This window comes from Lithobates pipiens, unplaced genomic scaffold (assembly GCF_037356315.1).
Source record: "Lithobates pipiens isolate NorthernLeopardFrog02 unplaced genomic scaffold, aLitPip1_a1.2 Scaffold_10, whole genome shotgun sequence".
Lineage (NCBI taxonomy): Eukaryota > Metazoa > Chordata > Amphibia > Anura > Ranidae > Lithobates > Lithobates pipiens.
In genome coordinates this window covers 10,227,782-10,299,870 of record NW_027507686.1, presented here as the reverse complement: position 1 = coordinate 10,299,870, position 72,089 = coordinate 10,227,782, and the positions used below count along the sequence as shown (strand labels likewise).

The 72,089-nt window shown below is 47.9% G+C and overlaps 2 protein-coding genes across 2 annotated transcripts; both read left to right on the top strand.

Moving 5' to 3' along the window:
- Positions 1–2,252: 2,252 nt before the first annotated feature.
- Positions 2,253–5,712, top strand: CUNH19orf12 (chromosome unknown C19orf12 homolog; the record flags this gene model as incomplete). The annotated part of the gene is given in 1 exon segment (XM_077451490.1): positions 2,253–5,712. A coding segment is annotated over 1 exon segment (267 nt), but the record flags the coding sequence as incomplete, so codon positions are not given.
- Positions 5,713–24,197: 18,485 nt separating this feature from the next.
- On the top strand, positions 24,198–33,500 carry LOC143927407 (uncharacterized). The gene is made up of 3 exons (XM_077451477.1): positions 24,198–24,395; positions 28,063–28,263; positions 32,894–33,500. Exons 1-3 carry the CDS (start codon positions 24,380–24,382, stop codon positions 33,190–33,192), a joined length of 516 nt encoding a protein of 171 aa, XP_077307603.1. The 5' UTR covers positions 24,198–24,379; the 3' UTR covers positions 33,193–33,500.
- The last annotated feature ends 38,589 nt before the right edge of the window (positions 33,501–72,089 follow it).

Here is a 72,089-nt window from a genome sequence, read left to right as displayed (position 1 = left end):
CAGCAGCCGATTGATAATTATAAAATCGCTCCCAAAGTTCTGAAGAGCAGCGGTACAGCTGCAAAAATGCTGTATGCAGAATTAAGCTGCGTCAAGGGTTTATATATTTTTATTTTTGACGTGTCAAAATCAATGGTTCCCTATGAGAACCGTCTTAAAGCGGGAGTCTGCCTTTTTTTTATTTTTTTATTTTTTTAAACCAGCAGCTACAAATACTGCAGCTGCTGACTTTTAAAATAAGGACACTTACCTGCCCAGCGCGCCTGCGATGTCGGCACCCGAAGCCGATCTCTCGATCGTCTCTCGGGTGCTGCCGCCGCCATCTTGGGTATGGGAATCAGGAAGTGGAGCCTTGTGGCTTCATTTCCCGGTTCCCTACTGCGCATGTGCGAGTCGCGCTGCGCTATAAGGATGGTCCCCGCTGTCTCTGGGATCCGTGTGTTTCCCAGCAGACAGCGGGGGACCCGCGGGAAGTGGCGTAAATATCCGCAGATTCTGCGGATATCTATGCTGGAAGTGGGTGCAAATACCTGTACTGTACAGGTATCTGCACCCCCCCTCCCCCCTGAAAGGTGCCAATTGTGGCGCCGGAGGGGGGGGGAGGGCTCCAATGAGCGGAAGTTCCACTTTAAGGTGGAGCTCCGCTTTAACTGACCCGGCTTTCAGCTCATTGATTTGAATGGAAGTCGCATCCAAGTTGGTTGATCATGACCTGACTTGTGGCATGTGACTTGTGCTCTGAGGATCTTGAAGGGGAACTCCACACCAAAATGAAAAAAAAAAACAGCATGGGCCCCCCCCCCCCCCCCCCCCCCCCCCCCACAAAAAATCCCTTATCTGAGCATGCAGCACAGTAGGCCAGGAAAATGGAGGGAACAAGCGAGCTTGTTCCCCTCCCGGATCATACCAGGCCACACGCCCTCAACATGGGGTGTGGGTGCTCTGGGGCAGGGGGCTCTGCGCCCCCACCCTAAAGCACCTTGTTTCCATGTTGATGGGGGCAAGGGCCTTTTCCCGTCAACCCTGGCCGGTGGTTGTGGGGGGTCTGCCGGCGGGGGGCTTATTGTAATCTGGAAGCCCACTTTTTAACATTGGGGCGGGACCCCAGATACCGGCCAACCTCCCCATGTGAATGAGTATGGGGTACATTGTACCCCTACCCATTCACCCCTAAAAAAAAAAAAAAAAAGTAAGTGTAGTGTAAATAAAAACAAGATACAGTTTTGTCAAGTCCTTTTTTAAAAAAAATTCCATCCAGTCTTCTTCCTCCCGTCTTCTCTGCCACTGCTGTCTTCTTTGCGCTTGTACAGACGCTTTATTTCTCTGGCGTTGGTAGTGGCTTTGCAGCGCGTTTTTTTTCTATGCATGGGGAAAAGGAAAGGAAAGATAAACAAATATAGCTGGTTGCACAAATGGAAAGGGTCATGTAATAATATCATAATATTTAAGTCTATAATTTAATCTCCTTTTGGTTTTGGATAGAATATAGGAAGGTTAAAACCTCCTGGCAGACTTTTTGTACCATTGGAGAGATTTCCCATTATTTCCAGTTCCTACAAAACGCAACAAGAATAACCCCCGAAATGTAATCAAAATGATGAGAAATCCCCTCTTTGATAGTTCTCACCATTACAGGTGTCCCCATTGGAAGGTTCCCACATCTATCAGATTTCCATCACCCCCATAGGAAGGTATTCCCCAACTATCAAATGTTGGATTTCCGTCACCCCATTGGAAGGTTTCTCCCAACTGTCAAATGTTGGATTTCCGTCACCCCATTGGAAGGTTTCTCCCAACTGTCAAATGTTGGATTTCCGTCACCCCATTGGAAGGTTTCTCCCAACTGTCAAATGTTGGATTTCCGTCACCCCATTGGAAGGTTTCTCCCAACTGTCAAATGTTGGATTTCCGTCACCCCATTGGAAGGTTTCTCCCAACTGTCAAATGTTGGATTTCCGTCACCCCATTGGAAGATTTCTCCCAACTGTCAAATGTTGGATTTCCGTCACCCCATTGGAAGGTTTCTCCCAACTGTCAAATGTTGGATTTCCATCACCCCATTGGAAGATTTCTCCCAACTGTCAAATGTTGGATTTCCGTCACCCCATTGGAAGGTTTCTCCCAACTATCAAATGTTGGATTTCTATCACTAGCTATTATGTATACTGCAACAATTTTTCTTAAACATAAAAAAATAAGGACCTTTTTGTAATGGTGGTGTTTATAACTCACTGCCATCTTTTTGTTTTCTAGGTGGCGCTGTGGGAGGATTATTGGGCGCCTGGATGTCCAGCGGTCAGTTCAAGCCACTCCCTCAGATACTTATGGAGATGCCCCCTGTCCAGCAGCAGAAGCTTTGTGAAAACATCTACACCATCATCGGCAACTTGGACTGGACCGATGCTACTCAACTCATCATGCTGGTCATGGGCAATGCCTCCTTACAACAGAAGGTGTCAGCCGCACTCATCAGCTACGTGTCCCAGGAGCTGAAAGGGGAGATTCAGTTTGGAGACTAGATGGTTGCTCAATCGTTTTATTACTGCCGAAAGCGCACCCATGATTAGCTAGGAAACCCAACAGTGTAGAGAAGGTAAAGGGAGGCAGATGCTGTACTTGGATATTCCAGTAAGGAAGATTTTAGTGTAATTTTGAAGTGTAAGATTTAAAACGATCTGCTGCTTAGTGAATAGAAGCTCCAAGTTGCATAGTAGGTGAGGTTGAAAAAAGACACAAGTCCATCAAGTCCAACCTATGTGTGTGATTATAGGTCACTAGTTGATCTAGATCAGGGATATGCAATTAGCGGACCTCCAGCTGTTGCAGAACTACAAGTCCCATGAGGCATAGCAAGACTCTGACAGCAATAAGCATGACACCCAGAGGCAGAGGCATGATGGGACTTGTAGTTTTGCAACAGCTGGAGGTCCGCTAATTGCATATCCCTGATCTGGAGGACTGAGGATTGACCACTTAGGCCTCCAGTTCTGCCTCATAATAGACATGTGTTTCCTTCCTTAAAGTTCACCCTAAAACTAAAATCTCTAAATCTACAGGCCTCCACGATCTAAGACTAGCCCTGTGAGGAAGTCGCTATACATACCCTTTTTTTTTTTTTTTTTTAAGTCGCTCTGGTCCGGTCTCCAGCGGTGGAAGCTCTGTGCAGGACACGGCCGTGAAATGCCAGGGAAGTGACTTCACCCGTAGACCTACTATGGAGCTTCCGTGGCAGCCACCTCCCCGGCGAAGCCAACGCTTCCAGCTCGGCATGGGACCGGACCGGGGTGGCTTCTGAAAAGGTATGTATAGTGGTTTCTTCTTCACAGAGCTAGATAGATTAGTCCTAGATTGTGGATGCATGTACATTTAGAGATTTTAGAGTTAGGGGGTGGACTTCTACTTTATATAGAAACTGAATTCTGAAAGAAGACATATGGCAAAGAACTAGTCCCCAGTATTGTCTGTGGCCTCTCTGCAGCTGTTCTTTCTCTATTACTGACTTACCATGTCTTGGTCTGCACTGTCTCTGTGTGGGCGGCCATCTTGGTAAAGGCAGGGCTTTGCTTCCTCATGGAAGAGCCTCCAGCATGGAGAACCTTTAGCAGCATCACCAAATCTCACTTTAGCTTTACTAGGACGAGCCCTCAGAGGTAACCGTGCCTTAGATCTTACGCTGCAGATACACAGCTCTGCGGCTATAGACACACCAGTGCCTAGGCACACTCACATACCAGGATATGGACTGCTATTTTTCAGCAGGAATTCCAGACAATCTGTTTTTATTTTCCGAGTACTGCTTGGGCACAATTAACATTTCTTGATGTCGTCTATACCATAGCAAATCTACACTTTTTGAGTTCAGTTCCTCTTCAAACAGACGTAGAAAAAGGGGCAGCCAAAGCAGCAGAAGAGCAAACAGATGAGTACAAGCCGAGGGCAATCAAGTCAACCTGTTGCTAAGCTTTGCATGCAAAAATCAGTTTTAAAGAAATCCTGCTACCTTACCTATGTAGAGCAAAGTGACCATGTTTCCGCAAAGGTGCCCCCCCCCAACTACCATGAGGGTCTGTCAGTGTCAATGGCATTGGTTTGAAAGGCCTCGGAGAGCATTAGGAATTAATTGACAAGTGCGTCTGACCTGTGATTGACTTGCTTCAAGCAGGTTTAGCATTCCTATACACTTGTATTGAGATGCAAAACCCACTTGCAATGAACAAAAGTCTATCGACACCTGCCCTTCTACCCAGCTGACCTTCACCCCCATGCAGCTCTTTCCTCCCTCACAGGCAGCACTGAAATCGGTGGTGTCAGTACCCAGAGGTAGATGACTTTGCTCTTCTGGATGTGTGACAGCGCAGGGGCTTATTAATTGGCTGCTAGGCTTGTACTTTGTCTCAGAGGTGAAGGTCATATGCCCCCCCCCCCAAACCCTAAAGTGGTGGTCTCCAAACTGCGGCCCGTGGGCCAGGGGTGACTCTTTGCTTTGTCTTTATTTAACCTTTAGGTGCTATTCCTCCTACTGACACCATAGATGGAGCGATGTGCCTCCGACTGACGCCATAGACGTGGGCGCTGCGCCTCCCGACTGACGCCATAGACGGGGGCGCTGCGCCTCCCGACTGACGCCATAGACGGGGGCGCTGCGCCTCCCGACTGACGCCATAGTCGGGGGCGCTGCGCCTCCCCACTGACGCCATAGTCGGGGGCGCTGCGCCTCCCCACTGACGCCATAGTCGGGGGCGCTGCGCCTCCCCACTGACGCCATAGTCGGGGGCGCTGCGCCTCCCCACTGACGCCATAGTCGGGGGCGCTGCGCCTCCCCACTGACGCCATAGTCGGGGGCGCTGCGCCTCCCCACTGACGCCATAGTCGGGGGCGCTGCGCCTCCCCACTGACGCCATAGTCGGGGGCGCTGCGCCTCCCCACTGACGCCATAGTCGGGGGCGCTGCGCCTCCCCACTGACGCCATAGTCGGGGGCGCTGCGCCTCCCCACTGACGCCATAGTCGGGAGCGCTGCGCCTCCCCACTGACGCCATAGTCGGGAGCGCTGCGCCTCCCCACTGACACCATAGACGGGGGCGCTGTGCCTCCCAACTGACACCACAGATGGATTAGAGATGGAGATTATTCTTCCCACTAATGCCAATACCTCCTACTGTCCACAGGCATTATGTCATTATTTTCTCCCTGCTGACCACCAAGCCTTTTCTACTCCCACTGCTCACAATCTGGCCCTTTGCTTAGAAAGTTTTGGAGACCCCCCTGCCCTAAAATAACAGCTGGTGTCACTGGCTATAAATAAGGGGGCGCTGGTAAGGTGAGAATGAGGGGGGAGGAGGGGGGCTTTTGCACAGACAAGGCATTGTTAAGGTGACAGGGTCTCTTTAAAGTAAATCTGCTCTTTTATCCATGCAAAACCATCGCAAAAGGTTGACTTGACGTGACAAAACGCACTGAAACCTCCAGGAACAAGTCCAGCATCTCCCTTCTTCATCTACCTCTTTGGAAGCGTATGGAGTCACCTGGAAACAGTCTTTTAATCATGGCTGATGCACTTGAATCATCTTTTTTTTTTTTTCTTAAATCTCATCAGGCCTGTAATATGATGGCAGCTGAAGGTAGACCTGTCTGTGTTGCATATAGCAGCCAATGAAATGCTTTTATTTCCTTTTTATCTGCTTTGGAAAATGACAATGGGGTTTGATTGGCCGCTATTGACTACAGACAATTCTTTGGGATCTTCCGATCCTCATAAGGCCCGGTTCACACCTTTGCAGGTTGCAGGTTGCATGTTTCGGGTGCATTTTGCATTTTTTTTTTCAATACACGTTTTTTCATCCTTTGAAGTCTATGGAACCAAAAACCAGAAAAAGTCCATAAAATGCAAAAAATGTGAACTACATCCATAGGAAACCATGCTGAACAGACTGTAGTGTGTTTCTGCAAAACTGAAAACGCACTAAAAAAAAAATGCCTAGGTGTGAACCGGACCTGAATAAACGTTGGTGCCAAAGGGAAGCCAAGGTGCTCCCTGATTCGGCCAATCAGATGTGAGCTGAAAGAGTCCCATTGGCTGCCAGTGGGCAATAAAAAACAAAAACAAATAGGAACAACCTGAAATTTTAGGCGACCAATCAGATTGCAGCTGTTTGGTTTTTGTAGCAGATGAAGGCAGCAACTGATTGGTTTCTGTGAATAATACTGACATTTTTTTCTTCAGTTCCTATAACCGAATCTGCCCGACACCTAAGCTGGTTATACAAATGGTTCTATTTTATGTTGAAAGAGTAGAATATATCAGTTCTTATTTTTATTATTACCGTACACTTGGACTTCATGCTTTTGCTGTCAACTGCCTTATTTTAGCATTTTTGAATGATAAGGTTGGCAACTAATACGCTATATTACCAAAAGTATTGGGACACCTGCCTTCACATGAACTTTAATGACATCCCAGTCTTAGTCTGTAGGGTTCAATGTTGAGTTGGCTCCGCCCTTTGCAGCTATAACAGCTTCAACTCTTCTGGGAAGGCCGTCCACAAGGTTTAGGAGTGTGTCTATGGGAATGTTTGACCATTCTTCCAGAAGGGCATTTGTTGGTTAAGGCACTGATGTTGGGTGAGAAGGCCTGGCTCACAGTCTCTTCTCTAAGGTGTTCTATTAGGTTGAGGTCAGGACTCTGTGCAGGCCAGTCAAGTTCCTCCACCCCAAACTTGCTCATCCATGTCTTTATGGACCTTGTTTTGAGCACTGGTGGGCAGTCATGTTGGAACAGGAAGGGCCGTCCCCAAACTGTTCCCACAAAGTTGGGAACATGAAATTGTCCAAAAGGCCTTGGTATGCCTGATTTGTGACGCCTTAAGAGTTCCCTTCACTGGAACTAAGGGGCCAAACCCAACCCCTGAAAAACAACCCCCACACCATAATTGGAGCAGTGCACAAAGCAAGGTCCATAAAGACATGGATGAGTGAGTTTGGGGTGGAGGAACTTGACTGGTCCTGTCCTCAACTGGATAGAACACCTTAAAATGGAGACTGTGAGCCACGGCCTCCTCGTCCAACATCAGTGTCTGACCTCACAAATGTCCTTCTGGAAGAATGGTCAAACGTCCCCATAGACACCCTCCTAAACCTTGTGGACGGCCTTCCCAGAAGAGTTGAAGCTGTTATAGCTGCAAAGGGCGGAGCCAACTCAATATTGAACCCCACGGACTAAGACTGGGATGCCATTAAAGTTCATGTGCGTGTAAAGGCAGGTGTCCAAATATATATAATATAGTGTAGTATAAAATCTCATATGTTGCTGACCCTTAAGTTCAGCAGGAACCGGACGAAATTTAGTCCATTTATGGGCAGGCTGGTTGTACTGAATTCGATCTATTGATTGACTTCAGTACACACCAGCCTGTCAGATTTTTTTTTTTTCCTACGATTACTGCTGCCGGCCATAGCCAGCAGCAGCAATCGTATTCTGATGACGGGGAAACCTCCCACTGTCAGAATACATTCACTCTGTGGGAGGGATTTGCCCATCAACACTGACTGTGTTAATGGGGGGGGGGATCAAATTACTTTCTTTCCTGCAACCCGTGGTTGTATGGCCTGTATGTATGGCCTGCCTTACAGTCATGTGACATTAGGCTGCTCATATCAGTGTTTGTTTCAATCAACTGAGCCTTTAACTGGCAATACCAATGCAACTTCAGTATCCTAATGCTAATAATTTATATATGATGACATTTTTTGTTCCTTGGGCAGAAATTTGAATAGTAGATGGTGAAAGTTTTACAGTGAGATTTGTGTAACTGACAGAACCCGCTTTCCTATAACATCTGCCGTAGTTTGGAGGTTGGAGTTGGTGGAGGTCTGTCGTCTTCGTCCTCGTCTTCGTCCTCTTCCTCTTCCTCTTCTTCGTCCTCGTCTTCGTCCTCTTCTTCTTCCTCTTCCTCCTCCTATAAAATAACTATAAGCCCTTGTACACACAGTCGGACATTCCGACGGAAAATGTCCGATTGGACCGTGTTGTCGGATAATCCGACAGTGTGTGGGCTCCATCGGACTGTTTCCGTCGGAATATCCGACCAACAAAGTTTTAGAGCTGGGCTATAAAACTTTCCGACAACATGATCCGATTGGACTTTGTCCGATCGGAATTCTCTACACACAATCGGACAAAGTGCCACGCATGCTCAGATCAAATTCCTACACCAAAGCTATTGGCTACTAGCCTGAACGTAGTCCCGTCGTAACTAAGACCCCTTTCACACTGGGGCGTTTTTCAGGCGTTTTTCATGCGCTTTAGCGTTTAAAGAAGCTGCAACTGCAATCCCAATGTAAAAGCCCGAGTGCTTTCACACTGAGGCGCTGCGCTGGCAGGGCGTCAAAAAAAGTCCTGCAAGCAGCTTCTTTGCAGCGCTTTTGGAGCGGTGAATACAACACTCCAAAAGCGCCCCTTCCCATTGAAATCAATGGGAAGCGCCTGTAAAACGCCTGAAAAACGCTATTAGCAGGAGCGTTTTGTGGGCGCTTTTAACCCTGTATTTGGCCACTAGCAGGGGTTAAAAGCGCCCCAATAGCGCTCAAAAAATGCTGGTAAAGCGCTGCTAGTTTATGCAGCACTTTACGAGCGTTTTTCGGGCGCTGACATTGTGAAAGGGCTCTTAAAGCACTTGGGCTTTCACATTGGGACTGCAGATGAGTCTTCTTTCAAGCGCTTTACAGGCGCTTTTTTTTAACGCTAAAGCGCCTGAAAAACGCCTGAAAAACACCCCATTGTGAAAGGGGTCTAAATAACGTCATCACGTTACGTACGATTGGATTTTCCAACAACTTTGTCCGACCGTGTGTATGCAACATCAGTTTCGGACAAAATCCGTTGGACAAAATCCGATGGATTTTGTTGTCGGAATGTCCGACTGTGTGTACAAGGGTTTGGAGTCCACCAGCATTCTAACCCATACCCCCCACCCCCACTATTCCTGTTTTAGGAAATCTTTTTCTACCTTAACCAAAAAATAGGGAGTTGATTTGCTGTCTGTGCAGAATGAGAACTTTCTACCTCTCCAGATTATGGAGGGTCCTTTTGAGATCGATTAATGCACAGGAGAGGAGACGTGATGAGGGCAGATGGAAACACGAGGGCAACACAGTGAATTATTTTTATTTATTTTTTCTTAACTTGCATTTGAGCTCCTTTTTATTTTCTAGACATTTCAATGCAAAAGCCTTGAGCAACTGAAAGAGAAATGAAAGCAACTAAAATGCATGTTATTTGACTTCCTTCTAACTATGAAGTGGACCATACCAACTAGACATGTGCACCGAAAAAAATTCGTTCATTTTCTTTTTTTTTTTTTCTTTTTTCGGAAATGCGAAAATTTCTAAAATTTGAAGATCTGAAAGAAAATCCAGTAAAATTTGAAATAACTAACTAATAAGAACTAACTATTAAATTATAGGTATTGGAATTTCCTTCTAAATTCGGCTGTTTGTGAGCATAAAGACTATGAATTTAACTGAAGTTACAAATTATCTGAAATAAATGAATGCTGCATCTAAACAAATGGAATGGAACAAATAAATAATAAAAAGGTTTTATTATTGTTGTTTATTATGATTAGATCGTTACGTTCCATTCTTTTTTAGATATGGCATTCATTATTTCATATAATTCGTAACTTTGGATAAACTCGTACTCGTTACGTTCACTAAAACAGCCAAATTTCAAAGGAAATTCCAATACCTATAATTTAATAGTTATTATTTCGTTATTTAGAATTTTACTAACATTCTTTATTTTTTTTATTTTCTTCAAATTTTTGAATTTCCGGAATTCGGAAATTCGAAATTCAGAAATTCGAATACCTATAACTTAATAGTTATTATTAGTTAGTTCAGATTTTCGGGTTTTTTGAATTTTTTCATTCTTTTGAACTTTTCAGATTTTCATTCTTATTTTCCGAACTTCGAAAATTCAGAACTTCTTGGAAATTCTGTAAATTCGAAAAAAAATAATAATTCGGAACTAAATAAATTGCACATGTCTAATACCAACCCTAATGGAATTACACTATAGGCCCCACAATTTTGTTGACTCCTTACCATCATACCTATCTGAACTTGTTGGACGTCCCATTCCAAAACCTTGGGCATTAATACGGAGCTGTACTGGCCTCCACTCTTCTGAGAAGGATATCCACAAGATTTTCAGGGTGTCTCTGTGGAATTGTGTGCCCACTCGAGCACTGGAGTGGTCAGGTACGGAGGTTGGAGAAGAAGACTGGACTCACTATGGGCAAAACAATTCACTCCAAAAAGGTTGAGATCGGTGCTCTGCGCAGATCACTTGAGTTCTTTCACACCAAATTGGTCAAACCGTGTCCTTATGGAGCTGGCCTTGTAGACAGAGGTACGGTCATACTGGAAAAGAAAGACATTCACCAAATTGGTGTAACAATATTGGAAAGCGCACAATTGTCTACAATATCATTGTATGCTGTAGTATTAATACCAGTAACTGGAAATAATCACAATCATTTGGAGGGTGTCCCATATACTTTTGGCCATATGGATGGTGTGTTGGTCAGGTGCTGACAAACTTTTTGGAAATATATAATGTGTGCATTATTTAGTAATTTAGAGATACAACCTGCCGCCTTTCAGACCTCAGAATAAAGCGGCAACGTGTATTGCAAAACCAAGGGAAGTCCTAGGCTCCTCCTCATCACTAATGTGCAATATGACATCCAAGAGGGAACCTGGAAGGACTACCCTCACATCACTGACCCCTGCACTCTTCATTAGTTAATCCTTACCTCCTGCTTTCTGTGTTGCATAAGACCGAAGATTGCATTGCATACTACTGACCTCTGCACTCTGCCTTACTACTGACCCCTAAACTCCGCATTAGGTTCTCCTGTCCCCTGCTTTCTGCATTACTACTGACCTCCACATTTTATACTACTAGCCCCTTCACTCTTCATTACTACTAAACCCTGCATTGTATACTACTGGCCCCTGCACTCTTCCTTACTACTGACCTCTACTTTATATACTACTAGCCCCTGCACTATTCATTTCTACCTTCCTCTACATTATACACCACTAGCCCCTACACTCTTGATTACAACCGACCTCTACAATATATATTACTAGCTCCAGCAGTTTTCATTACTTCCGACCTCTACATTATATACTGCTAGCCCCTGCACTCTTCATCATTATTATTAATGTCAATATTATTATACAGGATTTATATAGCGCCAACAGTTTGCATCACTTTACAAAATGAAGACCGACATTACAGTTACATTACAATTTGGTACAAGAGGATCGGAGGGCCCTGCTCATTAGGGTCAATTTGTACAAAAAGGTAGTAGCTGTGGGGGATGAGCTGATGGAGAAAGTAAAACAGTGTATTAGTTAGAAGCAGCATAGGCTTCTTTTAAAGAGAAGGGTTTTAAGGGATCGTCTAAAGACTGATAGATTAGGGGACAGTCGGACAGATTGGGGTAGGGAGTTCCAAAGGATGGGAGAAGCTCTGGAGAAATCCTGTAGGCAAGTATGGGAGGAGGTGACAAGGGAGCTAGAGAGCAGGAGGTCTTGGGAGGACCAAAGAGAGCTTCTTGGTTTGGTATTATGAGACTAGGTCAGTGATGTAGCTGGGGGCAGAGTTATGGATGGCTTTGTAAATTATTGTTAGTACTTTGAATTTTATTCGTTGGGTAAGTGGAAGCCAGTGCAGGGACTGGCAGAGAGGGGTGGAGGACACTGAATGGTTGGTAAGGTGGATGAGTCTTGCAGCGGCATTCATTATGGACTGAAGGGGGGATAGTGTTATAAAGGTAGTCCAATGAGGAGGGTGTTGCAGTAGTTATTACTACTGCCCTGTGCGTCATATACTACGAGCCCCTGCACTCTTTATTACTACTGCTCTCTGCGTTCTATATTGCCTCCCCCCAAAGTCTTCCTCCCCACCCCCAAAGTCTTCCTCCCCACCCCCAAAGTCTTCCTCCCCACCCCCAAAGTCTTCACCCCCCCCCCCCCAAAATCTCATCCCCTAAACTCTGCCTTGCTCGGTACTGACTCCTGAACTTTTCAAACCTCCCGTATGTTGTAATGTGGCCTTGCTGGGTTAAAAAAAAAAAAGCGATCTTTGATTTCTTTTATGCTGTTTAGACAGATCTCCACCTCTCCAGGGTTGCCAACCTCCATTATTACCGGCAGAACTTAGATCACCTTTCGTTGCCTTGATGTCCATATAGAACGAGCACAAAATTTGTAGAACAAGTTTACAAACCATGTTGCAATGTGATACATCTACAATGTACCTTTTGCTGTGTTTTTAAAGTGTGAAAATGATTTTGTCGGTGTTCTCTTTTATGTAATCGTCATCATAAATCTCCTAATTTTATTAATCTTCATCTGCTGGAGGAATTTAGATATTGAACTAATTGTAAATAAGGAGTGTGTGAGTGACTGGATATGCAACTATCATATAGTTCTAATTTTGTCTTTGGTGAGGACATGATTTATTTGTTCTATAAATAAATGCAAAGAAAATATAAAATTGTTAAAAGTTTTGCGGTTTATCTCAATAAAATATTGAATTTTGAGAGAAGGAATTGCTGTGTGATAGATCCAAAGGATCCCCAAAATCCAATTCATCAGGGATGGGGGGGGGGGGGGGGGTCACCTAATTTTTTTTTTCTCTCCCCTGATACCCATCTGGAGGTGTAGTAATTAAAATATAAATGACGTATCTGAGGCTGAATTCACACAGCTTTAACACAAGGGCACACAAGTGTTTTTATTTTGCCTATGGGGCTCTCATTTTCTAATCCTATTGTACTTAAAGCAAAACTAAAATCACAGTATTTACCTCCTCTGCATGCAACATCAGCCATCCCATCACAGAGGCACCAAGCCGGCAATGTAAACGGGACCAAGCATGACCAGCTCAGTGTATGTGCCACAGAAGACTGCAAACAAGCAGGTAGGTTTATTTTTATTTTATTTTTTTTGCATGTCTCTCCTGGCATAAATAACTTGCCTGCTTCTAAGCATGGTACTATTGACTTTAGTTCTGCCCCAAAGGGCCTGGTATGGGTTGAGGGGTGGATCCCACGCCGTTTTTTTGGGGGGGGGGGGGGTTCCACATTTTTGTATTGCCAGAAATGTGTTTTTTATTTTTATTACATTTAGCTGTTCGTAAGGAACCCCTCCCCCCCTCAAAAAAAAAAAATGGAGCACCAGCTGCCACTGCTTCACATCCAGTTCCTGTGATGCCGCATACACCCGACCGGACTTTCCGGCAGACCAGGTCTGAAGGGAATAGTCCGTCGAACAATACGATCGTGAGTGGGCTAATTTGATAGTTTTTCGGGGGAAAAAAAATCAGACAGACCAAGAAATAAAACACGTTTCAAATCTATCTTACATAGTTACATAGTTAGTCAGGTTGAAAAAAGACACAAGTCCATCCAGTTCAACCACAAAAAAAAAAAAATATAATAAATATCATAACTGACTCAAATTCAACAGACTAAAATCGGGAAAACCGTTCGTCTGTGTGCTGGTCTGACGGACCAAATACGACGCAAGAGAAGCTATTGGCTACTGGCTATTGTTTGTTTAGTCCCGTTTACGTCATCACGTTCAAAACTAACGGACTTGCGAACGGACTTCCGTCCGTTTGTGTGCGGTCTAGTCCGTTTGTTCGGAAAGTCAGTGGGAATTCCGCCGAAAGTCCGTCGGACCTAGTTTGCCAGTAAAGTCCAGTCGTCTATACGCGGCATGACATTAAATTTTACATATCCCCCTCACTATTTGTCCTGATCACTAATGTCGCGTACACACGACCGGAATCATGTCATCGGATATTCCGATCGCGTGTGGGGCTTCATCTTTCATCTTTTTTTTTTTTTATTCTGACGGACCTGGAAATAGAACATGTTTTAAATCTTTCCGACGGAATCGATTCCTATCGGGAAAACCGCCCGTATGTATGCTGTTCCGATGGACCAAAAACGAAGCAAGGGCAGCCATTGGCTACTGGCTATTGAATTTCCTTTTCTAGTCCCGTCGTACGTGTTGTACATCACCGCATTCTAGACGAACAGACTTTGGAGTGATCGTGTGTGGGCAAGTCCGTTTCAGCGGAACTCAGTCGGAATGACCGTCAGAGTATATTCTGAGGGAAAAAACGGTCGCGTGTACGCGGCATAAGAGACACAATCTCCCCAGTGCTGTCGTAAACAGCAAAAGCCTTACAGAAGTTCTACCCATCCTGACTGTATTTAAAGGATATGTAAACCCAGCATTTCATATTCCTGATGTGTCTGCTGTACCGTGTACTTGTATGAGAAAGTCTTCTGTTCATTTTGTATTGCTGCCTTTGTGTGAAATCCCTCGTGTTTATGCCTTTCCTATTAAAAACTGACTACACTAGGCATGAGAAAACAGCATGGTCACCACTGTACTGCCACTGCAGGCAAGCTCACACAAGAAAAAGGGAACCTCATAGTGTAGTAAATAAAAACTTGCCAAGGTTTATTAAAACGATTGTACTTGCATCCGGATAAAGAAAACAGCTTAGGCAAGCAACCATAGCGGGGCTCACTGCACTTCAGGTTTCGGCTACGTCACCCGACCCCACCTAACACGTATCGTCACGGGACTTCCTCAGGGGAGACAGACACTCAGGCTCTGGCTGCCACATGCAGCCTCTCTGACCCCTGCAGACCTCCTGTTTCTCTTGGGTGGAGCCCTAAGGTATTCCTAAATATCAATTATCCACTTCCCAACTTCCCCATGGCAGATTTACTGCTATAGGGTGGCCCCGCTGTGCAGCATGACGTATATATGCGAGCCTGCACTTCTGGGTATCGGGCACAAGTGCGCACCGCACTGCTCACCAAAGCACAGCCCAAATTAAATTCTCCTGCTCCTGACAATCACAGCAATATCATACCACATATGTGTATGTTCATTGTATACATAGTACAGGCCGAAAACAATCGTGCACATTTAGACTTGTTAACAGTTGTGAACTACTCCACACCCCACCTCACAGACAGGTGCTGCTTCTTTTCTGGCCTTTTCAAGACTCCCTTGCATGCGGCTTAACCCTTTCAGGACCAAAGTCCCTATAATCAGGGTTTGGAGGTACTTTTCCACCCACAGTTTCTCTAAACCTGTAAATTCTGGGGCCCAAATGAGGACTTGCCAATCCTGAATTAACTGTAAATGAGTTCTCTCCAACTGGTCTAACCTGGAACCTCTCATCCTACAAGGGTGAGAACCCCTGACTGCTCAAAATACATACAAGTAACCCCCCATAAAGTTACCACTACCCAAATAACAGGGTGATATACCACCCGTTCAGGACCCACCCCTGGTGCCCTGTACAATGTACATAAGAAAGAAATATACAGACTACAGTGTACCCATCTTCTGATGGCTCCTTCTAGCAGGATAATGCACCATGTCACAAAGCTCCAATCATCTCACCATTGGACAATGAGGTCACTGTCCTCCAATGGCCTCAACACTCACCAGATCTCAATCCAATAGAGCTCCACACTCACCAGATCTCAATCCAATAGAGCTCCACACTCACCAGATCTCAATCCAATAGAGCTCCTTTGGGATGTGGTAGAATCTATGCCACAAAGAAGGAAGGCAGTTCTGAAGGCAAAAGGGGTCCAACCCAGTACTAGCAATGTGTAACTAATAAAGTGGCGGGTGAGTGAATACTGTATATGTTTTATATAACATATAGTGTGTGTGTATCTCACAAGAGAGTACACCCCTCACGTTTTTGGAAATATTTTGTTTTCTCTTTTCATGTGACAACACCAAAGAAATTACACTTTGCTACAATGTAAAGTAGTGAGTGTACAGCTTGTATAACAGTGTCAATTTGCTGTCCCCTCAAAAATAACTCAACACACAGCCATTAATGTCTAAACCGCTGGCAACAAAAGTGAGTACACCCCTAAGTGAAAATGTCCAAATTGGGCCCAATTGGCTGTTTTCGCTCCCCAGTGTCATGTTAGTGGTACAAGGTCTCAGGTGTGAATGGGGAGCAGGTGTGTTAAATTTGGTATTATCGCTCTCACTCTTTCATACTGGTCACTGGAAGTTCAACATGGTACCTCATGGCAAAGAACTCTGAGGATCTGAAAAAAAGAATTGTTGCTCTACATAAAGATGGCCTAGATAATAAGAAGATTGCCAAGACTCTGAAACTGAGCTGCAGCACGGTGTCCAAGACCATACAGCGGTATAACAGGACAGGTTCCCCTCAGAACAGGCCTCACCATGGTCCACCAAAGAAGTTGAGGTCACGTGCTCAGCGTCATATCCAGAGGTTGTCTTTGGGAAATAGATGTATGAGTGCTGCCAGCATTGTTGCAGAGGTTGAAGGGGTGGGGTGGGTCAGCCTGTCAGTAATCAGACCATACGCCTCACACTGCATCAAATTGGTCTGCATGGCTGTCATTCCAGAATGAAGTCTAAAGATGATGCACAAGAAAGTCCACAAACAGTTTGTTGAAGACAAGCAGACTAAGGACATGGATTACTGGAGCCATGTCCTGTGGTCTGATGAGACCAAGATGAACTTATTTGGTTCAGATGGTGACTAGCGTGTGTGGGGGCAACCAGGTGAGGAGGACAAAGACAAGTGTGTCTTGTCTACAGTCAAACATGGTGGTGGGAGTGTCATGGTCTGGGGCTGCATGAGTGCTGCCGGCACTGGGGGGCTACAGATCATTGAGGGGACCATGAATGCCAACATGTACTGTGACATACTGAAGCAGAGCATCATCCCCTCCCTTCAGAGACTGGGCCGCAGGGCAGTATTCCAACATGATAACCACCCCAAACACACCTCCAAGATGACCACTGCCTTGCTAAAGAAGCTGAGGGTAAAGGTGATGGACTGGCCAAGCATGTCTCCAGACCTAAACCCTATTGATCATCTGTGGGACATCCTCAAACAGAAGGTGGAGGAGAGCAAGGTCTCCAACATCCACCAGCTCTGTGATGTCATCATGGAGGAGGGGAAGAGGACTCCAATGGTGACCTGTGACGCTCTGGTGACCTCCATGCCCAAGAAGGTTAAGGCAGTGCTGGAAAATAATGGCGGCCACACAAATAATTGACACTTTGGGCCCAATTTGGACATTTTCACTTAGGGGTGTACTCACTTTTGTTGCCAGCGGTTTAGACATTAATGGCTGTGTGTTGAGTTATTTTGAGGGGACAGGAAATTTACACTGTTATACAAGCTGTACACTCACTACTTTACATTGTAGACAAGTGTCATTTCTTCAGTGTTGTCACATGAAAAGAGAGAAGAATTATATAGAAGATATTTACACAAATGTGAGGGGTGTACTTACTTTTGTGAGATACTGTGTGTGTTTATGTGTATGTGTGTGTGTATATGTGTGTGTGTGTGTGTGTATATATATATATATATACACACTAGTAAATGTTTATTATTCATATCCAGGGTATGGGCTGGCCTGGAGTTACACACCCTGTACAGTAACATACCTGAGTGTTGTTTATGCTATGGAGATAAAACAGATTTATATTTGTGCTGTCTTTACATCTGCGTTGGACTCTGTGCCTACGGAACATAAAACTTATCAGGGATTTGCTCCTTGTACCTAAATGTGACATCATAAACGTTTATTGAGGGTGATAGAGGTTTGCCATTCACTATATATAAATGCGTTGGATTGTTTCGGTCCCTCTGCCCTGCTCCAGTGGTGACCCATCCTGTACCTGCACCCACGTGACATGGACACACCTAGAAGCTTTCAGATTGGACTTTACCAATATGAGGAAAGCTCTTGAAAACAAAAAGTGCCAATCTCAGTATAGCCTTTTTTGCTTTCCTTTATCTGCAGTATTCATCCTGAGAAGGGAGGCAAAAGTCTGTGAAAATGGGGGAGCAATGGTCTACCCGGTGGCTTAAAGGAGCCTCCTCCGGTTGGGTCCAACAGATAAAGCATTGAAGTGTATCTAAATTAGATATTTTTTTATAGTTTTGGATAGCTTAGTAAAGGGTTATACATACAAGGGTTTCTCCATCAGGGATCCATGGATCCTTATGCCACATTCACACGATCGGACTTTCTGCCAGACTTGGCCCGGCGGACGGGAATCTGTTGGACAATTCGATCGTGTGTGCTCTCCAGCGGACCTTTTTTCCCAAAAGTCAGACAGACCTAGAAATAAAACATGTTTCCAATCTATTAGATGGACTCAAAATCGGGTAAACCGTTTGTCTGTGTGTTGGTCCGATGGACCAGATATGATGCAAGGGCAGCTATCGGTTACTGGCTATTGAACTTCCTTTAGTCCCGTTTACATCATCACGTTCGTTCAGAAAGTCCCTTGGACCTCCGCCGAATGTCCGTCAAGAAGACCATCGGACCTGGTCTGTCGAAAGGTCCGGTCGTGTGTACGCGGCATTATGGTTCCTCCAGAAGTTGCTGGGGGTTCCTTGAGCAATGAGCAAGTTCTGCCTCTGAGATAAGTTCCTACTGAAACCATGGATCTTTTTAGCTATCTGTAAGCCCCTGTACACACGGTCGGAGATTCCGACAACCAAATCCGTCGGATTTTGTCCGTCGGATTTTGTCCGAAACTGTTGCATACACACGGTCGGACAAAGTTGACGGAAAATCCGACATGATGACGTTATTTCATTACGACGGGACTACTTTCAGGCTAGTAGCCAATAGCTTTGGTGTAGGAATTTGATCTGAGCATGCGTGGCACTTTGTCCGATCGGAATTCTCTACACATGATCGGAGTATGTCCGATCAGAGCATTTTGTCGGAAAATTTTACCAACAAGTTGGAAAACTTGGTCCGTCGGATATTCCGACGGAAACAGTCCGATGGAGACCACACACAGTCGGAATATCCGACAAAACGGTCCGATAGGACACATTCCGTCGGAATCTCCGTGTCACGTACCTGGTGGAAGGAGCCCGGAGTGCAGGGAGCGGCCTCTCGTAAGCCTCTGGCTCGAGATTCCCTGAGAGTGGGAACAGGGACTCTAGAGTTCAGAGGGCACAAGTGCCAAGCAGGTGATAGTAGGATTGGCCCTGGGCCCGGGTACAGGTAGGAGGTTCTGGAACAGCTGGTGAGCAGTCAGCGGCTGGCAGCGGGTACAGGTGATCGTACTGGATCAGCTGGCAGGCAGGCAGCGGACAGCGGCGGTCACGGATGGCAGACCGGATCAACTGGCAGAACAAGCAGGGTCAAACACAGGCCGGGTCATCAACGGGCAGGCAGCAGCAGTACAAAGGAGAAGGCAGAAGCGTAGTCAAAACAGTCCGAGGGTCAAGGCTGGCAGCAAGCAGGAGTAGTCAGGAACAGGCCGGGTAGAACAGAGCAGGAACAATCAGGTTAGCAGAGGTAAGTCACAGGAACGCTGTAGATTGGACAGCACCGGGGCACTAGAATGGATTCCTTAAGAAGCCCTCTGGGCGCCAAGAACGGTCGCACGGCGTGCCCGCGCGCGCCCACGTGAAACCGTGCAGCCGTTCCTGACCCCGCGTGCGCACGTTCGCAACCTCGCGCACCTGCGTGCGCCCGTTCGTACCTGCTCGCACCCGCGTGCGTCCGTTCGCGCCAACGCGCGCCCAGGGAAACCTATTAGCGCTCAACGAAGGGATTCTGTGGATAGGTCTTCCATGGGCCGCTGGATTTCGGGGACGACCATGACACTCCGACCGCGTGTACAAGGGCTAAGGAGGTAATTCTTCCCAATAACGACAAGTGTAAGGAGCGTTCTTTCCACTGACCATCACATTAATTTATCATGAGTTGTAGATATGGTAACTTTAGTAGGGGTTCCCTGAGGCCGCGTACACACGCGCGGACTGTTGGCCCAACCTTGTCCGCTGAACAGTGTTTGGGCGGACAGTCCGCTCGTGTGTGGGCTTTCAGCGGACAGTTGGACGGACAAGGTTTTACGGAAATTCCGAAAAACTGTCCGCTGAAACCTTGTTTCAACGAACAGTCCGCCCGTGTGTAGGCTTGTTCGTCAAACTAAGTTCCGCGCATGCTCAGAAAGGATTTTCAAGCCGAAAGTTATAATGCAGTGTATAGGACGTCGTATTTTGCGTCCCGTCGTACGTGCCGTTCACGTCATCGCGCACGGTTTCAGCAAACTGTTCGTTCGTCGTGTGTGGCCATGTCCGTCCATGCTAAGTTTGAGCGGACTGTTCGCTCAAACTGTTGGACGGACAAAGTTGGGCCAACAGTCCGCGCGTGTGTACGCGGCCTGAAACAGGAAAGTTATTTCAAGGGTTCCTCTGTGTTATAAATTTTGAGAAAAGCTGGGTTAGACCCTTTCTCAGGTTTTCATTGCTGTTTTTGTCTTCACTGGGGCAATTCCCCAGGTAATTCTCATAGCTGCGACATCTGTGTTGCCTTGGCAGCAGAGTCTCTCCAACACAACAGCCCACTCAGATGGTCACCTCTTATGCACACGATCGGAATTTTGGTTGCAAAAAGCTCTGATGGTTTTCCCGACGGAATTTCGCTTAAGCTGTCTTGCATACACACGGACACACCAAATTCCGACCATCAAGAACGCGGTGACGTACAATGCATACAACGGGACTAGAAAAAGGAAGTTCAGTAGCCAATAGTTTCCGTCTCGTAGTTGAATCTGAGCATGTGTGAGTTTTTGCGCATCGAAATTGCATACACACGATCGGAATTTCCAATAGAAAGTTCTTCCGTCTGGAAAAATTGAGAACCTGCTCTCAAATTTTTGCTGGCGGGAATTCGGCCAGCTAAAGTCCCATGGAGCGTACACACGGTCGCATTTTCCGATGCAAAGCTCTCATCAGTCTTTTGCTGGCCAAAATTCAGATTGTGTGTACGCGACATTACTGTTCTCCACTTCCCTAAGCCCAGGAATCCTGCTCCCCTTTTACTCCTCCTGCTGATCCCTAGTACCTTGGGACATGTATTCCCATTCAGCCTATAGCTCAAGGTTTCTTAATCTGAGGTCAATGGACCCCTAAGTGGTCTATGGATGGGTTTCAGGTGGTCCGTGAGGGTCAGATAAAAAATAACATTTACATTCACTATAGAATCCTCCCCTTGTCTCAATCAATGCTTTTCCATTGAAAGAAATCAAAGAAAGCACACCCTGCCGCTGCTTATAGTGTCAACCGATAAGCGTCTCTTGAGTCGTTGTTGGCCCATGTTTACCATTTAAATTTGTATCATTGTTCTCTTCCCAACCACCATCTTGTGTCACTCCATAAGAGCAAATCCTAATTCCCATTTTCTAGTTGTAGATTTGAGCACAATTGTTTTGTTTATTTTGCATAAGATGATTGTATTTCATTTTTGTAATGAGTGGCCATTCGTTTTTGCATACAATTTCAGTTTTCTTTTGTTAAGATTGTTTGCTTTATTCATACTTTTGTGTTTCTCATATATGTATGAGGCAATCACATTTCAATAAAATAAAGTACCGTATTTATTGGCGTATAACACACACTTTTTTCCCTTTAAAATCAGGGGAAAATCGCGGGTGCGTGTTATACGCCGATCCGCCACGATTTCCTTGTGATTTTTGGGCTCTGGGCGGCTTTCAGACGCCTTCGGCCCTTCTAGTGGCTTTCGGCCGCCTTTGGCCCTTCTCGGCGGTTTTCAAGAGTGGCCAGAAGCCTCCAAGTATGGCCGAGGCAGTCGAAAGCCTCTGAGTACAGCCGAGGCATTTTTAAAAACAAAAGCTGAGGGCGCAATGACGGACAGGCTGCAATGATGGACAAGGCTGCAATGATGGACAAGGCTGCAATGATGGACAAGGCTGCAATGACGGACAAGGCTGCAATGACGGACAGGCTGCAATGACGGACAAGGCTGCAATGACGGACAAGGCTGCAATGACGGACAAGGCTGCAATGACGGACAAGGCTGCAATGACGGACAGGCTGCAATGACGGACAAGGCTGCAATGACGGACAAGGCTGCAATGACGGACAAGGCTGCAATGACGGACAGGCTGCAATGACAAGGCTGCGATGATGGACAAGGCTGCAATGACAAGGCTGCAATGACGGACAAGGCTGCAATGACGGACAAGGCTGCAATGACGGACAAGGCTGCAATGACGGACAGGCTGCAATGACGGACAGGCTGCAATGACAAGGCTGCGATGATGGACAAGGCTGCAATGACAAGGCTGCAATGACGGACAGGCTGCAATGACGGACAAGGCTGCAATGACGGACAAGGCTGCAATGACGGACAAGGCTGCAATGACGGACAAGGCTGCAATGACGGACAAGGCTGCAATGACGGACAGGCTGCAATGACGGACAAGGCTGCAATGACGGACAAGGCTGCAATGACGGACAAGGCTGCAATGACGGACAGGCTGCAATGACAAGGCTGCGATGATGGACAAGGCTGCAATGACAAGGCTGCAATGACGGACAAGGCTGCAATGACGGACAAGGCTGCAATGACGGACAAGGCTGCAATGACGGACAGGCTGCAATGACGGACAGGCTGCAATGACGGACAAGGCTGCAATGACGGACAAGGCTGCAATGACGGACAAGGCTGCAATGACGCACAAGGCTGCAATGACGGACAAGGCTGCAATGACGGACAGGCTGCAATGACAAGGCTGCAATGATGGACAAGGCTGCAATGACGGACAAGGCTGCAATGACGGACAAGGCTGCAATGACGGACAAGGCTGCAATGACGGACAAGGCTGCAATGACGGACAGGCTGCAATGACAAGGCTGCAATGATGGACAAGGCTGCAATGACGGACAAGGCTGCAATGACGGACAAGGCTGCAATGACGGACAAGGCTGCAATGACGGACAAGGCTGCAATGACGGACAAGGCTGCAATGACGGACAAGGCTGCAATGATGGACAAGGCTGCAATGACGGACAGGCTGCAATGACGGACAAGGCTGCAATGACTGCAATCGGCGCGTTATACGCCGATAAATATGGTACATATATTCATTGCATACAAATGCCGCGTACACACGATCAGACTTTCCGGCGGACCAGAGTCTGACGGACAATTCGATCGTGTGTGGGTTCCAGCAGACTTTTTCTTCCGGACTCGGCTTTTAGCGGACAATCCGTTCGTCTGTGTGCTACTCTGACAGACTAAAACCAACGCTAGGGCAGCTATTGGCTACCGGCTATGAACTTCCTTATTCTACGTCATCACGTTAGAATCCGCCGGACTTTTAGAGTGATCGTGTGTCACCAAGTCCGTTCGTTTGAAAGTCCGGCGGACCTCAGTTGCAAAGTCCATCGGATTGTCCACCGGACCAAGTCCATCGAAAAGTCTGGTCGTGTGTACGCGGCAAAATTGTGAATATTTCTGGGGAGGAGGTCCTTAGCTTTCATCGATTTCCTAAAAGGGTCCATCATTCAAAAAAGGTTAAAGTGTCACTAAACCCACATCAATAAAAAACGATCAATAAATGGTGTATTCCATGCTGTTCATACTCAGTCACTATGAGATTCGTTTTCTGTATTCCGCAAAATTGTTGCTCCTGCTGCTCTCTATCTCCACCTTCTGTTCATGTCCTTAATTCAGCTGGGGATTTTTTGCAGCTGTGGTGGCAGCTCTGCACATGCTCAGTTTTCAGTGAGTTTCTATGCTGAGCATTTCCTCCCTATCACATCTGAGCAGCCCGTGTGACTTTAGACTTTGCGCAAACCAATCAATATACGCGTACTGGGATTTATTTATTTTTTTAACAAAAACGTGTAGCAGAATAAATATTGGCCTAAATTGATGAAGAAATTCTTTCTTTCTTTTTTTTCAATTTTCTTTATTGGATATGTTTTTATAGCAGAAAGTAAAAAAAATTGTCAGTATTTTCTTGTTTAAAGCGCAAAAAAAAAACGGAGGTGTGATCAAATAGCATCAAAAGAAAGCTCTATGGGGGAAAAAGGACATACATTTTATTTGCGCAATTGTGAGTTAAAGTAACGCAGTGCCGAATCCCAAAAGGTGGCCTGGTCAGTAAGTGGGTTGAAGCTTCCGGGGCTGAAGTGGTTAAATATTGAACTTCTATCAATATATAGCAGAAAACATTGGTTCCTTCCTTTCTTCTCTATACAGGCAATGCCTCCTAACATTCGTCATACACTGAATCGCCCTTTGTTCACCTGCTGAGCCCTGACCAGGTCTTGGCTCCGCCCCTGGACTGTCACATAATCAGCAGCTGGCAGATAAACTAGACGGAACGTAGCGGAGAAGAAGTGAGTTATTTTGTATCTTCCAACATCCTGTGCTGCCAACCCTCAGAAGACAGAGGAGGACTTCTGGGAGTGAAATGTTATCCTGCCCAGGTAATTCATAGCTCTCATCTCTCTGTCTGGTAGTTGTCATATCTAATAAGACTTTGTATATACAATGGGAATGGGAACACTATTGAATGGCATCTGAAAGTGGATGGGATATATTAGGCGACAAGTGAACATGTTATCCCAGAAGTTGATTTGATGAAAGCAGAAAAAATTTGCAAATGTAAGGATGTGGGCAACTTTGACAAGGGCTATATTGTAATGGCTGGACACAGGGGTCAAGTCCTGGGGAGAAAAAGTGTGGGAACTCCCACCCAAGATCCACTCGCCCACCAAAAAAAAAAAAAAAAAATGATACACTCATATGCACGAACGCTGCAAAAGTGGCATTTCTCATCCAATTTTCGTATTGTGTGTATGAAGCTTAACTGTTAGTACATAAAAAAAACAATCCTCAATAAACATAAATACGGTATCCATGCAAATGTGAACATTGTGTTCTGATCTTTATTGGGGAATGTTGTTTTGTATATAGAGTGTTTATGTGGTGAGTTTACACTTTTCATTGAACAGAGTTTGGATAACACAGGGTTAAACGGAAAGGTCATAAATGAACTGCATATTATCTGGACAGAATGTTGGGGAGATAGCGATGTGTTCCTGCTTAGGAGATGTATGTTATCTTGGGGGGGCTGCAAACTCTGCAGGGGCTCCAACACACAGTCGCTGCTATTCCAACCCTTCACATATTTCCACATAAACTTCCCTCCTGGCATTAAACTTTGCCAGGTATTGTGCCCAGCTTACCATCCCAAACTGATGTTCCTCCCTCAGCTCACCTCTCTCCCTGCATGTCCTGTGAGCAGAATAGCTGTGCTCCTCCTCTGGGTTCTCTCATCATATGGCACTGAAGATAGAGGAGGGGGGGATTCAGCGGGACACACAGAGCAAGTATGCAGGAGACTGGGGGGGAGATGAGGAGACAGAAAATCGGGACGGGCTGGCGGGGAGGAGAGCATCACGAGAGGTCTGACTAAATACAATCTCTTAGCAGCAGGGACCTGATCTACCCGGCAGCTAGCTGTGATTGACAGGTAGATCGAAGCAGAAGCTGTCATAGGGCCCCCTACTGGCAATGCCTGAATGGTCAGGTGTGCGGCACTTACTATTACAAGCTGTGTCGGCGGCTGCTGGTGTAGCACCTCCTACACAGCTCACATACTTCAAAGTCTTGCAGGACACGACTGCTAATGGGAACTGAGTTCCTGTTGTGGAAAAAGTACAGGAACTCCGTTCCCATGTGTTCCCGCAGGACTTGAGCCCTGGCTGGACATTTGAGTGAGAGCAATTCCAAAACTGCTGCTCTTGTGGGTTGTGCCCAGTTCTGCAGTGGTCAGGACCAACCAAACGTGGCCCAAGGTGGTGGTGGTGGCAGCAGGTTCATGGGTGGCCAAGCCTCATTGATGTATGTGAGGAGGGAAGCCTGGCCTGTGTAGTCGGATCCAATAGAAGAGCTACTGTAGCTCAAATTGCTGAAAATGTTCATGCTGGTTCTAATGGAACACACAGTGCATTGCAGTTTGTTGTATGGGGCTGTGTGGCCGTAGACCGGTCAGGGTGCCCATGCACCACACCCAAAAGAGCCTACAATAGGCACGTGAGCATCAGATCACAGAGGTATCGAAGAAGGTGGCTTGGTCTGAAGAATTCAAGAATGATTTGAGGACTTTGGCTTGAGGAACTTTTGACTTGGCCTCCGAATTCTCCAGCTCTCAATCCAATTGATCATCTGTGGGATTTGCTGGAAAAATAAGTCCCATCCATGGAGGCCTCACCTCACAACTTGCAGGACTTGAAGGATCTGCTACTGACAGCTTGGTGCCAGATACCACCAGGCATGTACTGGCCATCGGGACTACCGGGAGTTTCCCGGTGGGCCGATGGCTCAGTGGGCCACTCTGATGTAAGGGGGCTGGTGATGGGACACTCTGATGTAAGGGGTGCTGATGGGACACTCTGATGTAAGGGGGCTGGTGATAGGACACTCTGATGTAAGGGGTGCTGATGGCACACTCTGATGTAAGGGGGCTGCTGATGGGACACTCTGGTGTAAGGGGGCTCCTGATGGGACACTCTGATGTAACGGGGTGCTGATGGGACACTCTGATGTAAGGGGTTGCTGATGGGACACTCTGATGTAAGGGGGCTGGTGATGGGACACTCTGATGTAAGGGAGTGCTGATGGGACACTCTGATGTAAGGGGGCTGGTGATGGGAAACTCTGATGTAAGGGGGTGCTGATGGGACACTCTGATGTAAGGGGGTGCTGATGGGACACTCTGATGTAAGGGGGTGCTGATGGGACACTCTGATGTAAGGGGGCTGGTGATGGGACACTCTGATGTAAGGGGGCTGGTGATGGGACACTCTGATGTAAGGGGGCTGGTGATGGGACACTCTGATGTAAGGGGTGCTGATGGGACACTCTGATGTAAGGGGGCTGGTGATGGGACACTCTGATGTAAGGGGGCTGGTGATGGGACACTCTGATGTAAGGGGGCTACTGATGGGACACTCTGATGTAAGGGGGCTACTGATGGGACACTCTGATATAAGGGGGCTACTGATGGGACACTCTGATGTAAGGGGTGCTGATGGGACACTCTGATGTAACGGGGGATGATAATGGGACACTCTGATGTAATGGGGTGCTGATGGGACACTCAAAATGTAAGTGGGCCGGTCTGGATGAAGTCCAGGGCCAAATTTCTGTCCCAGTCCAGCCCTGGATACCACAGCTTACCTTCAGAGGTCTCGTGGAGTCCATGCCTTGATGGATTATGGTGGGTTGTCATAACTGTATGTGTGATCAGTGTATTTCTATACATTGTCCGTTTTATATTTTAATTCCCAATTCCTGACTCTTAGCCATTCTGAATATAAACTGTTCATTCTACTCTATGAATTATAAAGGGGTGGTTATATATTTTGTATTGTAGACGATAGAGCTGCATGATTCATCATTAAGAATCGTTATCACAATTTTTCCCCCCTTACGATCTTGACAAAGTATTTCCCGATTCTTTCTATGCAGAGAATTCTCTCTGCTCTGTTGAAGCCGACAGCCGTCAAAGGAAGGGGAAAAAAAAAAAAAACAGGCAGTCTGCCAAGTATCACAACATTCTTTAGCAGTGGAACTAATGCCCCGTACACACAATTGGACATTTGTGACAATAAAATCCATCAGATTTTTTCCACGGATGTTGGCTCAAACTTGTCTTGCATACACACAGTCGCACAAAGTTGTCGGAAAATCCGATCATCAAGAACGCGGTGACGTATAACACATATGATGGGATTATAAAGAGGCCAATAGCTTTTTTCTCGTAATTTATTCTGAGCATGCGTGGCACTTTGTCCGTCGGAATTGTCCACACACGATTGGAATTTAAACGATCGGATTTTATTGTCGGAAAATTTTAGGTGCAGCTCTCAAACTTTTTGTGTCGGAAATTCCGAAGGAAAAAGTCAGATGGAGCCCACACACACAGTCGGATTTTCTGACAACACGATCCGATCGCACATTTTCCATTTTTAACCTTTTATTAAAGATCAGTACACAAAGCACTACAAAATGATACTCCCAGTGTTGTCCTACCTTTAATCATATTAATTGTTTTCCTTTTAAATCCTCTATGTCTTTCTGTCTTAGTAAGGAGACCATCATTACCAGGATGTCCCGATCATTTGAGACGCCAGGAAAACGCAGTGAAGGTGCTTGCTGTAGTATTTGTGATTGCTGTAGTATTTATGGCGGCCGTCTTTGTGGCAGCCTGGATGCTAAAGGAGTCGAAAGATCAAACTGAAGAAGAGGCTGAAAGAATGGCCAAAGGAGCGGATGAAGAATCAGCTGGTAATACGTTCATTCATATATTTGGTTTTCTCCGTGGGAAAAATCGTTATTTTGTGCTCAGCAGACAGAAACTGAACTCTGAAACAGAGCTGACCATATTCTTATGCTTATAGAACCCCCTGCCCCCCCCCCCGACTGCCAGAGGCATGATGGTACCCATAGAGGCAGGGTGGGCTAACATTTTCCCAGGGCTAAGTCTGAGGTGGGGAATGTGTTGTACAAATTGGGCGCCGGTATTGAACCCAAAACAAAAAAAAATGCAATATATTGCAACTACTGGCAGGGGTGCATACAATGATCCAGACATCCATCATTTCAGGGAGGTGGCGCTTCGTGCCCGCAACCCGCATCCCGAAGCAAAATATTTTTTTAAATCACGTTTTCAATATTTTTTATCACAGTGCTTTTGGGGAGGAGGGTGGGTGGTATGTGGCAGTGGAAGGTCAATTTTTTTTACAATTTTATTTGTTTTTAATCGTTTTTTCACAATGATTTTTATTGGGGGGGTTGGGGAAGTGGACAGTGTTGGTAGGGCAGGGGAGGGAGAGTGGTGTCAGCAGTTAGTTTTTTTACACTTTTTAATTTTTAAGAATTTTTTTACAATATTTTTTTTTATATTTTTTGGGGGGGCTTTGGTGAGATGTCAGGGGTCTAAACCGAACCCTGACATCTCCCCTTTGAGACAGGCAAAGGGACTGAGGACACAGATTCCCCAGTCCCTTCCTCAACACTAAAGACAGAGGCTCATGTTCGTTCGTAAGCTGCTCAGTTATCACAGGACACAGGAGCGATCCCACTCACTGTGTCCTATTCCTGGCAGTCCCCCCCCCCACATCTGGCAGAAGAGGAGAGGAGCCAAATGCGCGGGACGAGGGGGGGGCAGAGGAGGAGGACAGGAGGGGCTGGAGGAGAACAGGGAGGGGGGTGGAGGAGAACACAGGGGGGTAAAGGAGAACACGGGGGTGGAGGAGAACATGGGGGGCAAAGGAGAACACGGGGGGAAGGAGAACACGGGGGGGGGGAGGAGAACACGGGGGGGAAAGGAGAAAACGTGGTTGCGGAAGGAGAACACGGGGGGGGGGGGCGGAGGAGAACACGGGGGGCGAAGGAGAACACGGGGGGGGGTGAAGGAGAACACGGGGGGGGGGCGAAGGAGAACACGGGGGGGGGCGAAGGAGAACACGGGGGGGCGGAGGAGAACACGGGGGGCGGAGGAGAACACGGGGGGGGGCGGAGAAGAACACAGGGGGGGTGGAGGAGAACACAGGGGGGGGCGAAGGAGAACACACGGGGGGGCGAAGGAGAACACAGGGGGGGGGCGAAGGAGAACACGGGGGGGCGAAGGAGAACACGGGGGTGAAGGAGAACATGGGGGGGTGGAGGAGAACACGGGGGGGGGGGCGGAGGAGTTCCCGGGAGTTCACGAGGCGCTTGCGGGTGTGCGGTAGCTGCCACAGAAATGCGAGAGACTTGAGATGTATGATGATCAGCTTTTATCTATTCATGTAAAACCTTTATCCCAGAAGGGGAAAAAAAAAACTGCTGTAACTGATTATAAAGTGTTAGGCGGAGTTTGACTTCAATTTGTTAGTGTATCTAAATCTCCTAGTACATCTAACACTTCCCCCTCCACCCACACTGACAATGCTGCTGTCTTTTGTGCCCCCTGAGCTCCTTCATCCAGAGTGGAGGCACTCTAATACAGGAGGTGGGTTACTGGCCAGATCACCAGGTAAAAAAAACAAACAAAAAAAAAACCAATCCAGCCATTATATCTAATAAATACTTGTTGAGTTCAGTACCGTTTCAAAGCGGATTTCACCCTAAAAAATACCATTCCTCCTCTTCTCTGACCTCCCCCCCCCTTCACTACATACATACTATATCTTCCCTTTCTTTATTGTCTCATTTTTTAATTTTTTTATAATTTACCTTTTTATTTCTGTGCAAAGGTTTCAGTCCCAACCCCCATCTTCCCTCCTTGTCTAGGTAAATGACATGCAGCACTCCCGATGCCTCCTGGGATATTTGACATCCATATCCCAGAAGGAACCAGAAGTGGGCCTGGTGGCACGTCATCTGGAGGTATTGGACTTAACCTGGAATGGCAGCCCCTCCAGATGATGTCACACCAGAACGTGACAGCGCGGGACCAGAAGAGAAGCATAACTCCCAACTGTCCCTGATTTCGAGGGACTGTCCCTGATTTGAAGCAATGTCCCTCTGTCCCTCGTTCCCCCTCATTTGTCCCTCATTTTGGTCTGATCTATATACAGTGGTGTGAAAAAGTGTTTGCCCCCTTCCTCATTTCCTGTTCCTTTGCATGTTTGTCACACTTAAGTGTTTCGGAACATCAAACCAATTTAAACAATAGTCAAGGACAACACAAGTAAACACAAAATGCAATTTGTAAATGAAGGTGTTTATTATTAAAGGTGAAAAAAAATCCAAACCATCATGGCCCTGTGTGAAAAAGTGATTGCCCCCTAAACCTAATAACTGGTTGGGCCACCCTTAGCAGCAACAACTGCAACCAAGCATTTGCGATAACGTGCAATGAGGCTTTTACAGCGTCCTGGAGGAATTTTGGCTCCACTCATCTTTGCAGAATTGTCCTAATTCAGTTACATTAGAGGGTTTTCGAGCATGAACGGCCTTTTTAAGGTCATACCACAACATCTCAATAGGATTCAGGTCAGGACTTTGGCTAGGCCACTCCAAAGTCTTCATTTTGCAGTTCCTTGGACGTTGTTGTGGGGTCTTTTGTGACCTCTTGGATGAGTCGTCGCTGCGCTCTTGGGGTAATTTTGGGCAGCCGGCCACTCCTGGGAAGGTTCACCACTGTTCCATGTCTTCGCCATTTGTGGATAATGGCTCTCACTGTGGTTCGCTGGATTCCCAAAGCTTTGGAAATGGCTTTATAACCCTTTCCAGACTGATAGATCTCAATTACTTTCTTTCTCAATTGTTCCTGAATTTCTTTGGGTCTCGGCATGATGTGTAGCTTTTAAGGATCTTCTGGTGGACCTTACTGTGTCAAGCAGCTCCTATTTAAGTGATGCCTTGATTGTGAACAGGTGTGGCAATAATCAGGCCTGGGTGTGGCTAGAGAAATTGAACTCAGGTGTGGACAACCACAGTTATAGTATGTTTTAACAAGGGGGGCAATCACTTTTTCACACAGGGCCATGATGGTTTGGATTTTTTTTCACCTTTAATAATAAACACCTTCATTTACAAATTGCATTTTGTGTTTACTTGTGTTGTCCTTGACTATTGTTTAAATTGGTTTGATGTTCCGAAACACTTAAGTGTGACAAACATGCAAAGGAACAGGAAATGAGGAAGGGGGCAAACACTTTTTCACACCACTGTAGTTGTATATAAAATTCACTTTTTATCTTTCAAAAAGTATTTCCCAGAGCTAAGCCTTTCATTAAAGGCCTAAATTGCTACATTTGTAAATTTTAAAAGCTAATATAAAGGAATAGTAGCGGTAAAAAAAAGCACTTGCAGAGTTGATTAACTTTTTTTTGGTTAATTCTCCTTTAAGGGGGTGTGGCAGGGGGGCGTGTCCTATACCTACATACATTTGCTAGTAGGTGTCCCTCATTCCCATCTCAGAAAGTATGAGAGAAGTAGATCTCAGCAGCGAAATGCCGAATCCACTGGTGGGTGAGTATCCACAGTAAATTGAGGACAACCCAGCAGTAAAGTGGAGGGCCACCCTAAAAAAAAAAAAAAAAATGGCATTAATATTCATAAAAAAAAAAAATGTTGCAACCTCTGTTGCTAGGCAGTTTTTCTAATCTGCCTCTCCCTACTCCGCGGTGATCTTCAGTCTTCTCGTCCTCGCGTTGTCTTCTGGGGGAATGGGGCGCGCTGTGTTCTGGGAACTGTGTGTTTCAGCGCACCCCATTCAAAAAGCGTTGGTGACTCGGGCATGCGCAGTAGGAAATGGGCAGTGAAGCCACAAGACTCCACTGCCTCTTTCCTTTAGACCCCCTTCACACCACACCGCCCACAGCGTGGGCGGTAAAACGCCGCTATTTTTAGCGGCGTTTTACCGCCGGATTTGCGGCGCATTTCGGCCGCTAGCGGGGCGCTTTTACCCCTCGCTAGCGGCCGAGAAAGGGATAAAATTGATTTCAATGGGGAGCAGCAGTGGAGGAGCGGTAAACACATCGCTCCAAAGAAGCTGCTGGCAGGACTTTTCCCTGACGTTCTGCCAGCGCACCGCTGTAGTGTGAAAGCCTTCAGGCTTTCCCATTACACACAATGGTGCAGCTTCTTTAGGGCGGATTGCAGGCGCTATTTCTAACGCTATAGCGCCTGCAAAATGCCCTGGTGCGAAAGGGGTCCAAGTGAGGACGGTGGCGCTGGGACACGATATGAGGGACGTATCGGCCTCGGGGGTGCCGACATCGCGGGCGCTCTGGACAGGTAAGTGTCCTTATTAAAAGTCAGCAGCTACAGTGTTTGTAGCTGCTGACTTTTACTTTTTTTTTTTTCGTTGGAACACCCCTTTAAATAAACAGAAATAAATAAATCATATTGGGGGGGGGGGGGGGGGGTGAAAATCCTCTTTAAATTGCAATGTGGGTGATGTTGTTGTCATTCTATCCTGTAGGGGTCACTGTGGAAGATTTGAGTAGCTCTGTGCACAAGGCTCTGATCAAGCCCCTCCCTGAGATTCTTAAGGACCTGTCCCCCGAGGAACTGGGGCAGCTGAAGGAAGATCCTCACACCTACATTAATAATGAGGAAAATGCTGAATGTACTGAGCAGTTTGTCATGAAAAATGAATTCTTGAGAAATGACACAAGGAAAACAGCGGCATCAAATGTGACTACGGAAATGACAAATCGGGGACAAGAGACGGAGGCCACTAGATGTCCCACATGTGAGAAACCTCATGGGTTCAGCTAATAGATCTTCCGCCTTGCAACACTGGGGTCTTCAGTATGAATCTCGGTCAGGACATTGCCTACACCGAGTTTGCATGTTCTCTCTGTATTTGTGTGGGTTTCCTCCGGATCCTCCCACACTCCAAAGACACGCTGGTGGGTTAATGGTCTAAATGAGTATGTGTATATATGTATGTCAGACAGGGATCTTACATTGTAAGCTCCTTGAGGTCAGGGACGGATGTGAATGTATAATATGGAAAGATCTGCATAAAAAAAATGACAGTGCTATATAAATGTCTGCAATAAATACATTTTCCTTCATCTTTATCAATTCATTTGCAGTTCTTTTAAAAAAAAAAAAATTATTTAACTGCTTGCCGCCTGCTCCACCATCAAATGACGGCGGGGGGTGTGGCTCTCGTTCTGGGATGCTGTCATATGACTGCGTCCCAGAACGCCCGCACCATTTTGTAAGGAAACAGCGCGACTCCGACCAATGATGAGGCACTATTCCTCCCACTGACACCAATGATGGGGCACTATTCCTCCCACTGACACCAATGATGGGGCACTATTCCTCCCACTGACACCAATGATGGGGCACTATTCCTCCCACTGACACCAATGATGGGACACTATTCCTCCCACTGACACCAATGATGGGGCACTATTCCTCCCACTGACACCAATGATGGGGCACTATTCCTCCCACTGACACCAATGATGGGGCACTATTCCTCCCACTGACACCAATGATGGGGCACTATTCCTCCCACTGACACCAATGATGGGGCACTATTCCTCCCACTGACACCAATGATGAGGCACTATTCCTCCCACTGACACCAATGATGGGGCACTATTCCTCCCACTGACACCAATGATGGGGGCACTATTCCTCCCACTGACACCAATGATGGGGCACTATTCCTCGCACTGACACCAATGATGGGGCACTATTCCTCCCACTGACACCAATGATGGGGCACTATTCCTCCCACTGAAACCAACAATGCAATTTTGGCATGGTTTATTCCCACCAATGCCAGGACCTTTTCTACTCCCAATGATCACAGTTCAGACTCTCTAAAGTCTGGAGGACAGTAAACTGGCCAGTTGTTTAGAAAGTTTAGAGACCCTTGGCTTAGAGCAACAACAAAAGGATGAGAAGCTGGGGCTGATTTACGAAAGCCGCGTGGCGATGCGAAACGCACATTTTCATATTTATGAAACGGTGCGCTGAGAACAAAGCGTGAGTTACGTGCTCGGATAAGGGTCTGGTATGGATTTTGGGGGGGGGACCCCAACGCCATTTTTTATTAATTTTGGCACAGTGTTCCCTTTAATTTCCATACCAGACCTGAAGGGCCTGGTATGGATTTTGGGGGGACCCCCACGCAATTTATTTTTACATTTTTGGTTCTGGGTTTCCCTTAATATTCATACCAGACCCAAAGGGTCCATTCCGTTTTTTTCAATGAGTTTTATCTATATTGCCAAGACCTGACAATTCATTACATCCGCGATCAGTTTTAAATGACAATTTTTCCTTTAGAAATGTCATTTTTCTGTGGTATTGTTCTAAACATAAGAAAAATGCACCACTTTACAGAAAAAAAAGTAAATAAACCACTGCTTCTGAAAAAACCTCAGTTTAAAAAAAAAAAAATGTTTGCATTGATACATGTCCCCTGGGGCAGGACCCGGGTCCCCACCCAAACACTTTTTATGACAATAACTTGCATATAAACCTTTAAAATTAGCACTTTAGATTTTTCATGTTTGTGTCCCATAGACTTTAATGGTGTTTGTCCTGGTTTTTGGCCTGTTTGCAATGTACTGGATGGGGGGGGGGGGGGCAGGGGTTCGAGGGGGGTGTTCAGCTCATCCTTAGTTCTGACTACAAAAAGTTTAACTCCATAAGAGCCTGTCTGTTTGTGGGTGTTTGTGGGTGAACTCCTGTTAATTTCCTCTGCAAAATGGTCAGACCTCAAAACCATATTCTGTTAGTGTCTCAAAGTAACGTACATGTGATTTTTGCTTTCCTTGCTCTTTTCCAAGTCCTGTTGGACTTTACCAATAAAATTTGTAGCACATTTTAATGTTTTTGGTGTTTTGTTAATTTTTACACACCCCCCCTCCCCCAAACAAGTTTCATGCAACAGATCTCCAAGATGCAGCTTAACTAGGCTGATTGGCATGGCAAAACAAAAAAGGTGTGATTTGTCTAAAAGCTACTTTCCTGGGGCCTTCATTGTAGTATATACATGGATTGTGTGTATGCTGCCATTGATAGGAACCAGAAAAGGAAAATTACAGAGTTATGTGTTAAATTTTCCATTTTAGCGCAGTGATTTCTCAGCCTCAGTCCTCAAGTACCCCCAACAGGCCATGTTTTGGGAATTTCTCTTAGCCAAAATAGCTGTCCAAAATACCAAGCCATTGACTGTGATTTAAAGCACCTGTGCAAGATAAAGGAAACCCTGCAAACATGGCCTATCAGGGGTACTTGAAGACAGGGTTGAGAAGCACTGATTTAGAGCACTGAGCTAAAATGGGGCTCAAGACTATTCTAATTGTGGGCATTTGAAGGAAACCAAGTGAGTGTTAGAAGCCCTGCTTGTCTTTTTCTTAAAATTGGCTTCACTTCCTGTCACATAGCCAAACAGGAAGTGAGGGTAAAACCCTACCAATGTCTTTCCTAGGGGACACACAGGTCAATCTAACTAGTGTCCCCATTAGGCAAATTGCACTCTAGCACTTTGTTGTGTACACCCCACATTATTAGGTATTTTGGGGTTTATTAAAGGCAAACCCACTCTGCAATGTACTCGCTGTAAATCTGAGGGGGAAGCACTGGTGATTTTATCATCCAATCATACTGAAGCAAAGATGCTGTTTATTTCTTTTCCTTGCACGTCCCCCTCGGATCTCCAGCACCTGCACTTCTAAGTGCACCTGTAGTGCAAAGTGGATTTGCCTTTAGTAAATAAACCCTAAAGTCCAAGATACCTAATAATTTGGGGTGTACAGAGTAAAATGCTAGAGTGCAATTTACCTAATGGGGAAACTATTTAGATTGACCTGTGTGTCCCCAAAAGAAAGACATTTGGTAGGGTTTTACCCTCACTTCCTGTTTGGCTATGTGACAGGAAGTGAATAAATTTGAAGGAGAAAGTGGCAAAATGTGGGAGGCGTCTTCACCCTATTGAGTTATTCACGTTACAGTCAACACAGAGGACAAGGGGGCACTCTTTACGTCTAGAGGAAAAGAGATTTCATCTCCAAATACGGAAAGGTTTCTTCACAGTAAGAGCTGTGAAAATGTGGAATAGACTCCCTGCAGAGGTGGTTCTGGTCAGCTCAGTGGATTGCTTTAAGAAGGGCCTGGATTATTTCCTAAGTGTACATAATATACCTGGGTACTGACATTTATAGGTAAAGTTGATCCGGGGAAAATCTGATTGCCTCTCGGGGGACCAGGAAGGAATTTTTTCCCCTGCTTTAGCAAATTGGATCATGCTCTGCTGGGGTTTTTTGCCTTCCTCTGGATCAACTGTGGGTATAGAACTGGGTATATTGGATTGTATGATATTATTATTATTATTATTATATTTTTTATTTTATTTTTTTGTGGTTGAAATGGATGGACTTGTGTCTTTTTTCAACCTGGCTAACTATGTAACTATCAGGGGTGCGGACAGCCCCAAAAACTGACAAGACTTCTAATTCCTCTGCACCCTATCCCCAAGCAAAAATAAGAAAGGCTTTCATTTAGTTTAACTTTGCAAAGGCGCATTCATAAGTTCAACTATGATGCACGTCAATGGCCCATTTCGACCTTGTTTAGTAGAAAACACCAGTTGCCTTTCACTAGAAACATTTGTCAGTCCAGTCCTGGAAATCTGGATCTGCTTTACTATTAATTTCCCTAAAAATTGGGTTCCTGCAGCTGGATGAGCGACTGCTGTGTACGTGAGATGCTGTGTGCGGGGGTATGTGCCCGTGGCGCATATCCGGTTCCCAGAAGCGGTGGACAGCACACGGGAATGACATCACACCCCTACAGGACGTTGCTTGTACTGCTGCTAATTTCGCCCCACCACCATGCTCCGCTCACTGTTCTCTGAGGAAGAGCTGATCCTTATTTGCAAATTAAGATATTTTTTTTTTTTAACATGAGGTGGTGTTTGTGTGGGCCCCTAACACACATTCATATATATTATAATCTGATTTACCTACCAGCAAGTTTTTAGAGTGTGGGAGGAAAGCAGAGTACCTGGAGGAAACCCGCACAAGGAGAACATGCAAACTCCAGGCGGATGGTGTCATGGGTGGGATTTGAACCAGCGACCCTTTTTGCTGCTAGGTGTAAGTGCCAACCACTACACCACTGTGCCGCCCAAATATATATCTCATAGCTCCCAACTGTCCCTGATTTGGAGCAATGTCCCTCTGTCCCTTTTCCCCCCTCATTTTGGTCTGATCCATTGAGTTGAATATAAAATGCATTTTTTATCTTTCAAAAAGTGCGCTAAACCTTTCATCCAAATTCTAAATTGCTGCATTTGTAAATTTTAAACGCCAATCTAAAGGAATAGTAGTGGTAAAATAAGCCCTTGTGGGTTTAATTAACCGTTTTTTTGTTAATTCTCCTTTAAAGGGGTGTGGCGGGGGGCGTGTCCTATGCCTACATGCGTTTGCTAGTAGGTGTCCCTCATTCCCATCTCAAAATGTTGGGAGGTGTGTATATCTATAGATGTAGGTTGTTGTGTCCACCAGCAGAGAGAAGTTGGGTAGATTCCACATTCCCGATTCTGGAGATATAATAATGGTCTAGCACAGGGGTCTTCAAACTACGGCCCTCCAATTGTTCAGGAACTACAATTCCCACCATGCCCAGTCATGTCTGTGAGAGTTTTACAATGCCTCATGGGACGTGTAGTTCCGTAACAGCTGGAGAGCCGTAGTTTGAAGATTTCTGATCACTCCGGCTTGTCCTGAAAATAGGTGGTTTCTCATGTGCCTTGTATGATGCCCAAGAAATATCGTTAGGAAAATACAAGTGGGTCATGGCACATCTACATTCCAAATTTGGCACTTAAGATGGTCATGCACTATGCAATCTGATTGGCCGAACTCTGTACAACTCAATATTTTGGCAAAATAGGTAATAGGAAGACGCACTTGAACACTCTTATTTAACCACTTCAATACCAGGCACTTAAACACCTTCCTTCCCAGACCAATTTTGAGCTTTCAGCGCTGTCGCACTTTGAATGACAATTACGCGGTCATGCTACACTGTACCCAAATTAAATTTTTATCATTTTTTTCCCACAAATAGAGCTTTCTTTTGGTGGTATTTGATCACCTCTACGGTTTTTATTTTTTGCTAAACAAATAAAAAAATACTGAAAATTTTGAAAAAAAATGTTTAATTAAATAAGTACGTTTTCTCCTTCATTGATGGGCACTGATGTGGCACCAATGAAGTGGCACTGATGAGGTTGCATTGATGGACACTGATATGTGGCACTGATAGGCGGCACTGATGGGTGCCACTGATGGGCGACACAGATGGGCACTGATAGGTGGCACAAATTGGCACTGATAGCTGGCACGGATTGGCATGGATGGGCGGCACAGATGGGCATGGATAGGTGGCACAGATGGGCATGGATGGGCACTGATAGGTGGCACGGATGGGCACTGATAGGTGGCACAGGTGGGCACTGATAGGCGGCACAGGTGGGCACTCATAGGCGGCATTGTATTATGTACTGTACTAATGGATGCCAATCAGTGCCAAACAATAATGCATGCCAATCAGTGATGCCCATTGTGGGCACTGATTGGCATCCATTATGGGCACTGATTTGCATCCATTGTGGGCACTGACTGGCATCCCTGGTGGTCTAGGGAGGATTACCTTGTCCTGGGCATCCCTGGTGGTCTGGTGGCGTCCCTGGTGGTCCAGTGTGGGCATCCTCGGGGGGGGGGGGCTGTGCTGATAATCGATCAACACAGGCCCCCCCTGTCAGAGGAGCAGCCGATCAGCTCTCCTCTACTCGCGTCTGACAGACGCGAGTGAGGAAAAGCCGATCACCGGCTCTTCCCATTTACACTGTGATCAGCCGTGATTGGACACGGCTGATCACGTGGTAAAGAGTCTCTGTCGGAGACTCTTTACTGAGATCGTAGTTGCAGGGTGTCAGACTGACACCCCGCAACAACGATCGCCGCCATGCGCGCCCCCAGGGGCACGCAGCGGCTCACAATCCTGAGGACGTCATATGACGTCCGGTCAGGATTATGAAACCACTTTGCAGCCCTCAATTGCCTATAGGGCGGGCGGCAAGTGGTTAAGATCTAACTGATTGCAGTGTATGGTCACATTTAAAGATCAAGATCTGAAAATATAAATTTATTGGGTTTAGAAACACTTCTCTGTTCTTTGTAATGTATTGTAAGATTTGTGTAAAAATAGAAATAAAAACACATTTCAAAGATATATTAGACGTGATAGGAATGAGATTAGCATCAAAAGGGTTAATTAACTGAGAACACCTACTAATTGCCTAACAAGACACATCCAATGAGATTAAATTAACCAATTGGATTGGGCGTGCGCTATTATCACTGAGAAAACCGCAGTTACCCTACCGCCAGTTGCAGTTTCATATTTATTACCGTTTTGCGCTTTAAAGTGCGCCGGTTCGCACGTCCGGGTTAATGACTTTTCCAGCGCACCAATTAAGGTGTGAACTGGCGCAACGTATTCTTCTTAGTAAATTCTTCTTAGCTCCTCCCAGGACCTCCTGCTTTCTAGCTCCCTTGTTACCTCCTCCCATGCTCGCCTTCAATACTTCTCCAGAGCCTCTCCCATCCCCTGGAACTCCCTGCCCCAGTATATCCGGTCAGCCCCTATCCAGTCCACCTTTAGGAGATATCGCCCAAATCGTCCCCTCCGTTCCTCCCAGGACCTTCTGCTCCCTTGTTACCTCCTCTCATGCTCACCTTCAGGACTTCTCCAGAGCCTCTCCCATCCTCTGGAACTCCCTGCCCCAGTATATCCGGTCAGCCCCTACCCTGTCCACCTTTAGGAGATCCCTGAAAACTCATTTATTCAGGGAAGCCGATCCCACACCCACCCAACAACTGTCCCTGAGCCACCCCCATCAAATCATTCCCCCATCTATTACCTTTTGTACCACCACCCCCTCCCTTTAGAATGTAAGCTCTATGAGCCGGGCCCTCCTGTACCTTTTGTATTAAACTGTACTGTAATTGTGCTGTCCCCCCCCCCCATACATTGTAAAGCGCTGCGTAAACTGTTGGCAATATATAAATCATGTATAATAATAATAATAATAGTAAATCAGCCCCATAGTGTATGTACGTAGCTGCTTGCCCAGAAGTCAGCTTTGAAATAAACCCATTTTGCATTTTGCATTGATAAGCTACTGGCTGTTTAGTGTTTAAGGAGCTGAGGCAAGAGGATATTTGGGTTTCTGGATGACCAGCGGGAAGCTCATGTCTATTTATCAGATTATAAGGAAGATGTTTCTCTAAGACCCCTTTCACACCGTGGTGCTTTGCAAGCGCTACATCCAGGGCTCAAGTCCTGCGGGAACACATGGGAACGGAGTTCCTGTACTTTTTCCACAACAGGAACTCAGTTCCCATTAGCAGCCATGTCCTGCAAGACTTTGAAGTATGTGAGCTGTGTAGCAGGTGCTACACCATCAGCCGCCGACACAGCTCGCAATAGTAAGTGCCGCACACCTGACTATTCAGGCATTGCCAGTAGGGGGCCACATGACAGCTTCCGTATCGCTCTACCTGTCAATCACAGCTAGCTGACGGGTAGATCAGGTCCCTGCTGCTAAGAGATTGTATTTAGTCAGACCTCTCATGATGAGCTCCTCCCCGCCGACCCCTCCTGATTTTCTGTCTCCTGCATACTTGCTCTATGTGTCCCGCTGAATCCCCCCCTCCTCTATCTTCAGTGCCATATGATGAGAGAACCCAGAGGAGGAGCACAGCTATTCTGCTCACAGGACATGCAGGGAGAGAGGTGAGCTGAGGGAGGAACATCAGTTTGGGGTGGTAAGCTGAGCACAATACCTGGCAAAGTTTAATGCCAGGAGGGAAGTTTATATGGAAATATGTGAAGGATTGGAATAGCTGCCAGTGTGTGTTGGAGCCCCTGCAGAGTTTGCAGCCCCCCAAGCTAACATACATCTCCTAAGCAGGAACACATCACTATCTCCCCAACATTCTGTCCAGATAATGTGCAGTTCATTTATGACCTTTCCATTTAACCCTGTGTTATCCAAACTCCGTTCAATGAAAAGTGTAAACTCACCACATAAACACTCTATATACAAAATATACATACATATACATATACAAAATAAACATTCCCCAATAAAGATCAGAACATGATGTTCACATTTGCATGGAAGCACAATTGAATGAATGCTGATTATTCAGAGAATTACCATATTTATGTTTATTGAGGATTGTTTTTTTGTATGTACTAACAGTTAAGCTTTATACTCATAATACGAAAATTGGATGAAAAATACCACTTTTGAAGTGTTCGTGCATATGAGTGTATCATTTTTTTTTTTTGGTGGGGGAGTGGATCTTGGGTGAGTTCCCACACTTTTTTCCCCAGGACTTCACCCCTGGCTACATCTCTAAAAATAGCGATTGCAAAGCGCCCTGAAAGAGCCGCTCCTGTCTCTCCAATGTGAAAGCCCCGAGGGCGTCCACACTGGAGCGGTGCGCTGGCAGGATGCTAAAAGAAGTCCCACAAGTAGCATCTTTGGAGCGGTGAAGGAGCGGTGTGTATACCACTCCTCCACCACTTCTGCCCATTAAAATCAATGGGGCAGCGCGGCTATGCCGCCAGCAAAGCGCTGCTGCAGCAGCGCTTTTCAGTGGTTTTAACCCTTTCTCGGCTGCTAGCGGACGCTTTTACCCCCGCTAGCGGTCAAGAAAGGGTTAAACCCACTGCAAAGCACTGCTGCAGCAGTGCTATGTCGGCGGTATAGCCGCGCTGCCCCATTGATTTCAAGGGGCAGGATCGGTGAAGGAGCGGTATACACACCGCCGAATAGCGCAGCAAAATTGATGGATAAAGAGCCGCTAAAAATAGTGGGGCTTTACCGCCGATGCACCCACCGCCCCAGTGTGAAAGGGGCCTATCAGATGAAGAAAATTTGAGAAAAAATTCACTACATGCTTCAAGAATGGGAAAGCAAAGCATGCAGTGCAAATCAGCTATTTGGTCTTGTGCAGTTCCTTTTTTAGAACACAAGGTGGCAGGATTGATCAGAGACTTTTTGACTACTGCTGATGGCAGAAATGAAGAAAAGAAATGGAAGGGTATAAGAGTCACATGACTGCGCTGAAGTTGCTGAATTCCATCACTCACCAGACTCATGCTAGGTTCACATTTGTTTCTAAATTTTCATGTATTTTTTACGCACTTCCGTTAAAGTCTATGGCGCCAAAAATGCACAACTATTATTCTTCTTATTATTATTATATTATACGCGATTTATATAGCGCCAGCAGTTTACACAGAGCTTTACAATGTAGAGGGGGGACAGCACAATTACAGTACAGTTCAATACAGAAGGGACAGGAGGGCCCGGCTCGCAGAGCTTACATTCTAAAGGGAGGGGGTGGTGGTACACAAAGGCAATAGATGGGGGGGAATGATTTGATAGGGGCGGTTCAGGGACAGTTAGGTGGGTGTGGGATAGGCTTCCCTGAATAAATACGTTTTCAGGGATCTCCAATAGGTGGACAGGGTAGGGGCTGAGCGGACATACTAGGGCAGGGAGTTCCAGAGGATGGGAGAGGCTCTGGAGAAGTCTTGAAGGCGAGCATGAGAGGAGGTAACATGGGAGCTAGAGAGCAGGAGGTCCTGGGAGGAGCGGAGGGGACGATTTGGGCGATATCTGCAGATGAGGTTGGTGATGCAGCTCGGGGCGATGTTGTGGACGCATAATGCATTGAAGTATGCTGCATAGGTGGTAACAGGTCCCATATACAATGGGTTCCATTCCTTTTGCGGAATATTGTCGCACAACGCATGACAAATCTTGTGGACAGGGAGTGCGCCTGTATTAATAAAGATAGAGCTGTTATGTAGAAGGGGAATTTTTAGGAGCTTTGTATGCTGATGATGACCTCACTGCAAGTAATGCTGCTGTCCCAGAATTAAGTAACTAGAATAAGAATTAAGTAACACTGGAGTTGAAGGTTTCTATGGAGGCATCGATTTCATATACTCTGCTGCTTAACCACTTGCAGACCATTGCACGCCGATATACGTCGGCACAATGGCAGCGGTGGGCAAATGGGCATACCTGTACATCCCCTTTTAACGGCGGGGCTAGCGGGCGTGGGCGCCTGCCGCGTACAGCATGACCGTGACCATGGAATCGATGTCAGCCAGTGTCCCGGCGATCGTGTCACGGAGCCACAGAACGGGCTCACAGGACCCTCACCATTGGTGTCAGTGAAGGAGTGGAAGGAATGGACCCTCACCACTGGTGTCAGTGGAGGAGTATAAGGAATGGACCCACACCATTGGTGTCAGTAGAGGAGTGGAAGGAATGGACCCTCACCACTGGTGTCAGTGGATGAGTGTAAGGAATGGACCCTCACCACTGGTGTCAGTGAAGGAGTGGAAGGAATGGACCCTCACCATTGGTGTCAGTGGAGGAGTGGAAGGAATGGACCCTCACCACTGGTGTCAGTGGAGGAGTGGAAGGAATGGACCCTCACCATTGGTGTCAGTGAAGGAGTGGAAGGATTGGACCCTCACTATTGGTGTCAGTGAAGGAGTGGAAGGAATGGACCCTCACCATTGGTGTCAGTGGAGGAGTGGAAGAAATTGACCCTCACCACTGGTGTCAGTGGAGGAGTGGAAGGAATGGACCCTCACCACTGGTGTCAGTGGAGGAGTGGAAGGAATGGACCCTCACCATTGGTGTCAGTGAAGGAGTGGAAGGATTGGACCCTCACCATTGGTGTCAGTGAAGGAGTGGAAGGAATGGACCCTCACCTTTGGTGTCAGTGAAGGAGTGGAAGGAATGGACCCTCACCATTGGTGTCAGTGGAGGAGTGGAAGGAATGGACCCTCACCATTGGTGTCAGTGAAGGAGTGGAAGGAATGGACCCTCACCACTGGTGTCAGTGGAGGAGTGGAAGGAATGGACCCTCACCATTGGTGTCAGTGAAGGAGTGGAAGGATTGGACCCTCACCATTGGTGTCAGTGAAGGAGTGGAAGGAATGGACCCTCACCTTTGGTGTCAGTGAAGGAGTGGAAGGAATGGACCCTCACCATTGGTGTCAGTGGAGGAGTGGAAGGAATGGACCCTCACCATTGGTGCCAGTGGAGGAGTGGAAGGAATGGACCCTCACCACTGGTGTCAGTGGAGGAGTGGAAGGAATGGACCCTCACCATTGGTGTCAGTGGAAGAGTGGAAGGAATGGACCCTCACCATTGGTGTCAGTGAAGGAGTGGAAGGAATGGACCCTCACCTTTGGTGTCAGTGAAGGAGTGGAAGGAATGGACCCTCACCATTGGTGTCAGTGGAGGAGTGGAAGGAATGGACCCTCATTATTGGTGTCAGTGGAGGAGTGGAAGGAATGGACCCTCACCACTGGTGTCAGTGGAGGAGTGGAAGGAATGGACCCTCACCATTGGTGTCAGTGGAGGAGTGGAAGAAATGGACCCTCACCACTGGTGTCAGTGGAGGAGTGGAAGGAATGGACCCTCACCATTGGTGTCAGTGAAGGAGTGGAAGGAATGGACCCTCACCACTGGTGTCAGTGGAGGAGTGGAAGGAATGGACCCTCACCACTGGTGTCAGTGGAGGAGTGGAAGGAATGGACCCTCACCATTGGTGTGAGTGGAGGAGTGGAAGGAATGGACCCTCACCATTGGTGTCAGTGGAGGAGTGGAAGGAATGGACCCTCACCATTGGTGTCAGTGGAAGAGTGGAAGGAATGGACCCTCACCATTGGTGTCAGTGGAGGAGTGGAAGGAATGGACCCTCACCATTGGTATGAGTGGAGGAGTGGAAGGAATGGACCCTCACCATTGGTGTCAGTGGAAGAGTGGAAGGAATGGACCCTCACCATTGGTGTCAGTGAAGGAGTGGAAGGAATGGACCCTCACCATTGGTGTCAGTGAAGGAGTGGAAGGAATGGACCCTCACCATTGGTGTCAGTGGAGGAGTGGAAGGAATGGACCCTCACCATTGGTGTCAGTGGAGGAGTGGAAGGATTGGACCCTCACCATTGGTGTCAGTGAAGGAGTGGAAGGAATGGACCCTCACCTTTGGTGTCAGTGAAGGAGTGGAAGGAATGGACCCTCACCATTGGTGTCAGTGGAAGAGTGGAAGGAATGGACCCTCACCATTGGTGTCAGTGAAGGAGTGGAAGGAATGGACCCTTACCATTGGTGTCAGTGGAGGAGTGGAAGGAATGGGCCCTCATCATTGGTGTCAGTGGAGGAGTGGAAGGAATGGGCCCTCATCATTGGTGTCAGTGGAGGAGTGGAAGGAATGGACCCTCACCACTGGTGTCAGTGAAGGAGTGGAAGGAATGGACCCTCATCATCCTCAGCTGCTGCGCTCACATTTGTGACCCGCTCCCAGGCGGCTCCTCTTACTTTCCAGCCTGGAAATGATGTCACGCCCAAGAGCAGAAGGCCGGGACTAACCTTCCCCTGTTGGCCCTGTCTGACAGACAGTTTCTTCTTGCGCCGGGTGCAGGGGCACAGAGAGCAGTGCTACTAAAGTCTGCAGGGAGGTACTAGAGCCAGGCCAGATAGGAGAGAGAGATGCGAGGAAGCTTTAGAATGGGGAATTGGGGTTGCACACCCTGCACTCTATAAACAGCACACCCCTAAACTCTGTACTTAGGGCACCCTTAAACCCTGCACTCTGTATGTAATGCACTTGTGTACACTGCACTTTATACATAGTGCACCCTGAACTGAGCACTCTGTACACAGCTCACCCCTGGACTCTGCACTCTATACATAGAGCACCCCAAATCCTGCATTCTGTATGTAACGCACCCCTGAACTCTGCACTCTGTATGTAGCACACCCCTGAACTCTGTACATAGTGCATCCCTAAATCCTGCATTCTGTACATAGCTCACCCCTGAACTCTGTGCACAGCGCACCCCCAAACCCTGCATTTTGCACATAGCACACCCCTAAACCCTGCACTCTGTACATAATAAACTCTTGAACCTCTGCATTTTGTACATAGCGCACCCTGAACCGAGCACTCTGTACACAGCTCACCCCTGGACTCTGTACTCTGTACATAAAGCACCCCTAAACCCTACATTCTGTACGTAATGCACCCCTGAATTCTGCACTCTGTACCTAGTGCACCCCTGAACTCTTTACATAGCGCACCCCTAAATCCTACATTCTGTACATAGCTCAGCCCTGAACTCTGCACTCTGTGCACAGCGCACGTCTGAACTCTGCACTCTCTGTAGCACACACCTAAACCCTGCATTTTGTACATAGCACACCCCTAAACCCTGCACTCTGTAAGTAGCGCGCTCTTGAACACTGCACTTTGTACATAGCACGCCCCTAAACACTGCACTTTGTACATAGCACGCCCCTAAACACTGCATTCTGTTGACAGCACACCCCTAAACCCTGCATTCTGTACACAGCACACCCCTAAACCCTGCATTTGGTGCACAGCACACCCCTAACCCCTGCGCTCTGTACATAACACATTCTTGAACCCTGCGCTTTGTACATAGCACACCTCAAACTCTGCACTCTGTATGTAGCATACCCCAGAACTTTTTCTTTATTGTAGATGTGTGGCAGCGGCGGCGCACCACAATGCCCTTTAAGTGTTAAGATGAGGATAGAGTTTCTACTAAAGCCCAACTTCAGCCAAAGCTTTTATACATAACGCACTCCTGAACCCTGTACTCTGTAAGTGGACATTTTCCAGCCAGGAAATGAGGCGGAGCTTTATCTGTCTTGCTGCAGCTTCTAGTGCACATTGTGAGAAGCTCACAGTGTGCGGTGAAATCAGAGTAAGCCATTTCAGTACAGGAGAGGATCCTGGTACAACTGTGCAAGACCGAAGGGAAGGCCGGAGGTCAGATTCTTTGAAACAACGCAGTGCAGGTTGGAGTCGCCCTTTAAACCATTTCTGACGCAGGCTCGTTCGGTCTGCGGGATCGCCTCTTCTCTTGAGACCGCCAAACAGCAGCGAGATAAAACAGTTTTCATAAAAACACAATCTGCAAACATTTATCATCCCGAGCTCTCCTCCGCCCGAGCAGCATCTGCCGTCACAAGATCCGCCGAGCTGGAAGCGGACTCCAGCGCCATCAAAAGACAGCGGCTAACGACGGCTCCAGCTGTTTACCGCCGGGGCTGATGGGTGGGGGGGGGAACCGCCATCGTCTTGGAGATGGGCAGGAATCACCAGAAGCAGCACATTCGTGGCCCTCAGGAAAGTCCGCACACTGTTTGTAAAACGCGACCATCTGTTTTTTTGTCATTTACGAGCCCGCGTCTCCCGCTCCCTCCGCGCGGCGGAACAGATGGGGGCTCATTTCCCGTTTCTTCTTTAAACCTGAATTTTGCATTTTTTACACTTAACCCCGTCCATGCCGGAGAGGAGGAGAAAAAAGAAACTCCGTTTATTGGAAAGATAAGAAACCATACATCATCTTCCAGCACTAAAACTCCGCCAATGCCTTGGGACTCGCCGGATTTAATGACGTTTTTGTTTCTGGGATGAGACGGCTGCTATAAAAATAAAGTAACATTGTATATCAATTGTCGTATCTGAAATTTTATTGGATCATTTCCTCCTACACAACCACAGCAAAAGAAAGATTAATGCGTTGCTGACCTCCCAGGATGTGCCTGGGACAAGGGGTGGGCAGGAGGGGTGGTTGCCCTGGGTACTGTGGTATGTGTGGTATGGGGGGGGGGGGGGGTGCTGCAGGGAGATTGGGGGGAGGGGATTTGTGTTGGGAGGGGGCATTTGGGGGCTGCAGGGGGTAAGATTTTTTTTTTTAGAAGGGGGGGGATGTTAGGATTTGTGATTTAGAGGCATTAGTGTTGGGAGGGCGGATGGGGAAGAGGATTTGTACTCGGAGGGGGGGATTTGGTTGTTTTGTGTTAGAAGAGGTGAAATGGTAGGAGAGGGATGGGGGGGGGGGTGACAAAGATTTGTGTTTGGAGGGGGGTAGAGCATTGGCAGAGCTGAGTAATGGTTCAGCGTTGTAATGCCTGTGATAAGGGGTGTGGCCATTACTCAGCTCTGCCAGCCTAGAGCATTGGCATAGCTCAGTAATGGTTCAGCGCTGCAATGCCTGTGATAAGGGGTGTGGCCAATAGCTCTGCCAGCCTAATGCACTGGCAGAGTTCAGTAATGGTTTAGTGCTGCAATGCCTGTGATAAGGGGTGTGGGCATTACTCAGCTCCGCCAGCACAGAGCACTGTCAGAGCAGAGTAATGGTTTAGTGCTACAATGCCTGCTATAAGGGGAGTGGCCATTACTCAGCTCTGCCAGCACAGAGCACTGGCAGAGTTGAGTAATGGTTCAGCGCTGTAATGTCTGTGATAAGGGCTGCGGCCAATACTCAGCTCTGCCAGCCTAGAGCACTGGCAGAGCTGAGTAATGGTTTAGTGCTGCAATGCCTGCTATAAGAGGTGTGGCCATTACTCAGGTCCGCCAGCACAAAGCACTGGCAGAGTTGAGTAATTGTTCAGTGCTGCAATGCCAGTGATAAGGGGTGCGGCCAATACTTAGCTCTGCCAGCCTAGAGCACTGGCAGAGCTGAGTAATGGTTCAGTGCTGCAATGCCAGTGATAAGGGGTGTGGCCATTACTCAGCTCTGCCAGTGCTATGCCTGGGATAAGGGGTGTGGCCAATACTCAGCTCTGCCAGCACAGAGCACTGGCAGAGCTGAGTAATGGTTGTAGAACTTTGCCGGGTCCTCCCAATGTAGAGTTTAAATAGCAATTTTGAGTCCTCACCAGCGGATTCTACATATTTTAAGCCCCAATGATGGGGGACAATGTGTGGTCCCACGAAACGCATCGGATGTAGCACTTATTATACGTGTTGAAAAAAAAATCTAAATTTGGGCTCTAACACTTTATTGGGGCGCCTCGATCCTCAGACTCAAATATTACTTCCCAGGGTTACTGTGACAGTCCCTCGAATTGGATGACGGGAGCTGCCCACTTATCACCCAGATGCCCCATTGGGCATCAGATTGCAGTGCGATCAGAATCAGCAATTTCAGGTCTAGAAGAGGAGCCTGTATAAGCCTGAAGGGAAGGTCGGAGTTCAGCTTTAATTTCCCATTATATTTTCATATGCTTTGACATCACAGTCATTTTTATGTGACAGATTTGCTGTACCGTATTTCCGTTATGGTATTATCTCCAGATTTGAAGGTTCTCCCACTAGTGACCGTCTGTTTACCAGTCAGTCTCAGCGATAAACAACTACTGGAGTCAACAACGGCTGGAACTTTTTCACTTTTGTTCCCGGAACTCGGCTCTGATAGACAACACGAGATCGAATGAAAATCTGTTTTTAATATCTCGGTATACGGAGCTCCATTGCGATACATATTCAGTTATATGATGAAGATGATGAAGATGATGAAGATGATGAAGATGAATGCCAGCCCAAGGAGCCCCCCATACAGTGCACCCCAGGCTCTGATCACCCACATATATATATATATCAATGAATGTAATTATACACCAATGTATGGGTAGTGCCCCTTTAAGGCTCGGGGACGCTCCATTGCCATATATAAGCAGACACAGATGTGCTGATGATTGGATCCACATTTCCCGTCTGGAATTAAAGGGCTCCATTTATTTTCATTCCACAGAAAACCTCCATCCAGAGCCGGCTGTGAGTTTCCTGTCCTGGAATATTGTGTTCCAGGCCGGAGGATCGGCGCTGCCAGCGCCCACATACTAGAAGTCATGTAAAGTCGATCTACCTTTAGATATTCGTTTCATGTTAGGTGCCAACTAATGTGTAAGTATTACCTCTTCCAGAGATCACAGTACTTCCCTGACAATGCTTTTCTCTCCAGAAGGACGGCACCATCTTTGTTCAGGCATCATTCAGGGGTTGAGCCACTCACACACCTCTCAACTTTCTGAGATGGGAATGAGGGACACCTATCAGCAAAAGTAGGCAGGCATAGGACTAGGGTTGCCACCTTTTCTTCAAGTCAAACCCAAACACTTTAGCGGTGCACAGCAATTCTTTTTTCAAATAGTATAAACTATACATATATTTTGCTATTAAATAACATTCATATGAAGTTAAAGCGGGATTCCACCCTAAAGTGGAACCTCCGCTGATCGGAACCCTCCCCCCCTCCGGTGTCACAATTGGCACCTTTCAGGGGGGAGGGGGGTGGAGATACCTGTCTAAGACAGGTATTTTCACCCACTTCCAGGCATAGACTCCCGTGGGAGTCTACGCCATTTCCTGCCCTGCCGCGCTGTCTGCTGGGACACACACGGGTCCCAGAGACAGCGCGGAGATTTCCTATTGCGCGGCGCGGCTCGCGCATGCGCAGTAGGGAACCGGGAAGTGAAGCCGATTCGCTTCACTTTCTGATTCCCTCACCTAGAATGGTGACTGCAGCAGCCGAGAGCCGAGCGATCGATCGATCGGCCTCGGCTGCCGACATCGCTGGAACCCGGGACAGGTGAGTGTCCATTTATTAAAAGTCAGCAGCTGTAGTATTTATAGCTGCTGGCTTTTAATATTTTTTTGGGTGGAATCCCTCTTTAATAACAAGAGTCCCCTTTACATCAGAGTCTACAGAGTTCCCCTTTTACATCTGAATCCACAGAGTTCCCCTTTTACATCTGAATCCACAGAGTTCCCCTTTAACTGTAAGGGGGGACTCTGCAGACTCTGATGTAAGGGAGAACTCTGGGGACTCTAACATAAGGGATGCTCTGGGAAACCCAGATTTAAGGGGGAACACTGAGAACTCTGCTGTGCTGAGAGGACTCTGATGTAAGGGAGAACACTGGGGCCTCTGGTATAAAGGGGAACTCTGATGTAAGGGGTGCTCTGAGAACCCTGAATTACCTTAGTGTACTCACTAAGAGGCAGGAGATAGAAGGAGGAGACTTCAGTCACAGACAGGGATGGATGGTGAGCTCACTCACCCATTGAAAGTCAGCGCCTCTCATTCAGATGCATCTGGAAGTCATAGTCTGGTCTGAATAATGTGTCCGGGTTTCAGGCAGTCTGAAACCTGGACGCATGATTCCAAACACGAACTGTCTGGGTGAATCACGGACAGGTGGCATCCCTACATAGGACACACCCCCTGCCATGCCCCCTTAAAGGAGAATTCTACAAAAAAAACAAGATTGGTTAAACCTTTTTTTTCCCCACTACTATTCCTTTATATTGGCTTTTGGAATTTACAAATGCAGCAATTTAGGAATCAGATGAAAGGTTTAGCTCTGGAAAACACTTTTTTGATAGATAAAAAGTGCATTTTATATACATCTATATCAGGACTGGTGCAAGGATTTTTGACAGCCTAGGCAAAACCTAATTTTTCCGCCCCCCTATTGGCTCCACCCCTGACTCCACCCGCTTTGCCCTGCCCATATGACAGGAGGCGGCACTATACAGGAAGTGTCGACTCTGCTTCCTCTAGCGCTAGGGCACCAGTGCTGAGCTGTGCCTCTAATTACACTACCGGCCAGACGGAGCAGCTGCCTGAGGCTGAGTTCGTTACATGCTGCAGCCTGCAGAGCATGCAGACGCGGAAAGGGAAATCAGTGGCCGGGCGCCCCTTGGTATCAGTGCGCCCTAGGCGGCTGCCTAGTTTGCCTAGTGGTAGCACCGGCCCTGATCTATATAGATCAGACCAAAATGAGGGACAAATGAGGAGGAAAGGAAATCAGTGGCCGGGCGGCGCCCCTTAGCACCAGTGCGCCCTAGGCGGCTGCCTAGTTTGCCTAGTGGTAGCACCGGCCCTGATCTATGAAGATCAGACCAAAATGAGGGACAAATGAGGAGGAAGGGAAATCAGTGGCTGGGCGCCCCTTGGTATCAGTGCGCCCTAGGCGGCTGCCTAGTTTGCCTAGTGGTAGCACCGGCCCTGATCTATATAGATCAGACCAAAATGAGGGACAAATGAGGAGGAACGAGGGACTGAGGGACAGTCGCCCTTTAAACCATTTCTGACGCAGGCTCGTTTGGTCTGTGGGAAATCAGGGACAGTCCATCCAAATCAGGGACAGTCCATCCAAATCAGGGACAGTTGGGAGGTATGCCTATAGATCTACAAATTTCTGATAATGTTATGGAGAGGACTAAGAAGATATAACCATGCCAATGGTGCAGCAAAAAACATATAGCACAGTGAGGAAGGTTTGTGGTCCAGGACGATTGGACAGTCAAAATTAGAAGCAGCCCCCCCCCCCCCCCCACAGTTGCCGCATGCCGGCCGCTCGCATACTGGAAGCAGTGCGGCTGCTTTATGGGGGCGCTAGACTAATTTGCCTCTCAGTCCAGTCCGCCCCATAAGACTGGCACTAAACTAACAGTGTAGTGCAAGCTGGCGGGTTCTCTTTCCGTGCTGCCCCCCTGTAAAGTGCTGCCCTAGGCCTGGGCCTTGTCAGCCTAGGCCAGGATACAGCGTTGCGCTGTGGTGCTCCAAAGATACAGGGAGGGACACGGCTGTCAAAATGACAGCTGAGCCCTGCAGTGCCTGTAAAACAGAGCTGGAGACGGCAGCGTTTCTAAAACGGAACTGGGCCTGGCTGTTCTCCTAAAACATAGCGGGAACTGGCCGTCAAACTGACACCTGAGCCCACGGATCACACCCAGAGAAGTCTTCCAGTAACCCGCTGAACTCTCTCTTTGGCAGCCAGGTCCTGTTTTGTGTATTTGGAGCCAGGCGGAGGATCTTTTCTGAATATGGCTTCAGCTGAACGTTGTCAGCGATGCCAGGGGCCGTGTCGTATTTGCGTTGCTCATGCTGTCTAGCAAACATTGAAAACCTTGGTAGGAAACCATGCCCTTTGTACAGGAATTGCTCCTCGTAATCTGACTTGCATACAATGACCTCCTCTACGCGTTCCACACCCCCCCCCCCCCCCCCGGTAATTCCTTCTGTATTTCGCATGTGACAGACTGTATCAATATTTGTTTTCGCCATCTGGTCTGAGTGTTCATTGTCACAGAGAACTCCTCCACACTCCGCATTCCGGAATCCTGAGCACAATGGCTGGCGCTGAGTGCCCAATCCTCCTCGCTCTGCTCATTCCTCTCATGCTAATTATCTCGGCTCGGATCAGCCTGGATCAACGGGAATCCTGAAACTTGGAGTTCAGGAAAAGTTTCTGCCATGTGTAAGAAGCTAATACACATACAGACTACATGGCGTGCCCATCGACTCTGCCCAATATGGGCTTCGGGGCCCCATACACACTATACGTTGTGTTAACGCGTTTTTGTAGATTAAGGGGCACTGTGTCAAAACTGAGTTTTGCAAGCAAAGTGCAATGTCCTCTCATTAGTCTGACCCTCTTGCGCCAGAGTGTCTTGGGAGACGGCAGTGGCGGCTGGTGCTCAAAATTTTTTTTTGGGGGGGGACACAAAAAAACTGAAAAATTATGAAAAATACAAAGAAAATAAATAAATCAATTGCAGCCTCACTGTGTCCATCAAATGCAGCCACTGTGCCCATCAAATGCAGCCACTGTGCCCATCAAATTCAGTCATAGTGATGGACGAACTTCCGACGGGACGTTTCGCGAACGCGAAATGCGAACGGACCCAAACGTTCGCGAAACCGACCGTTCGCCGCGGGCCCCATTGACTTCAATGGGAGGCGAACTTTGCAAACCTTCATGTCGAATTTGCGGCCACGTGGTAATTATTAGGGGGTAAAACGTAGTCCCACCATCTGGACAATGACATAATACATGTATGAGGTGAATTTGGGATCGATAACTACAAGCATTTTTATTTTATTTGGGAAATTGTTCTAACAATTCAGGACTATGGAGTTAATGAAGGCAATGGAGGAGAGGGAAGGTCAGGGACCAGGGTAGGCAAAGAAGAGGGTGCAGGAGATGATCACCAGCAGCGTGACATACCGGAATGACACATGCACCGTGATAGAGGCATCTGACAGCAGCACCGTAATACAGAGCACTGACAGCAGCACCGTGACATACAGCGCTGACAGCAGCACCGTGACATACAGCGCTGACAGCAGCACCGTGACATACAGCGCTGACAGCAGCACCGTGACATACAGCGCTGACAGCAGCACCGTGACATACAGCGCTGACAGCAGCACCGTGACATACAGCGCTGACAGCAGCACCGTGACATACAGCGCTGACAGCAGCACCGTGACATACAGCGCTGACAGCAGCACCGTGACATACAGCGCTGACAGCAGCACCGTGACATACAGCGCTGACAGCAGCACCGTGACATACAGCGCTGACAGCAGCACCGTGACATACAGCACTGACAGCAGCACCGTAAGCAGCCCCAGGAGGAAGTCAGCACAGCACAGGGATGGTGTGATCCCCTCATAATAAGAACCCCCAGGAGGAAGTCAGCACAGCACAGGGATAGTGTGATCCCTTCATAATAAGAACCCCCAGGAGGAAGTCAGCACAGCACAGGGATATCATAAGCAGCCCCAGTAGAAATATGACACCGCTCAACCTCTTCAAAGAGGAGGGTAGGGGCATATAGTACGGTGTGCTTTTTTGGGTCAAGGAAGTGAGCCAAATGAATTAAGAAGGTCTGTGTGCTTGATTAAAAAAATAGTTTATAGACATATACATGGTCTACTGGTCACATGTGTTGAATTCCTCCGAGATCCATGCCTCATTCATTTTTAGAAATGTGAGGTAGTTAACACTGTGGTGAGCTAGGCGAGTACGCTTATCGGTCACAATCCCCCCTGCTGCGCTGAACGTCCTTTCGGACAGGACACTGGATGAGGGGCAAGCCAACAGTTCGATTGCAAATTGGGCAAGCTCTGGCCAGAGGTCAAGCCTGCCCACCCAGTAGTCTAGGGGTTCATCACTCCTCAGAGCGTCCACATCGGCCGTTAACCCAATGTAGTCGGACACCTGACGGTCTAGGCGTTCCCTGATGCTGGATCCGGATGACACCTGTCGATGGGTCGGCTGAAAGAATGACCTCATATCCGAAGTCACCAACACATCTTCAAACCGGCCTCTTCTTGCAGGCGCTGTTGGATTGGTACCCGCAAATCCTTCTCTGGGAGTGGGAATTGCTCCTCTGCCAGCGCACGCAAAAGCAGAATGCAGCATTTCTCGAAGCAAGGCCTGGAAGTGCTGCATTCTGACAGCCCTCTGCGACGGCGGTAACATTTCCGCCATTTTGTGTTTGTACCGGGGGTCTAAGTACGTTGCCACCCAGTACTGGTCCTTGACCCTCATGCTTTTTATACGGGGGTCCCTATTAAAACACTGGAGCATGAAGGCCCCCATTTGCACTAAAGTGGAAGCGGTGTGGTGGCCTGGCTCCTGCTCATCATCCAGGATAATGTCGTCCTCTTCATTCTCCTCTCCCCATCCTCGCACAACAGGGATCCCAGAAAGGTTTAAAGCATGCTCTTCTTGCTCCTGCTCATCCGCCCCGGCACCATCCTCCTCTGACTCCTCATCAGACTCCTGTTGTTGACTTGTCTCAGATAGAGTAGCCCCCCCTGGGAATTCATCCAGCATTGCGACTTCCTCATCTTCCCGCTCCTGCTCCTCCACAGCCTGATCAATGACACGACGCAATGCACGCTCCAGAAAGAAGGCATAAGGTACCATGTCACTGATGGCGCCATGGCTGCGACTGACCAGTTTGGTGATCTCCTCAAATGGCCGCAGAAGTCTGCATGTGTCGCGCATGAGCAGCCACTGGCGCGGTGAAAAAAAACCCAGCTCCCCAGAACCGTTTCTTTCGCAGAGTTCATACAGGTAGACGTTAACTGCACGTTTCTGCTGGAGCAGCCTATCAAGCATATAGAAGGTTGAGTTCCATCGCGTCGGGCAATCGCAAATAAGACGTCTGACCGGCAGATGGTGTCGCCGCTGAATGTCAGCAAGGCGAGCCATGGCCGTGTAAGATCTTCTGAAATGGGCCGAGATTTTCCTTGCCTGCCGCAAGATGTCCTGGACCCCAGGGTATTTGACAAGGAATCGCTGCACGACCAAGTTTAAGACGTGTGCCATGCACGGCACGTGCGTGATTTTGCCCTGTTTCAATGCGCTAAGCAGATTGGCACCGTTGTCACACACCACTTTACCAACTGTCAAATTGAGCGGTGTTAGCCACTCATCTGCCTGTGAACGCAAAGCTGAAAGGAGTGCCGGGCCAGTGTGGCTCTTTGCTTCCAGGCACAACAGACGCAGCACGGCATGGCAACGTCTCACCTGGCATGTGGAATAGGTTCTGGGGAGCTTGGGCGGTGCAGTGGAAGAGACGCTAGCAGCGGAAAAGGAGGAGGCAGCTGAGGAGGAGAGGGAGGAGGATGGAGTAGGAGGAGGAGAAGAAGAGTCAGGCCTGCATGCAATCCGTGGCGGTAAAACCAAATCTACACGGGTGCCACGGGTTACATGCTTGACGGCCGTCAGAAGGTTCACCCAGTGGGCAGTAAAACTGATATACCTTCCCTGCCCGTGTTTGCTAGACCACGTGTCTGTGGTCAGATGTATCTTGGCACCGACACTGTGTGCCAGAGATACATTCACTTGCCGCTGAACATGGCCATATAGCTCTGGGATGCCCTTCTCTGAGAAATACTTCCTTCCTGGGACCTTCCATTGTGGTGTTCCAATGGCCACAAATTTGCGAAAGGCCTCCGAGTCCACCAGTTTATATGGCAGTAGTTGGCGGGCTATGAGTTCTGACAAGCCAGCCGCCAACCGTTGGGCAAGAGGGTTATCCGGCATCATCATTTTTTTACGCTCAAACATTAGGCCCACGGAAGCCTGCCTTTTTGCAGAAAAATGTGAGCTTGGCGTGATGGAAGGTGGAGTGGAGGACAATTGTGAGGAGAGAGGAGAAGGAGAAGTAGAAGACGAGGCTGGACGGTGAGAGCCTGCAGTGTGGCTTTGTGTGTTCCGTTGCTCCCACTGGGCTCGGTGATGGCTGCTCATGTGCCTTCTTAAGGCGGTCGTCCCTAGGTGAGTATTGGGCTTACCGCGACTAACGCGTTGACTGCAAAGATTGCAGATGGCAACGCTATTGTCAGCAGCGGACACGTTAAAAAAAGCCCACACTGCGGAGCCATGTGCCGGTGTCCTGGGAGCGCCAGATGTGACCGTACATGGTCGATGACTCGCTCCTGATACATTTGCAGTCTGCTTTGTCCCTGCTGTGCAATGTAAGTCATTGCTGCTTCTCCTCCCTATCTGCTGGTCCATATCTCCCTCTGAACTCCCCTCCTCTTCCTCTCTTGTGGGCACCCACGTGACATCACTAGACACGTCATCATCAACGTCACCTTCCCCACCGCTATAAGTAGAGATCTCGGAGTAGGCAGCAACACCGGGGACCAACCTCCTCCTTGGGCTGATCTGGGTACTGGCGTCAGACTGCTGAGTAGCGCTTGTTGCTACCTCCTCTTCCTGATCCAATACCAAGAGTGGCTGCGCATCAGAAATGTCCTCTTGATATGGATCGGAAAATAATTCCAGTGACTCAAGCGGAAGGTATGTGGTGGTGGTGGTGGTGGTCGTGTTGTTGGTGGTAGTGTCTTTGGGGGTGCACATAGCAGAGAGTGAAGAAGAGGGTGCAGATCGAGAGGATGAGGAGGGTGCAGAAGAGTAAGGCTGAGCGAGCCACTCAACCAAGTCTGGTGCATCCTTTAAAGTAATTGAACGCACCTTCTGCAACTTCCCACTTTGGCTCAAGCCTGTTGCTCCTGCCCTACCCCTACCACCCCTGCGGAAGGGCCTGCCTCTTCCTCTGCATGTCATTTTTTAAATGACCCTGTGACAAAACTCTTAGTCCCTATACCGCTGAAGGACTGCTGCAGTATAGGTGAGCGGTCAGCAGTGGTGCACGTCAACCCTATCTATTGTGGACCTATAGCGGTCCTTACAGAACAGCAGACTGTACCGCACTCAAGCCTATGTACCGTAGCACCCTATACCAAGTTACCAGTCCTTATAAGAACTTTTGTGGACCAAGCAGGTTGTGTATTAGTGTTTAGCAGACTGTACGTCAGTCCCTATACCGCTGAAGGACTGCTGCAGTATAGGTGAGCGGTCAGCAGTGGTGCACGTCAACCCTATCTATTGTGGACCGATAGCGGTCCTTACAGAACAGCAGACTGTATCGCACTCAAGCCTATGTACCGTAGCACCCTATACCAAGTTACCAGTCCTTATAAGAACTTTTGTGGACCAAGCAGGTTGTGTATTAGTGTTTAGCAGACTGTACGTCAGTCCCTATACCGCTGAAGGACTGCTGCAGTATAGGGCAGCGGTCAGCAGTGGTGCACGTCAACCCTATCTATTGTGGACCGATAGCGGTCCTTACAGAACAGCAGACTGTACCGCACTCAAGCCTATGTACCGTAGCACCCTATACCAAGTTACCAGTCCTTATAAGAACTTTTGTGGAACAAGCAGGTTGTGTGTTAGTGATTAGCAGACTGTACGTCAGTCCCTATACCGCTGAAGGACTGCTGCAGTATAGGTGAGCGGTCAGCAGTGGTGCACGTCAACCCTATCTATTGTGGACCTATAGCGGTCCTTACAGAACAGCAGACTGTACCGCACTCAAGCCTATGTACCGTAGCACCCTATACCAAGTTACCAGTCCTTATAAGAACTTTTGTGGACCAAGCAGGTTGTGTATTAGTGTTTAGCAGACTGTACGTCAGTCCCTATACCGCTGAAGGACTGCTGCAGTATAGGTGAGCGGTCAGCAGTGGTGCACGTCAACCCTATCTATTGTGGACCGATAGCGGTCCTTACAGAACAGCAGACTGTATCGCACTCAAGCCTATGTACCGTAGCACCCTATACCAAGTTACCAGTCCTTATAAGAACTTTTGTGGACCAAGCAGGTTGTGTATTAGTGTTTAGCAGACTGTACGTCAGTCCCTATACCGCTGAAGGACTGCTGCAGTATAGGGCAGCGGTCAGCAGTGGTGCACGTCAACCCTATCTATTGTGGACCGATAGCGGTCCTTACAGAACAGCAGACTGTACCGCACTCAAGCCTATGTACCGTAGCACCCTATACCAAGTTACCAGTCCTTATAAGAACTTTTGTGGAACAAGCAGGTTGTGTGTTAGTGATTAGCAGACTGTACGTCAGTCCCTATACCGCTGAAGGACTGCTGCAGTATAGGTGAGCGGTCAGCAGTGGTGCACGTCAACCCTATCTATTGTGGACCTATAGCGGTCCTTACAGAACAGCAGACTGTACCGCACTCAAGCCTATGTACCGTAGCACCCTATACCAAGTTACCAGTCCTTATAAGAACTTTTGTGGACCAAGCAGGTTGTGTATTAGTGTTTAGCAGACTGTACGTCAGTCCCTATACCGCTGAAGGACTGCTGCAGTATAGGTGAGCGGTCAGCAGTGGTGCACGTCAACCCTATCTATTGTGGACCGATAGCGGTCCTTACAGAACAGCAGACTGTACCGCACTCAAGCCTATGTACCGTAGCACCCTATACCAAGTTACTAGTCCTTATAAGAACTTTTGTGGACCAAGCAGGTTGTGTATTAGTGTTTAGCAGACTGTACGTCAGTCCCTATACCGCTGAAGGACTGCTGCAGTATAGGGCAGCGGTCAGCAGTGGTGCACGTCAACCCTATCTATTGTGGACCGATAGCGGTCCTTACAGAACAGCAGACTGTACCGCACTCAAGCCTATGTACCGTAGCACCCTATACCAAGTTACCAGTCCTTATAAGAACTTTTGTGGACCAAGCAGGTTGTGTATTAGTGTTTAGCAGACTGTACGTCAGTCCCTATACCGCTGAAGGACTGCTGCAGTATAGGGCAGCGGTCAGCAGTGGTGCACGTCAACCCTATCTATTGTGGACCGATAGCGGTCCTTACAGAACAGCAGACTGTACCGCACTCAAGCCTATGTACCGTAGCACCCTATACCAAGTTACCAGTCCTTATAAGAACTTTTGTGGAACAAGCAGGTTGTGTGTTAGTGATTAGCAGACTGTACGTCAGTCCCTATACCGCTGAAGGACTGCTGCAGTATAGGGCAGCGGTCAGCAGTGGTGCACGTCAACCCTATCTATTGTGGACCGATAGCGGTCCTTACAGAACAGCAGACTGTACCGCACTCAAGCCTATGTACCGTAGCACCCTATACCAAGTTACCAGTCCTTATAAGAACTTTTGTGGAACAAGTGAGTTGTGAATGTTTAGCAGACTGCAGCAGAAGGGCAGCAGTCAAGTATAATATCCTTTCTATATTTGGAAGAAAGAATATTATACATGTACAAGCCTATTACTGTACCACTGATACCAGTCCTGAAAAGAACCTTTGTGGAACTAATAATAACAGCAAGTCTTTAAAATTACCCTCACTGCCTGACAACACTGCTTCCTTCCTGTCCCTATACAAATTGGCAAAAAAAGAGAACGATTAGTGGTTACTGGAACAGCTCTTTTGTGGACCTTGATAGTAACAGCTAATGATGATGATGATGATGATGATGATGAAAGACTAATCTGGCTGTCCCTGTAGCATACACCGTCCTTTCCCTTTCTCTAAACTAACAAAAGACACTCAGGCTGCTGCAAGAATCAGCAGCACAGCAAACCTATCAACACCTAACACCTATACCAGTCCTGAAAAGAACTTTTGTGTACCAAATAGCTAGTGGTTTATCTCTCCCTACTCCACACAGGAACCTGTCCCTATCGTAACAGAAGAAAGAATGTAAAATGGCCACCGGATCGGGTGTATTTATAGGTTAGGGGGAATGTACAAGTGTCCATGTGCTGTCATGTCTCAATTGGCTGTCCTGTATCACATGATAAACGTGTCACCAAAGGTTAAAGTTCTTGTATACATTAAACACGTAAGTCCGCCGCGGCGAACGACGGAAAAAGGCGTTCGAACGTGCGGACCGCGAATGTCGGAAATTCGCCGCGAAACGACCGCCGGGCGAACCGTTCGGCCATCACTATTCAGTCACTGTGTCCATCAAATTCAGCCACTGTGCCCATCAAATGCAGCCACTGTGCCATCAAATGCAGCCACTGTGCCCATCAAATTCAGCCACTGTGCCATCAAATGCAGCCACTGTGCCATCAAATGCAGCCACTGTGCCCATCAAATGCAGCCACTGTGCCCATCAAATGCAGCCACTGTGCCCATCAAATTCAGCCACTGTGCCATCAAATGCAGCCACTGTGCCCATCAAATTCAGCCACTGTGCCCATCAAATGCAGCCACTGTGCCATCAAATGCAGCCACTGTGCCCATCAAATGCAGCCACTGTGCCCATCAAATGCAGCCACTGTGCCATCAAATGCAGCCACTGTGCCCATCAAATGCTGCCACTGTGCCATAAAAATGCAGCCACTGTGCCCATCAAATGCAGCCACTGCGCCATCAAATGCAGCCACTGTGCCCATCAAATGCTGCCACTGCGCCATCAAATTCAACCACTGTGACATCAAATGCTGCCACTGTGCCATCAAATGCAGCCACTGCGCCATCAAATTCAGCCACTGCACCATCAAATGCAGCCACTGTGCCCATTAAATGCAGCCACTGTGCCCATCAAATTCAGCCACTGTGCCCATCAAATTCAGCCACTGTGCCATCAAATGCAGCCACTGTGCCCCATCAAATGCTGCCACTGTGCCCCATCAAATGATGCCATTGTAGCCATCAAATGCAGCCACTGTGCCCATCAAATGCAACCACTGTGCCCATCAAATGCAGCCACTGTGCCCATCAAATTCAGCCACTGTGCCATCAAATGCAGCCACTGTGCCCATCAAATGCAGCCATTGTGCCCATCAAAAGCAGCCACTGTGCCATCAAATGCAGCCACTGCGCCATCAAATTCAGCCACTGTGCCATCAAATGCTGCCACTGTGCCATCAAATGCTGTCACTGTGCAAATCAAATGATGCCATTGTAGCCATCAAATGCAGACACTGTGCCCATCAAATTCAGCCACTGTGCCATCAAATGCAGCCACTGTGCCCATCAAATTCAGCCACTGTGCCATCAAATGCAGCCACTGTGCCCATCAAATGCAGCCACTGTGCCATCAAATGCAGCCACTGTGCCCATCAAATGCAGCCACTGTGCCATCAAATGCAGCCATTGTGCCCATCAAAAGCAGCCACTGTGCCATCAAATGCAGCCACTGCGCCATCAAATTCAGCCACTGTGCCATCAAATGCTGCCACTGTGCCCCATCAAATGCTGTCACTGTGCAAATCAAATGATGCCATTGTAGCCATCAAATGCAGACACTGTGACCCCCGCCTGCCCGCTGTCTGACCAGCACTTACCCCATCTTGGTGGTGGGTCAGGCAGCGGTGAGCCGTGTGTCTCTTCATGCTTCCTGCTAGACATCCAATAGCAGCACCTGTCCTTTCAGCCAATTAGGTGATGGGTATCAGACCCGCGCTGCCTCATTGGCAGAGAGGTAATGGCAATGCTCTGCGCTCCGAGTCCATCTTTTATAGAGGCCTATTAGAGCCTACGGCTCTAATCAGGTGCTTCAAAAAATACACCCCGCCGCTGGAATTCAGGCGCCCAGCCTCCAAAAAGGGTCCGGATGCCTCAATAGGGGGTGGTGGTGGCGGCCATGGCTCGATTCATGCAATGCAATGCTTGAATCTATCCATTCTACATAGAGGGGCCCTAAATGAACGGGGCCACCACTGGCAGATGGATCCTTAGCTTTCCCATGATCTTTCCAGAAGGTCCGTGACTTCCTCTGGGTTAGTTGAGGGTGTACGGTTCTGTTTATAAAGGCTTTCTATTATCGGTTGAACATTGTTCTACCAATTTTTTGGGGGGATTTTTCCTCCTGATAACGATTGCATAGCATGCAGTAAGTTTTTATAGCAGAGGGTCAAACACACTTGTCGTTTGAAAGACAACAGGATTCACCATAAGGCCGGGTTCACACTGCTGCGGGGGGGAGATCCGGATGTGATTCGCACCGCACTGCAGTGCAAATCACATCCGATCTCTGTAGCGATGCGAGTTCAGCCATACAGATAGTATACAGATAGTATGGCTGAATTCGCATCGCTCCCGCAGCAAACTCGCACGGGACCCTTTTTTTGATCCGCAGCAGAATCGGATCGCATTGGGGGTTCACACGATGCGATCCGATTCCTGTGCGAGTTTGCAGATCGCACTGCGATATGCGGACGGATCTGGGGGTGTCATTAACATTTCATTGACACTCCCAGCCGTCCGCATAGGGCAGTGTGAACTGCCGGCGGGAGTCATGCGATGCGGGAAAACGCCGCGGATTTGCGGCGTTCCCGCATCGCTGTGGTGTGAACCCGGCCTAATTGCACTACATGCCAATCGGAGGCATCACAACTTCACACTTAGAGGTTCAGAGGTGATCCAATGCCACCAAAAGAAATCTCTATTTGCGGGGGGAAAAAAAAGGACGTCAATTTTGTTTGGGTGCAACGTCGCACGACCGCGTAATTGTTAGTTAAAGCGAGGCAGTGCCGAATCGCAAAAAGTGCTCTGGTCAGGAGGGGGGGGGGGGGGGGGTAAAATCTTCCAGGGTGGAAGCGGGTAAACATTGAATTTTAACTGCACTCAGAGTGGCGCCGCTCCTCTGTCTCTCTCTCTCTCACACACAACAAACTGCAGTGTCCATTCTTTCTGATCTGAACACATCAACTTCAGGGGGCAACATGTTCACTTTATATACCCCACCCACTTTCAGATGCCATGGTAACGAGATAATCGGTGTTATACGCTTTACCTGTCAGTGGTCATAATGTTGTGGCTGATCAGTGTTTGTATACATTGTCCTATGAATATTTTAGTTTTGCAGTGATATATTAAAGCAAATTGATGAGATAATTTGTACCGAGAAGATCTCCTTCTTTCATTTATATCTCCAAAGGAATGGAGCAGTTATTTGCAGGGTGTAGAACGCCCCATCGCGGTGTTTGGCAGCGCCGCGCGTTCAAACCCTCAGAGCTCTTCGGGGCGGCTCAGGAAAAAAACTTTCCAACTTTTTTGTAATAATTTATTTTCACTTTATTATTTATTTATTTCTTTTTTTTTTTTGCTGCTAATTTCCACCAGACCGGCCATGACCTGGATCGACCCCCCCCGAATCCAGCGCCAAGCCCCTCCGAAAATGTATTGTGCAGAGCCGTGTCTTGTGACAAGCAGAGCTCCAGCCAGAAGAACAAGCAGACGGGAGGAGTGATCAACCTACAACATAAAGCAGCCACACACTGTACAATCCCTTATGTAGCGGGAGGACCGGCCTGTTTGGATATATAGCCTTTGGACTAAGGCCCCTTTCGCACTGGGGCGCTTTACCGTTTTAGCGGAGGTATGCAGGCGCTAGCGGGGCGGTTTTAACCGCCGCTAGCGGCCAAAAAAGGGTTAAAACCGCCCGCAAAGCGCCGCTGCAGGTGCTTTGCCGGCGGTTTAGCCTCGCTGCCCCTCGCTGCCCCTTTGGAGTGGTGAATACACCACTCCAAAGATGCGGCTAGCTAGCGAGGTGCGGCTCCAGTGTGAAAGCCCTCCGGCTTTCACACTGGAGTGAAAGGGGCACAGCGGGTGTACAGACCTGGGAACTCAGCACAGGGATGGTGGGAACCCCTCATAATGGGCACAGCGGGTGTACAGACCCGGGAACTCAGCACAGGGATGGTGGGAACCCCTCATAATGGGCACAGCGGGTGTACAGACCCGGGAACTCAACACAGGGATGGTGGGAACCTCTCATAATGGGCACAGCGGGTGTACAGACCCAGGAACTCAGCAAAAGGATGGTGGGAACCTCTCATAATGGGCACAGCAGGTGTACAGACCTGGGAACTCAGCACAGGGATGGTGGGAACCTCTCATAATGGGCTCAGCGGGTCTACAGACCCAGGAACTCAGCACAGGGATGATGGGAACCCCTCATAATGGGCACAGCGGGTCTACAGACCTGGGAACTCAACACAGGGATGGTGGGAACCTCTCTTAATGGGCACAGTGGAGGTACAGACCCGGGAACTCAGCACAGGGATGGCGGGAACCTCTCATAATGGGCACAGCAGGCGCGCAGACCCAGGAACTCAACACAGGGATGGTGGGAACCTCTCATAATGGGCACAGCAGGCGTGCAGACCCGGAAACTCAGCACAGGGATGGTGGGAACCTCTCATAGTGGGCACAGCAGGCGTGCAGACCCGGAAACTCAGCACAGGGATGGTGGGAACCTCTCATAATGGGCACAGCGGGTGTGCAGACCCAGGAACTCAACACAGGGATGGTGGGAACCTCTCATAATGGGTACAGCGGGTGTACAGACCCGGGAACTCAGCACAGGGATGGTGGGAACCTCTCATAGTGGGCACAGCAGGTGTAAAGACCTGGGAACTCAGCACAGGGATGGTGGGAACCTCTCATAGTGGGCACAGCAGGTGTAAAGACCTGGGAACTCAGCACAGGGATGGTGGGAACCCCTCATAGTGGGCACAGCGGGTGTAAAGACCTGGGAACTCAGCACAGGGATGGTGGGAACCCCTCATATCGGGCACAGCGGGTGTAAAGACCTGGGAACTCAGCACAGGGATGGTGGGAACCCCTCATAGTGGGCACAGCGGGTGTACAGACCCGGGAACTCAGCACAGGGATTGCAGCAAAAGATTCCCAGAGACAGAATAGACTGATTCCACATCCGCCAGACACGGATAGTTTTCGGTGTGTTGGGTGGAACTGTAAATGTGACACCACATTCCTCTGTACAATTCTCTTTATTATGTCCTTTCCTTCCAGAAAGTCCCTTCTTCTATGGGTGACATTAAGGTGTACCATACCCGTAACCATGAATTCTCCTGCCAGTAACACTGTGCGCACACTTCACGGAAGTCCCTGTGAAATTTAAAGATAAAAACAACTTTTTTTCTTTGTATCTTCCCACAGGTAATACAGGAACTTCTGGTTTTTCTGATACAAACAGGAAAGAAAAAAAAAGTGTTTGGTTCATTTTTTTTTACTTCAAAACTGAACTCCGGTGTTGTGCCATATAGTGTCTGGCCATCACATAGCGTCCGCCTCGTACTGCGCATGTGCAGTACGGAGCAGACGAAGCTACGGAAAATCTCCGAAGTTGAATGGCGCCTGCGCCGTGAGTGGAGGTGGTGGCCCCACCATCCAAGCGGACACAGGGTTGTGAATATTAGAGGGCCCCTCGTGGGCCAGCTTCCCTCGCCACGCTTCGGGCTCGGCCTCACTGCGCTCGGCTCTTTTATATTCCTGATCTATGTTGTCCACTTGGATAGTGGGGATGGAACCTGGACTCACGGCGCAGGCGCCGTTCATCCTCGGCAATTTTCGGAATCTGTGTTGCTGTGTACTGCGCATGCGCAGTACACAGCGGACACTATCGGATGGGGGACGTTATATGACAAAGACACCGGGATCAGCAAATATCATCTAAATCCCTCCACCATGTGTATCTTCCCTGAATCTCGGAGCGCTTTGTGTATTTCTTCCAGATCTGTGCAGCAATCCAGTGTGAGACTTCCTGTAATAAAGACCGCCCACTGCTGAGCTCTCTCCTTGTGCAGGAGGACTGGTCTTGGCTCCGCCCCCTCCTGTAGTTTTCTGTGGGCAGCCTGTAGTGGGTGGAGCCTGTTGGGCCCCTCCCACAGCTCTGCTCTCTCTCTTTGTCCAGGGTGACTGGTCTTGTCTCCAGACCCTCCTGCATTTTTCTGTTGTGGGTGGGGACTGTTGGCCCCCTCCCACATCTCTGCTTTCTCTTCTTGTGCAGGGTGACTGGTCATGTCTCCGCCCCTTCTGTAGTTTTCTGTAGTGGGTGGAGCCTGTTGGACCCTCCCACCTCTCTTCTCTCTCTCCTTGTGCAGGAAGACTGGTCTTGTCTCCGCCCCTCCTGTATTTTTCTGCTGTGGGTGGAGCCTGTTGGACCCTCCCACCTCTCTTCTCTCTCTGCTTGTGCAGGAAGACTGGTCTTGTCTCCGCCCCCTCCTGTATTTTTCTGTTGTGGGTGGAGCCTGTTGGACCCTCCCACCTCTCTTCTCTCTCTGCTTGTGCAGGAAAACTGGTCTTGTCTCCGCCCCTCCTGTATTTTTCTGTTGTGGGTGGAGCCTGTTGGACCCTCCCACCTCTCTTCTCTCTCTCCTTGTGCAGGAAGACTGGTCTTGTCTCCGCCCCTCCTATATTTTTCTCTTGTGGGTGGGGCCTGTTGGACCCTCCCACCTCTCTTCTCTCTCTCCTTGTGCAGGAAGACTGGTCTTGTCTCCGCCCCCTCCTGTATTTTTCTGTTGTGGGTGGGGCCTGTTGGACCCCTCCCACAGCTCTGCTCTCTGCACAGCACAGTGATGACATCAGTGATAACTTTTACAAGGTAATATCGGGATTTGTCCCCGCACAGAGGAAAAAGTCCCAGACTGGATTACTGCATAAATCTGGAAGAAGAACACAAAGCACACGGAGATTCAAGAATAAACGTGACGTGTATTTAGAATATACCTATGTACTTATCAGGCAGCGAGTCCTGCAAGTGTTCGCAATGTAAACATGTGAAAGATAAACACCAGACAGACCGGTTAGGGAGGGTCAGTTGTAAATTCATTTTTCTGTTGAGTAAATAGTGGTATTAAAAAGATTTCTTAGTACTTTATGTAGGTTGCATTCCCAGCTCCACCCTCCCCTCCCCTCCTCCTCCTTCCCCAGGGATTTCGGACAGATTACATTGTTCAGACATAGTAAAGGTGAGATTCCATCCACACGGCGTTGGGCTTCTTTCACACTAGTGGTAGAATTTACTAGCCCCTGAAAAGCAATCTACATTAGATCACTTTTCAGAGGGCTGTGAAATGAGGTTTTCAAGTAGTCAGAAGGGGACAGTACCGCCTCCTGATGCGTTTTTTTTTTCTTTGCTTGCGTTTATTGCAGAGGGGCAATTGTGAATCGCAAGAATGTGGCGCAACTGCAAGCCAAGTATTCAGGTTGCTGTTGCGAATAGACACGTGAATTCATTATCGCCCGATATATTTTTTCATCTGAATTTCTGGGATTTTCGTGTTCGTTTTAACAAAACGTTAACAAACGCGCAGAATCCGAAATTCCAAAATAAAAAATAAAAAATGCTTTATAATCATATCCATTATATTTTCATATAGTTGCGATAACAGTTCTATATACCCAGTAGATAGAAGATTCAACATGATGGTGACATCCAGTGATATAAGTAACTCAGTTAAAATAAACGGAGTTACTTAATGAGCAATCTAACTGATTACTCTTCCCCTCATGGTGACGCCGTTCCCATTACTTGGGCGGGCGTTACCGCAATTGCATCTACCACCCGGGACCAGGTATACGGGACTAGCGAAGGAAGGAAGTAAGTGAATGTCGCCGCCTCCATCAGCGAGATTGACACCTCGCTAGCTCCGTTGCCTGGTATAGATTTAAAGGGGAACCCCTATGCCGAAAAAATGGCGTGGGGGTCCCCCCAAAGTCCATAGCAGACCCTTATCCGAGCACGCAGCCTGGTCGGTCAGGAAAGGGGATGGGGGCGAGCGAGCGCCCCTCCCCCCCTCCTGAACCGTACCAGGCCGCTTGCCCTCAACATGGAGGGGTGCTTTGGGGAAGGAGGGGCCCTGCGGCCCCCTCCACCCCATAGCACCTTGTCTCCATGTTGATGAGGACAAGGGCCTCTTCCCGACAACCCTGGCCTTTGGTTGTCGGGGTCTAAGGGCGGGGGGCTTATCAGAATCCAGGAGCCCCCTTTAATAAGGGGGCCCCCAGATTCCGACCTCCTACCCTATGTGAATGAGTATGGGGTACATGGTACCCCTACCCATTCACCTGGGGGAAAAAAAGTGTTAATAAAAAAAAAACATAACACAGGTTTTTAAAGTACTTTATTAGACAGCTCTGGCGGTCTTCTTCCGACTTCGGGGGTCTTCTCTTCTTTTTTTTATTAACACTTTTTTCCCCAGGTGAATGGGTAGGGGTACATCGTACCCCATACTCATTCACATAGGGTAGGGGGCCAGAATCTGGGGTCCCCCTTATTAAAGGGGGCTCCTGGATTCTGATAAGCCCCCCCTTACGCAGACCCCAACAACAGCCAGGGTTGTCGGGAAGAGGCCCTTGTCCTCATCAACATGGGGACAAGGTGCTTTTGGGTGGGGGGGGCCGCAGGGTCCCCCCTTTCCCAAAGCCCCCCCCCATGTTGAGGGCACACGGCCTGGTATGGTTCAGGGGGGGGGGTGCTCGCTCGTCCCCATCACCTTTCCTGACCGGCCAGGCTGCGTGCTCGGATAAGGGTCTGCTATAGACTTTGGGGGGGACCCCCACGCCGTTTTTCCGGCGTAGGGCTTCCCCTTTAAATCCATACCAGGCAATGGAGCTAGCGAGGTGTTAATCTCACTGATGGAGGCGGCGACATTCACTTCCTTTGCTAGTCCCGTCTATAGAATTTAAAAAAAAAAAAGTCAGAGTTACTTTGCTGAGTAAATAATTACTTTTCCAATGTAGTAACTGAGTTACTAACGCAATTACTTTTTGGGAGAAGTAATTTGTAACTTAAAGAGGAAGTAAACCCTGATAAACCCTCATTCCCTGCAAAGGCAAAGCATAATGGACTACTATGCATCGCATCGCATCGCATCGCATAGTAGCCCATTATGTGTCACTTACCTGACACAGGAGCCAGCGAAGTCACCGCTGTCCCCTGTAGTCCGCCGCATCCATCTTCTCGGTGGGGTCTCGCAGATCCGCCGCTGTCATTCGGCGAAGCCGTGATGATGTCACTCCCGCGCATGCACACGGGAGCCGACACACGTAGCATCTTCGTCGTTGACAGCGTTGCCTGTCTTTCGGCAAATATCTCCTAAACCGCGTAGGTTTAGGAGATATTTCTTGGACCTACAGGTAAGCCTTAATCTAGGCTTACCTGTAGGTCAAAGTGTGTTGTAAGGGTTTACAGCCACTTTAACTAATTACTTTTTTAAAGTAAGATGACAAACACTGGTGACATCAGCGATCTGTGTCTATCGAACCTGCGGTCGAATGTGCCTAAGCTAACTCTATTAGTCCAAGATTATTCGACTTAGAGAGAAAAGATCTGACATTACAGAGACATGAAGATTCGAGGAAGGAGCTAATAACATTGGATCGCCGCGAGCGGACATTTACAGTCACATGCTCCGCCCATAGGCTATAGAAGAATTCTAATGTTGTTTGACTAGTAATAATTACTAGTCAAACAACATTAGAATTCTACTATAGCTTGTGGGCGGAGCATCCGACCGGAAATGTACGATTGCGACGTCATACAGTCTTGCTGCTCCGTCGAATCTTCTTAGAACAACCGACAGACACCATAAGCCTTCATATGACAGGTTCGACTTTCGGATTTTCATAGGAATGCATTTTTTTTACGAAATTAAATAAAGAAAACAAATTACGGGAGCAACTAAATATATGTATTTTTCGGACAAAACCAAAATTCCGAAACAAAATATTTCAGTCTAGTTGCGAAGCAACCCCATTTACTTACATGGGGGGAGTTCGACGGGTGGTTCTGCCCAGGACTGGTGCAAGTATTTTTGACACCCTAGGCGAAACTTAATTTTGTTGCCCCCATTGGCTCCACCCCTGACCCCACCCCCTTTGCCCTGCCCATGTGACAGGAAGTGGCGCTTTACAGGAAGTATTGGCTCTGCTTCTTCTATCGCTGGCTCCAGTGCTGCACTGCGCCTCCAATTACACTACCGGTTGGATAGAGCAGCTGCCTGAGAGTTAGTTACATGCTGCAGCCTGCAGAGCAAGCAGACGCGGAGGGAAACCAGTGGGCGGGCGCCCCTAGGCGGTTGCCTAGTTTGCCTAGTGGTAGCACCGGCCCTGCTTCTGCCTCTCAATGTAGCGGTAAAATGTGTATGCGCCTGAGGGGCAACTAGTTCACTTGTAGGTGGGCAGTCAGGGGGCAGCCAAAAGGTGGATACTTAGTTATTATTACAATATAGTTATTGTTAATATGCGTATTATTACAATATAGTTATTGTTAATATGCGTATCCAAATAAAATATTAAAATAGTATTAAAGTGTCAAAAAAAAAAAATGAAAAAACAAACAAAAAAAAGTTAACATATTAACCACTTCCGGACCGCCGCACGACAATGTACATTCTCACTTTGAAGGGGGATATCGTTGTTATGGCAGCAGCTAGCTGCCATAACCCTGGTATCCTCTTGTTCAGGCGGCGGTCCGGTTTCCGATAAGTGCGGTCTCTGCAGCAGATTCGCAGCGAGATCACTTTTAACGGCGGTGGGTGAGGGACCCCCCTCCCGCCGTGCCCTGGTGCCCTCCGCCGCTTACCGGAGCCAACGGTATCGGCGGAGGCGATTGGATTTTCACCCTTGGTGGGCATGGAGATGAGTGAGGGGAAGATGGCCCCCCCACCCCTCTCCATAATAATGGAGGGCGGAAGCAACGTCAAAACGTCACTTCAGCCCATAGCTCTTAAAGGGGCATTTTTTTTTATTGCATTTTTGTGTAAATATGAGATGTGAAGTCTTTTTGACCCCCCCCCCCCCCCCAGATCTCATATTT

Excerpts from the sequence above, each read along its gene's own strand:
- LOC143927407 (XM_077451477.1), top strand. Across the intron at positions 28,264-32,893 it reads AGCGGATGAAGAATCAGCTG|GGGTCACTGTGGAAGATTTG; the intron begins GTAATACGTTCA and ends TCTATCCTGTAG.